Here is a 72,089-nt window from a genome sequence, read left to right on the forward strand (position 1 = left end):
AACTAGGTATAAGTTAACCTATTCTTCCTTGAGCTTTCCTTTTCTAATACACTCATTTACACTTACTGCCTTCATTTTTTTATCTTGAAAAATGAAAAACCATAAAATTACAGAGAAAAACAGAATACCTGTTTATTTTTAGCACCAAGAATTAACAAGTATTCATGTTCTTTATGTTAAAGACTTTTTAATATAAAAAATTCCTACTGGAATTGACAGTTTGTTGTCTTAAAGAAACTAACAGTTACTCTGGTTAAAAGTCAACATGTGATATAAAAGCAACCAAATTCTTTTCCATAAATTCTGTTATGCTCTGATCTCCAAGTCACAACTGCTGTCTGAAGTTCTGTTGTTCTGACTTTTGTTATTCTCCTTCTTTCCAAGACCAGTTCATTAAGTCCTGATGAATTTTTCCTTCTCACAAACTTTCACAGCAGTGCTGTCCTTTCTCTACCATTTTCAGCATCAAAGCTCAAACCTTATTTCAGGCAGAAGCTGTTTCAATATACTTTTTAAAGATTTTACTTAATTATTTGAGTGAGAGCACACATGGGCAGTGTAAAGGGTAGAGGGAGAGAGAATCCCTGCTAAGGACAGAGCCCGACACAGGGCTCCATCCCAGGACCTGAGATCATGACCTGAAACAAAATCAAGTGTCGGATGCTTAATTGACTGAGCCACCCAGGTGCCCGATTCAGTTATTTTTTTTAATACTTCCAGATTTATCTTTCTCAAATACGTGTCTATTACTTTTTTTTTTAAAAAAGAAGTCAAATACACATAAAATGTACTCATATTCTTTCACCTGACCACTAAAGTTCTCTAGAAGAGAATTTCTTCCTGCTACTCTGGTGCAGGAGCTCTTTGATCCACCTAGACTCAAATATTCACCATTCTCTCATGACACATTGTTTTCCTACATTTACTTCTGTTTCCATGTTGTCTACCTTGTATAGAATTAAATCTTCATCATTCTTCTATTACTATCTACCCATCCTTAAGGCTAGTTGGCTTCTTCCACCTTGTTGACTCTGCTGATGACTATAGATCTTGTATGTATGACTGAATTTGTATAAATGTACAGTCCCATCCTATACTGTCACATAGTAACAATTGTCTGATCTATATGTTGGAGGAGGCTGATTTTCTTGGTAAAAAATGACCATAAGGTCTCCATTCTTTCAGGTTTCGCAGTTAACACTTAAAACAATTCCTTGACTCAAACGTAGGTGTTATATATTCCCATCAAAACTTGCCAGTGCTATCACACTTCCTCAAATGACTCAATATTTTGGAGATTTGATTCTATAATTGGGTAAAAACTGATGTATACATTATTTCCTCTTTATTAAGACTAAAAGAAACCATCTTTTCAACCATTTATAATGTCTAAAAATATTGGTGTTGGGAGATAATACAAGAGATTCAACGAATCTTCAATTGTAGGGTGGATCGCAGCTCATTGGGTGGTGTGCTGAGATGCAAGAAATTCAAAATGTCTTCTTGATGGTCAGTCATCATAAACCTTAGAAATTCAGGAAAAAAACTGTCTTGCTGGCATAGCCTAGAGCTTATGTAGCTGTAGAAAAATGACAGAAGTACATTTAAATAAGTTATATATTCATCAATCAAGATTAGTAAGTTACTTCTAAGAAAGGTGCGCTTAAGCACAAATCCTTGCTAAGTGGTTACTTTCTTTATGTTTGGAATTTTATTCTCTGTTTCACATCACAGTCCCAGGAATATGAGTTTCCAAGCAGCACTGGATCCTCATCACAAAGAATTACTGCTATTTCTGCTGGCCATATCCCAGCTCGTTTAGTAATTTTTCTCCACTGAACCATAATGAATAATAAAGTGTGTTCTCTGTGCTCCTACATGTCTCCACCCACCTATCTTCTGGTCCAAAACCAAAAATATAAACCTACATACACTTCTAAATATCTTATGGTGGATTTTATTTAGAATTCTATACCAGGATTATATGCTCCAATGCCAAAATCAGCCTTTCTCTTAAAACTAGTCAGAAAATCACTTTCTCTTTGTAAAATAATTTAGTATCATTATAACTATTGTTTATCACTTGAGATAAAATTATTCAAACATTGTAGGGTTTTATTGTTGAGATTATTCTATTTTGAATACCTCAGTATTCAAAGAGAAAACAGTATATTCTCTCCAACAAGTCAGGATATAAAATGGGAAACAATTTACCATGAGTCAGGGAGTATGAGTCACCTGTGTATGCGGAAAAAAATGATAAGTCTCAGTAGTTCAAAGATTTGAGCCACCTGTCAAGAATAGCATTAAGGAAGAAGCCTTAGAAACCCTTGGTCTTTACAGAATAGAGTGAAGTGTTAGGGAAGAAATTAACACTATTTCTCTAAATAGCATTTAGGAATAGTAGAGAATTTACACATCCAGAAACTATTAAAAACATCCTGGAAGAGATTATGCTGAGTGAAATAAGTCAAACAGAGAAAGTCAAGTATCATATGGTTTCACTTATTGGTGGAGCATAACAAATAATATAGAGGACAAGGGTAGATGGAGAGGAGAAGGGAGTTGAGGGAAATTGGAAGGGGAGGTGAACCATGAGAGACTATGGACTCTGAAAAACAACCTGAGGGTTTTGAAGGGGCGGGGTGGGAGGGTGGGGGAACCAGGTGGTGGGTATTAGGGAGGGCACAGATTGCATGGAGCACTGGGTGTGGTGAAAAAACAATGAATACTGTTACGCTGAAAATAAATAAAAAATTGGAAAAAAAAAAAAAACATCCTGAGGTAACCCCTGAAGGGACAGAAGGCTTCCAGCTCACAGGAGAACAACATTAGGACAAATTTCAAAAGAAATATAGATTCCTAAATCAGCATTGATCATTTGTCATCTAAGATATACTGTCCTGCCCAATTATATACCTTTTGTTGCCTTACCAACAATAATTTTAACTCTGTTGTATTGAGTGATGAGAGGGTAAAACTGATGACAAACATTTATCACACATTGTCCTGCTAAAGTTAAGCAAATATGTGACTTCCAGGGAAAACTTAGGATCAAAGCAAGCCCAGCAAGTCAAACTTTCCTTTTTACTCTTAGCTCTTTGGCAGGGAATAGATTGAAATGTATGTGTTTATGGGAATGAATTCATTTTCACATTATAGGTGGTGTAGGCCTTGTCTCCCTGCACTCTCACGCTCCTGAATTCGTGGGCCTAGGGGTGACACACACCAGGGTAAGCATGGTTTCTTGTGGCTGCCTTTATGTCAAATATCATGCCAATTCAGTTCGATTACTAGCCCTGAAGAGTGGCAAGAAACCACCTTCCATTGCATAGGTTCATTTATAATTTCTCCCTAACTGTCTAAGTATGCACAGGCAGTGTTACTCAAATATGTATTTGTAAACCCAAGATTCTATTGGTGATTTTCCAATTTAACTTTATAGATGGTCTCAGCCCTTAATCTAGATCCATAATATTAACAAAGTAGAACCAAAATTCAATTTTTGAAGGCAATTTCATTATCTCTGCCCAGAGACATTCAATAATTAAAACCTCCATGGGAGCTAGAGATCTCACACTCTGTCCTTCGAAATTACTAATAGCCTAAGGTTTATATGCCCTGGGTGAAAAAATATCTGATTGAAACCTCACTAAACAGCCAACGTTACTTTGTCATCGTGTGGCCATAGTTTGGGAACATGTTTATTGTTTTGGTTTCAATGACTTACCATACACATCTGTCTCAGAAGGGTCCCTTCCAGGATCATCCTCAAATCAACATAATTGAAATTCCTGAAAACACACACAAAAAATACCAAATCTGTAGTCATGGATTTGATTAATCAGTTAAAGTGGGAATTTTGTGTTAAGAATGGGTCATCAGGGAAAGTATGGATAGGTAAAGGAAGAAAAAAGCTTATAATAAGCAAATGAAAAAATCAAAGTTCAGGGTTTTAGCTGTTTCAGTGGGTATGGTCATAATTTATTTTCTCCCTTCAAACACCATATGTTCCATTGTGTAAAAGAAAGTTAAAACCATCACATAAGAGAATGCCAACCCTATCATTCCCGCCTAGGGTCAGAGACACAGGTTCTCAGTCCCTTAGATGGAAACATTCTGAAGGTTTTTTCAGGTTTAAAAAACCCAGAAACTGGCAGAGAAACTGAAAAGTATTTAGACTAAATGATTTTTTTTATTGCCTCTGTGGGAGGGAGACACAAATGACTCAACTATTTTAATAAGATTTAAGATTCATTTAGAGAATCATGATTCATCTGCATTTATTTTTTTCTATCACAAAACCACTTATGATACTGTGCCCAAAGAGGAGACAGAAATGATAATAAGGATACCAGCTTATAAATATAATGACTGGGAAAATTATTTTTAAAAGTTTACCATGGCATAGATTTCAGACAGTATATATTAGTCTTGGGTTGTTTTATACATACACATATATGTATATGTATATATGTATCTAAATTTTTTGTAAAGGTTTTCATTTTATGGCAATCACATATGTTGCTTAGCTGGAATCAAATTCATTTCTCAGCTTTCAAGATGGTAGGTTACCTCTGAAGTAAACCACAGCCTCTTATGAATAGAACCATTGTAAAATATTTTTAAAGTTGAGAAGTGAAAGTATCTTTTTCCCTAATTCAGTGAGTAGACTAAAAATATACTGGGTTTAAAATTTTACTTTTTCTTTTCTTGGTTATGTCATTGGACCAAAAACACTGATTCATTAGCTGCTGACAACTGTGGTGCCTGCAAAGTGCCTCACTTAAACAGTCTGTCTCAATGTATTTATTTACAAGTGGGGACCTTGTTATGTAGATGAGATGTTCTGACAGTCCCTGATGCTTGGTGAGAGATCTTGACAGAACATAGTTCCTTCTGGATGTGGTCATGGATACTTCTTATTTACTCAGTATCATCAAAAGGAATCTTCTTGATTCTTTCAAAAGATGGCTGAAAATGAAGGACCCCCATCCCTCCTCAAAATTTCCGTATCCTCAAAATTTCTGTGTCAGATGCATACATAGAAAACATTGTCATATTGACATAGAAAACATTGCAGATTATTCTAGCTCCAACAAACTTACAAGATAATGAAATATATATGTATATATATTAAAGATTTTATTTATTTGACAGACAGAGGTCACAAGTAGGCAGAGAGGCAGGCAGAAAGAGAGGAAGGGAAGCAGGTTCCCTGCTGAGCAGAGAGCCCGATGCGGGGCTCCATCCCAGGACCCTGGGATCATGACCTGAGCCGAAGGCAGAGGCTTTAAGCCACTGAGCCACCCAGGCGCCCCTAATGAAATATATATTTTATAGGCTGAGCTTTTTTAAAAGATTTTATTTTTATTTATTTGAGATAGAGAGTGCACAAGCAGGGGGAGCAGCAGGACACTGAAGGAGGAGCAGGCTTTCCACTAAGCAGGGAGCCTGATGCGGGGCTCGATCCCAGGACCCTGGGGTCATGACCTGAGCAGAAGGCTGACGCTTAACCGACTGAGCCACCCAGGTACCCTGAGACTACGTTTTATATGTCTGTATTTCCAGCTTCTGTAATGCTTTTATCAGTTTGGACACTCCTCAAAAGATAACTTACCAAATGTGTCATAACAGTAGTGGGTGTGTAAGTAAGCAGATGGTATGTTGTGCCCAGGTTGGACCTGTGTCTTTCCAATTATCAGACCATCTCCCACCTCCTCGTGTTCTTTTAATATCCATCAAAACAGATTGCTAAGGAGCATAGCAAATCTGGTATCTGGCAGTGAGTTCACCGAATAAAACGTGGACTGGAACAGAAATGCTAAATTACATTTCCCTTATCTTTGTTCTTCCTTCCATTGTTCCCTCTTGCTCTGCTGACCCATTCTCATCTCCTGCCTCCTGTCTCTCACATCTGCACCTCAGGCTCCTTTTGAATTCCTCCAGTCCCCTCACCACGATTTCTCAGTTTTAATTTCTCATATTCTGCCCAATTCTTAGCACACATTCTTGCTCCTTTTTTTTTTAATATTTTATTTATTTGACAGAAATCACAACTAGGCAGAGAGGCAGGCAGAGAGAGAGGAGGAAGCAGGCTCCCTGTAGAGCAGAGAGCCCGATGCGGGGCTCGATCCCAGGTCACTGGGATCATGACCTGAGCCGAAGGCAGAGGCTTTAACCCACTGAGCCACCCAGGTGCCCCTCTTGCTCCTTTTTGACCCTGCCTGGACAACACGGGTGCGTGCACGCTGGTTGTTCTGTTTTCTGTTTTCCAGCTCAGAGACTTCTCAGTTCTGATACTCCCTCTGAAACAGGGAGGCTGCCTTGAGTCTTGTTACACCAAGTGTAGTCTGAGGACCAACAGCACTGGCATCTCCTGGGAGCATGTGAGGCATGCAGGATCTCAGTCCTCACCCCGGAACTCTAGAATCAGAATCAGCTTTTATATGTTTTAATAAGATTCCCAAGGTGGCTCTGTGTGTGTGTTAAAGTGGGAGAAGCATTGGGCTAATTCACTGATCCCAAAATGTATTTATTTTTAGTTTCAATTTTAATTCCAGTCAGTTAACATACAGTGTTGTATCAGTTTCAGGTGTACAATATAGTCATTCAACACTTCATACAACACCTGGTGCTCATCACAAGTGCCCTCCTTAATCCCCATCACCTGTTTCATCCACCCCCCCCCCACCCCATCCCACCTCCCCTCTGGTAACCATCAGTTCTCTAAAATTAAGAGTCTGGTTATTTATTTGTCTCTCTTGCTCTTTTTTCCCTTTACCCATTTGTTTCTTATATTCCATATATGAGTAAAATCATATGGCATTAGTTTTTTTTTTTTTCTGACTGAATTATTTTGCTTAGCATTGTACTCTCTAGCTCCATCCATGTCGTTACAAATGGTAAGAGTTTATTCTTTTTATGGCTGAGTAGTATTCCATTGTGTGTATGTATATACCTCTTCTTTATCCATTCATAAATTGTTAGACACTTGAATTGTTTTAATAATTTGGCTATTGCAGATAATGCGGTTATAAACATTGGTGGGGGGGGTCCCTTTGAATTAGTGTTTTTGTATTCTTTGGGTGAATACCCAGTAGTACAATTGCTGGGTCATAGGGTAGCTCTATTTTTAACTTTTTGAGGGACCTCCATACTGTTTTCCAGAGTGGCTGCACCAGTTTGCATCCCCACCAACAGTGTAAGAGGGTTTCCCTTTCTCCCCACCCTCACCACCACCTGTCGTTTCTTCTGTTGCTGATTTTAGCCATTTTGACAAGGGTGAGCTGGTACGGCATTGTGGTTTTGATTTTCATTGCCCTGATGATCAGTGGCATTGAGCATCTTTTCATGTTGGCTGTTGACCATCTGTCTTCTTTGGGAAAATGTCTATTTAAAAGAATGTCTTCTGCCCATTTTTTAATTGGATTATTTGTTTTTTGGGTGTTGAGTTTTATAAGTTCTTTATCACATATGTCATTTGCCAATAGCTTCTCCCATTCTGTTGGTTGCCTTTTAGTTTTGTTGTTACCTTTGCCAGGAAGAAGGTTTTATTTTGATGTAGTCTTGATAGTTTACTTTAGTTTTTGTTTCCCTTGACTCAGGAGACCTATCTAGAAAGAAATTGCTATGGTGGATGTCAGAGAAGTTACTGCCTGTGTTCTCTTCTAGGATTTTTATGGGTTCAGGCCTCCATTTAGGTCTTTAATCCATTTTGAGTTTACTGTGTGTATGATGTAAGAAAGTGGTCCAGTTTCCTTCTTTTGCATGTAGCTTTCCAAACACCATTTGTTTAAGAAGTGGTCTTTTTTTCTCATTAGATATTCTTTCATGCTTTGTCAGAGATTAATTGACCATGTAATTATGAGTTCATTTTTTGGGTTTTCTATTCTGTTGAACAGATCTATGTGTCTATTTTTGTTCTGGTATCATATTGTTTTGATTACTACAGCTTTGTAATATAACTTGAAGTCCAGAACTGTGATGCCCCTTGCTCTGGGTATTTGGGGTCTTCTGGGGTTCCATACACATTTTAGGATTGTTTATTTTAGCTCTGTGAACAGTGGTGTTGGTATTTTGATAGGGGTCACATTAAATTAGATTGCTTTGGGTAGTATTGACATTCAGCAATATTTATTCTCCCAATCCACGAGCACAGAATATCTTTCCCTCTGTTTGCATCATCTTCAATTTCTTTCATCAGTGTTTTATAGTGTTCAGAGTAAAAGTCTTTTACCTCTTTGGTTAGATACATTCCTAGGTATCTTATCGTTTTTATTGCATTTGTAAATGGGATTGTTTTCTTAATTTCTCTTTCTACTGCTTCATTATTGGTGTATAGAAAGGCAACAGATTTCTGTATATTAATTTTGCATCCTGTGATGTTACTGAGTTCATTTATCTGTTCTAGTAGTTTTTGGTGGAGTCTTTATGGATTTCTGTGTATTATATCATGTATCTGCAAATAGTGAAAGTTAGACTTCCTTTTTGACAATTTGGATGCCTTTTATTTCTTTTTCTTGTCTGATTTCTTGTAGCTAGAATTTGCACTACCATGTTGAGTAAAAGTGGTGAGAGTGGACATCCTGACCTTAGAGGAAAAGCTCTCAGTTGTTCCTCATTGAGGATGATTTGACCTGTGGGTTTTTCATAGATGGCCTTTATTATGTTGAGGTGCATTCCCTGTAAACCTACTTTGTTGAGGGTTTTTATCATAAATGAATGTTGTACTTTGTCAAATGCTTTTTCTGCATCTATTGAAATGATCATATGGTTCTGGTCCTTTCTTTTGTTAATGAGAATCTCTGCAGAGCTTTAAAACAAACAGATATGTGAGTCCCACCCCTGAGATTCTGATTTAATTGGTCTGGACAGTAGGAATTTCAGAAGACCCAGATGATTCTAATGTGCATCCAAGAGTAGGAATTAATGTCTCTTTCATCCCTTTCTGTACCAGTGCATTTTTTTCAATGGGTAGAATGGAACCAAGTTAGGAATTGTTCTTTAAAAGCAGCAGAGGAAATTGCTTTCATGGGAGGCAGGAGCAATAGCTGATTCTATCCATGCCCAATTCTACTGCTAGTATCCTAGCACTCTGCAAAGGTCAGGGTGCTCCCAGGACCATCACTTGGAAGTTGTTATAAATGAAGAATCTTGAATCTCACCCCACACTGAGAATCAGAACAGGACGTTTACCAAGGTTTCCAGGTGATGTTCACGTACATTAAAGTCCGAGGCTCACTATTCTAGGAGGCTCTGTTCCTTTGGTAATTTCTCTGTGCCAAATAAAGGGTACAACAAATCAGCCCCATTATAAGGACTTTAGAATTGAAGAGGTGAAAGAGAGAAGAAGCTGATCCAAGGTGAATCATTGGAAAAAAAATGCTTAATATAGCCTTGAAAATAAATTTCAGAATATACCCACAAGCAAGGTTAATTTCACATCTGTCAAGGAAGTATTTATGTAGCAAAAATAAGTAAAAAATGATAATTACTATTTTATGCAGCATTTATTTTTCCTTTCTTTTGGTGGTGGCTTATGTATTCATGATCCAGAGCTGTACAGCTCTGCATCAGTGGTTCTCAAATGGCAGTAATTTGCTCCCCCCGAGACATTTGGCATTTTGGTTGTCACACCTGTGGAGGGTGTGTGCAGGTGGCAGCAAAAGGGTAGAGGACAGTTATACATACTGCTACCAGGGATACATTCTACAATATTCGGGAAAGAACCTCAAAACAGTATCTGGCTCTAGACGTCAGTAATATCACTGAGGCTGAGAAACCACACTCTGCCGCATATCAGTTGAGGGTGATACACGCACACACACGTGTGCATATATATGTGTGTATATATATAATCTCTTGAAGAGGCAGAATCTCACTTGTAAAAGTGGAATAAAGCAGCTAAAAATTTCCTCTGGAAAAATCACTCCATTATGAGAAACTCAATGATCAGGATAACAAAATAGCAGAGTGATCTCAAGATGTGCAAGTTGGTATGAATGCATATGTAGCCCTGGGGTGTAAAGTTCATTTTCTTAGTGCATACATTAAACACTGCTGATTGCCATAGTAAAAGTAGTCCAGGAACAGCTCACTGTCTGCCTTTTCATTCTCATTAGTGTTAAGAGTGTCAAAACACAGTAACCACTAAGAAAGCACCCTTGTGCTGGGTGGCTTTGAATGGGGAGCTCCACAGAAGTCAGTTCCCCCACTTTAATCACTTGTGGGATTAATGCACAGTTTGTAAAATACATAATTGTGAAACCTTCAGAGATGTCCTGGTTGTGCCCTTTGTTGTCATTTCATATGATCTTGTTTAGTCTGTTAAGAGTTGCTGCCTTTCTGCTGAGGAGAACCAGTGTTGCAGTGTGGACACATCAGCCAGCCTTGGACATTGATAGGATTCCTTATATAGAAGTGGGGTCTCTTCATTGTCAGCACCAGGACTCTGTAGTGAGATGCATAATAGACAGTGGCAGAGGTAGTTCTTGAGAATATGAACACTGGGGAAAGGAAGAGGTCTGGCACCAGAGATCTGGCAGGCTGATGGTGTTGACCTCCTTAGTTTCTCTGCTTTATACCAAGGCTTGCTCTAGGTCCATTGTCTCCAAAGTTCAGAACATGCATTTTAGGGGTGTTCAAGGTGACCCTGTGGTGTGCTGAAGGAAAATATTAGACCTTCCAGTAACAGTCTTGTATCCAAAAATGGAAACAATGATTGAGGTTTGCTAACAGTTGAGATATAACGTACACACTTGGTTTGACTACCAGATGTTCTAGTGTTACATGGCATCTTGAGGAAAACCCGCACTGGTTCCTTTGCCCTCAACCTACTACAACATAGTATGGTTTAAATGTGCTCAGATATGTGACTTGACCATCTCAAATGGAAGACACTTCACAACATGGTTGATTGGAATGGGGTATGAGCATTATATCCCCCCCCCCCCACTAAGACTTACTGGTAAACTCTTGATAAAGCACAAAAAGTAGTTGAAATTAGATACTAACTTTTTCTTTTACAAAGTGGCCTAAGTTAATTTGCTCACCTTTTCAGGGACAACCGTTGACTGTTAATAATTGGTACCTTGCAGACATTTAAAGACACACAGAGTCACATGTAATCTGTCACTTAAGTGTTTTTTTTTTTTAAGAGTGAGGCAGTAGTGTTGAAAATAATTCATGCTATGTAGAGAATATTATATAAAAATTTGAGGGGGCTTCCCCCCCATTTCTGTGTAGAATTTTTGCTGAAAAAAGTGTGTCACATACGGAAACTCTGATATATGGTTACTACAAAAACTAGACTTTTATTTTCTAAATTAGTTTAAAAATCTCCCATAGGAAGAGTTTTAGTAGAATCTGAATGCCTTCCACAAAAATCTTTTGTTCTCCCATAGAGGTTTGCTGGTTAACTCCTGACAAAGCACAAAAAAGTATAGTTGAAATTAGACCTGTGCTTTAAAAAAAAAAAAAAAAGGCATCATGCTGGTATTTTCAGAAATGACCAGTGACTATCCTCACAAATATTTAAAGACACAAACACATTCATATTTGATCTGTCACTTATCATAAAGTTCACCTGTTAGTGTTATTCCTATGACTTTTTACCTTATTCATACAGTTGTCCAAATGTCACCACAATCTAATTTCAGAACATTTATGTCACCCCAAAAGGAAACCCATACACACCTATTATCAGTGACTTCCTATTCCCACCTACCCCTAGACAACATGGCTATAAAGGGCCACATACTGAAAATAAGAAAAAAATTACCTATTTCACATAGGGAATGGTTTCTCCTGAAATATAAAACTGTGACTCAACTAAGATAATCCAGAGCTTTCACATTATAAACTATGCCCAGTCTTAAAGTTCCCCACTTCACAAGGACAACCTTAAAGTCACCAAACCCAAACTCTAAACTCCTATAAATATTCTCTTCTAACTTCTCTTCTGAGATAATACTAAGACTTTCTTGAATTTTATGATTAGTCTAATAAACTTAGCCTTGCTTGATCCACAGGTGTTCTCCATTACTGCAATGGGTCTAATAGATTTAGCTCTGAGTAGTCAACAGATGTTTCTCTTGGACTCTTGGAATCCACATTTGTCAGTCCTCTTAGTCTCCCAGTTGGGATTCTTGAACAAAAATCAAGATAGCTCCAGTTCTCTCTTGCTTATGGATCATGGAAAATATTCACACCTTCTTTCCCTTGTCAAACTCTTAGAGTACAGGCTGATTCCAGGATAGTCACTTTTCCCTAGCTTTACCACCAGAACCTAAAATTTATATGGAACCAGAAAATTTATATGGAACCAGAAAAGACCCCGAATAGCTAGAGGAATGTTGAAAAAGAAATCCTAACGTGTGTTCCTGTCTTTTCTTCATGGTTTCCTACTCAATGGTGTTACTGTAGTCCACTATCACTTGACAACCTCAAGGAACATATATGAGGATCTTGACTCCCTTAAAACCCTCTCTTTAAGCTTGAGGTAGGATCCAGCCATCCACACTTTGAATTAGTAGAGAGGCAGTGGGTAAGACTACAGCATGACAACGGCTTACTCCAAAGAAATTTCCTCACAAATCTACTTTTTAAAATGTGCTCAGCTTTCTTATACTTTTAGTGCATTTTAAGGTTTGAAAAATTAGCGACTGGACAGCTATATGCAAAAGAATGAAACTAGAACACTTTCTTACAACATACACAAAAATAAACTCAGAGTGCATTAAAGACCTGAAACCATAAAATTCCTAGAAGAAATCATAGACCATAATCTCTTTGACACAGTCATCAAAATATTTTTCTAGAAGTGTCTACTTTGGGAAGGGAAACAAAAGCAAAAATAAACTATTGGGACCATACCACAATAGAAAGCTTTTGCATAGCAAAGGAAGCCATCAACAACAACAACAACAAAAAAAGCCCACTGAATAGGAGATCATATTTGCAAATATATAAAAAATTCATAAGAAACTTCAACTGAGTACTAAAAAACTAAATAATCTGATTAAAAGTGAGCAAAAAGGAGAGGAGGAGCAAGATGGCAGAGGATAGGAGACCTAAATTTCGTCAGGTCCCAGGAATTCAGCTAGATAGTAATCAAACCATTCTGAACACCTACAAAGTCAACAGGAGATTGAGGAGAAGAATAGCAGCAATTCTATGAACAGAAAAGTGACCACTTTCTGGAAGGTAGGATGTGCAGAGAAGTGAATCTGAGGCAAAAAGAAAGACCACAGAGAGAGGGAGCCTCTGTCAGCTGGCTACCAGCAAGTGAGAGAATAGTGGAGCACAGTATCAGAACTTTTAGAAGTCCACTTCGTGGAGTGCTCCAGTGGCTAAGTGAGGGGTGGAATCCTTGCTGGGTCAGTATGGTCTCAGGACTCTCAGGGTCATGGAAAGACTTGGGGTGGGGGGTACCTGAGTGTGGCAGAGCTCCCAGGTATCAAAGCATGGAAGCCAGCTGCAAAGATGGAGCTCACGAGTGGGCTCTCAGCTCAGGGTGGCCATAAACCATGATTTGAAGAAAAGTTGGGCCACTACTCTTTGAGTAGGGACCCCACAAGTGGCAGATCTGGGGAGACCTCCCCTTCCGCCGGGAGGATCAGCATGGGAGAGCACTGTAAGAATCTGCTGGGTTTGGAGACTCCAAATGGGGCCATGTGCGAGACAGAGAAATGCTCAGTTACAGGCCAGTGAGCATAGCTGGAGAGTGGCTGGAGACCGGGGAGAGAGGCATGATAGATTGCTTTTCTCTGAGGGATCACTGAAGAACGGGCTCCTGAGCTCTCCATTCCTCTGGTCTAGAGCTTGGGAGGCCACCATCTTCATTCTCATCCTCCCGAGCTGTACGGGAAGCGTTCAGGGAACAAAAGCTACCAAGAGCCAAACCAAATAGATAGCATAGCCTGGCCCCTGGCAAGGGTGGTGCAGTTCTGCCTCTGGCAAAGACAGTTGAGAATCAGTGCAACAGGCCCCTCCCCCAGAAGATCAGCAAGAACATCCAGCTAAGACCAAGTGTACAGATCAATGAGAAATGCAAAACTCCAGAGCTAGGGGAATTCAGCATATAGAATTCATGGCTATTTTCCCATGACTCTTCAGTCTTTCAAAGATAAATTTTTTAAATTTTTGTTTTTTCTCTTTCTATTTTTTTCAAATTTTTCCTCTTTCCTATTTTAACCTATTTCATCTTATCAATACCTTTTAAAAATCTTTTTAAAAATTTTATTGTTATAGTCAAAGGAAAGGGAAAGTATATAGCAATATTATATAAGAAAGGTCTCAAATACACAACCTAACCCTACACCTAAGGGAGCTGGAGAAAGAACCACAAAGAAAGCCTAAACCCAGCAGGAGAAGAGAAATAAAAAAGACCAGAGGAGAAATCAATGAAATAGAAACCAAAAGAACAGTAGAACAGATCAACGAAACTAGGAGCTGGTTCTTTGAAAGAATAAGATCAATAAACCCCTGGCCAGACTTATCAAAAAGAAAAGAGAAAGGACCCAAATAAACAAAATCATGAATGAAAGAAGAAGATCACAACCAACACCAAAGAAATACAATGAGCAACTATATGCCAGCAAATTAGACAATCTGAAAGAAATGGATGCATTCCTAGAGATGTATAAACTACCAAAACTGAACCAGGAAGAAACAGAAAACCTGAACAGACCTATAGCCAGTAAGGAGATCGAAGCAGTCAACAAAAATCTCCCAACAAACAAGAGCCCAGGGCCCGACGACTTCCCAGGGGAATTCTACCAAACATTTAAGACAAATTAATACCTATTCTCCTGAAACTGTTCCAAAAAATAGAAATGGAAGGAAAACTTCCAAACTCATTTAATGAAGCCAGCATTACCTTGATCCCAAAACCAGACAAAGACCCCATCAGAAAAAGGATTACAGACCAATATCCCTGATAAACATGGATGCAAAAATTCTCACCAAAGTACTAACCAATAGGATCCAACAGTACCTTAAAAGGATTATTCACCAAGACCAAATAGGATTTATTCCTGGGCCGCAAAGCTGGTTCAACATCCACAAATCAATCAGTGTGATATAATACATTAATAAAAGAAAGAACAAGAACCATATGATACTCTTGATAGATGCTGAAAAAGCATTTGACACAGAACAGCACCCTTTCTTGACCAAAACTTTTCAACGTGTAGGGATAGAGGGTACATACCTCAATATCATAAAATCCATCTATGAAAAACCCACATCAAATATCATTCCCAATGGGGAAAAACAGAGCTTTCCCCCTAACGTCAGGAACATGGCAGGGCTGTCCACTATCACCACTGATATTCAACATAGTACTAGAAGTCCTACCCTCAACAATCAGACAACAAAAAGAAATAAAAGGCATCCAAATTGGCAAAGAAAAAGTCAAACTCTCACTCTTTGGAGATAATCCGATACTTTATGTGGAAAACCTAAAAAACTGCACTCCAAAACTGCTAGAACTCATACAGGAATTCAGTAAAGTATCAGGATATAAAATCAATGCACAGAAATCAGTTGCATTTGTATTCACCAACAACAAAGCAGAAGAAAGAGAAATTCAGGAGTTGATTGCATTTACAATTGTACCCCAAACCATAAGAAACCATAAGATGTGGGGTCCTTGCTCAAAGATACCATAAGATACCAAAGAGGCACAGAATCTGTACTCAGAAAACTATAGAGTACTCATGAAAGAAATTGAAGAAGACACAAAGAAATGTAAAAACATTCTATGCTCATGGATTGGAAGAACAAATATTGTGAAAATGTCTCTGCTACCTAGAGCAATCCACACATGTAATGCAATCCCTATCAAAATACCATCAACTTTTTTCAAAGAAGTGGAATAAATAATCCTAAAATTTATATGGAACCAGAAAAGACCCCGAATAGCTAGAGGAATGTTGAAAAAGAAATCCTAAGTTGTTGGCATCACAATTCCAGACTTCAAGCTCTATTACAAACCTGTAATCACCAACACAGTATGGTATTGGCACAAAAACAGACACATAGATCCATGGAACAGAATAGATATCCCAGAAATGGACCCTCACCTCTATAGTCAACTAATCTTTGACAAAGTAGGAAAGAATGTCCAATGGAAAAGACAGTCTCTCTTCAACAAATGGTGTTGGGAAAATTGGACAGCCACATGCAGAAGAATGAAACTGGATGATTTCCTTACAGCACACACAAATATAGACTCAAAATGGATGAAAGACCTCAATGTGAGACAGGAATCCATACACATCCTTGAGGAGAACACAGGCAGCAACTCCTTTGACCTTAACTGCAGCAACTTCTTCCTAGAAACATTGCCAAAGTCAAGGGAAGCAAGGGCAAAAATGAACTATTGGGACTTCATCAAGATCAAAAGCTTTTGCACAGCAAAGGAAACAGTGAACAAAACCAAAAGACAACTGACAGAATGGGAGCAGGTATTTGCAAATGACATATCAGATAAAGGGCTAGGATCCAAAACCTATAAAGAACTTATCAAACTCAACACACAAAGAACAAACAGTCCAGTAAAGAAATGGGCAGAGGACATGAACAGACATTTCTGCAAAGAAGACAGCCAGATGGCCAACAGACACATGAAAAAGTGCTCCACAATACTCAGCATCAGGGAAATACAAATCAAAACCACGGTGAGATACCACCTAACACTAGTTAGAATGGCTAAAATAAACCAGTCAGGAAATGACAGGAATTGGCGAGGATGTGGAGAAAGCGGAACCCTCCTACACTGTTGTTGGGAATGTGAACTGGCATAGCTACTCTGGAAAACAGTACAGAGGTTCCTCAAAAAGTTGAAAATAGGTCTCCGTATGACCCAACCATTGCCCTACTGGGTATTTACCCTAAAGATACAAATGTAGTGATCCAAAGGGGCATGTGCACCCGAATGTTTATAGCAGCAATGTCCACAATAGCTGAACTATGGAAAGAGCCTAGATGTCCATCCACAGATGAATGGATAAAGAAGTGGTATGTGTATGTATGTATGTATATACGTATATACGTATGTAAATACATATGTATATACATGTGTGTATGTGTATATATACATATATATACATATATATACATATATATACATATATATGTGTATATATGTATATATATGTATATATACACATACACACACACACATACACACAGTGGAATAGTATCCAGCCATCAGAAAAAAACCCCAAATCTTGCCGTTTGCAGCAACGTGGATGGAACTAGAGGGTATTAAGATAAGTGAAATAAGTCAGAGAAAGACAATTATCATTGATAAGAGGAATTTGAGAAACAAGACAGAGGATCATAGGGGAAGGGAGGGAAAAATGAAACAAGACAAAACCAGAGAGGGAGACAAACCATAAGAGACTCTTAATCTTAGGAAACAAACTAAGGGTTGCTGGAAGGGAAGGGGGTGGGTGGGATGGGGTGGCTGGGTAATGGACACTGGGGAGGGTATGTATTATGGTGAGTGCTGTGAATTGTCTAAGACTGATGAATCAGAGATCTGTACCCCTGAAACAAATAATGCATTATATGTTAATTAAAAATTTAAAAATTTAAAGAATGAGCAAAAGATATGATAAAGATATCTTCTTTCTCCAAAGAAGACATACACATGGCCAACAGACATATGAAAAGATGCTCAACATCACTAATTATCAGGGAAATGCAAATCAAAAGCACAATGAGATATCACATCTGTCAGAATGGCTAAAATCAACAACAGAAGAAACAACAGGTATTGGCAAGGATGTGGAGAGAGGGGAACTCCTGTGCACTGGTGGTGGGAATGCAAGCTGGTTGCAGCCACTCTGGATAAGAGTATGGAGGTTCCTCAAAAAATTAAAAATAGAATACCATAGGATCCAGTAACTCCCAATACTGGGTATTTACCCAAAGAATATTGCAGAATGATTTACAAGCGCCAGAATATGCAAGCAACCCAACTGTCCAGTGATAGATGAATGGATAAAGATGTGGTGTATATATAGTATACAGTATTGCTCAGACATAAAAAAGAATGAAATCTTGCCACTTGAAATATGGATGGAGCTTAAGTATATTATGCTAAAGGAACTAAGTCAGTCATAGTAAGTAACATATTATTTCATTTATATGTGGAATTTAAGAAACAAAAAAGGAGACAAGAAAACAGATTCTTAACCATAGAGGACAAACTGGTGGTTACTAGAGAAGAGGTTGGCTGGGTGGGGAGTGTTGGGATGGGTAAAACAGGTGCAGGGATTTAAGAGTATACTTATGGTGATGAGCATTGAGTAATGTATAGAATATTTGAATGCCTATGTTATATACCTGAAACTAATATAACACTGTATGTTAATTATACTGGAAATAGAAGAAAAGAACAGAACCAAAAGAAGAAAGTAAAAAAAGGATAAATCCCTCGGAAGGTTGTTGTGAGTTGTTAATTCGGTTTTGGAAGTAAAGGTCTTAGTGTATTAAGAAAAAAAATAGAAAACATAGAAAATGTAGCATGGAGAAAAATAAATTTTTGTTGAATATTTCCAATGAGTGCTAACAGGCAAATAGGCAACCACTGTGTGTGGAGGGAGTGTATGTCTGTGTTTGGTGCATGAGCGTGCATGAATTTCTTATACACAGATTACTAGAGCTTAGGGTGTAACTAATAGTTTGGATGATAAAATTTAGCAATCATGTTCAAAGGATCTATTGTACAATAAGGAAGAGTTACCTTAAAATGGAAGTGCAAAAACCCAACCCAAACAACCAGCAAAACAAACAAACCCCCCTTAGTTTCAGTTGCCTAAGAGCTCAATATAAATCAAGTATAATTTGGCAACTGAGAAACTCTTAGGCTGCTATCATAGTAATATATAATATAAATTAGATAAGCTTTTTTGAATCTATCCTGGCATTAGGATTAGGATAGTGATTCACTAGGAAAATGTTGAATAGAGTTTTACTTATACTACCAAGAGTCTTTCATGTTATCACTGTACAGGAGTACATAGTTAATGTGTTTGTGCCATTATTGAGTCAAGAAAACCATCTTTATATATAATTTGACTTGTCCAAAAATATTAAAATATTATGTAGACATTTTTCAGAAAACGCACAACACAGATCCTAAGTTGTGACCCAAAGTGTGTATTTTCTTACCCATCTTGAACTCAATACCTTATTCATGCTTAGAAGTATATTTTTAAATATTAATATTCCTATTTTCTGATGATTCAAAGACAACTGTTATCTCTCATTAGTAAAAACAAAAAATGTGCTAGTCCATTTTACAGAAGAAAATAACCATTAAGCCAAGAAAGGGATTATCTTTCATTTTGTTTTATTGTATTTTAGAAGCAGTATGAAATTGGAGGACATGGTTTGGTAGGTGCTAACACCGTGCAAGCCTGAACATCCTATTATGGGAACTAGCAAGCAGCTGTAGTTGCCACTCTTAACTATATAAACTTATGAGGGGTTGTTTTCATCTATTTTTCATGGTAGTTAAATGTGCTATCATTATTTTGTTGAGCTGGTTTCCTTATTTCATAGGCACAGGGTGATGGTCACCAATGACTATTGGATGATATATTAAAAAATGGAAATAATAGAAACAAGATAGGAAAAGTATGAAGAATAGGAAAATGGAGGATGAGAAGCCTAAACTCATGATAATAGTATCAAAAATAATAACTGTATTAGTTTTGAGCAACTGTTACTTCCAGACACAAAGCCCAACCTTGGCCTTCCTTTCATATTTTGGTAAGCATAATCTCATTAAATGTTGCCTATACTGTCGCCCCAACACAAGGATCCTGTGTTTATAGGAGTATAAATTATCCTGGATGCTTTTTCAGACAAAAGGAAGTAATAGGCCATTTTTTAAAAAAAACTCTGTGTTATAGACAGATCTAATATTGATAAAAATGAAAGAATAACTAGTCACCACTGAAATGTCTAAAAGTTAAATTTACCAATAAATAAATGATTATAAAAGCTGATTATAAAATCGACAAGTGATTAAAAATCAACTGTCTGTTAGAAGTAGCTTCCTAAATCACAGGGCTTAAGAGAAATTACCTGCGTGTACCCAGTGAATGGCAGAAAAACATTTCCCATCCTTGCTGCTTTGGTGCGTTCACTGCTGTGTAACATGAGGTTGGAAATGGGTAAGTGACCCAATAGCATGTAAGGCAGCCCCATGATGTACAAGGATCACTGAACGAAAAGTCGAGAGTCCTTGATCCTTACTGGATATTTGAGGAAGTCATTTCCCCAGTTTGAGCCTTAGTCTTCTTATTCATAAAGGAGTTTGAATAAATGATGTTGGAGGTCTCTTTTAGTTCCAAAATACTACCCTGACGAGATAACTAATTTTTCTTTTACACTTTGCATTCTGATGCTACACAATTTGAAATCTTAATTTCTCTATTACAGAATTTTGGCCTATTCAAAGATGAGAGCGATTAATACGTGGAATGGATTAAATGGTTCTAGACTTGCTTTTCATGCAATCTTGAAACTGGAAGCAGTATGTGCTCCTGAAACATAGGTGAGAAGGGATCCTCCCGACACACACACATACCTCTCTGTACCTTCATTCTCCATCTCGTCCATGATTATTTCCAGCAACCAGAAGCCAGTCTCAGCATATATACCAGTCATGACCTCATATGCTTTCTGTTTGTATACCATTACACTGCCCAAGAGTCCAAACAATGAAACAAGTCAGCAAGAATGTCCTAAATGCCTTCTGTAAGCTCTGTCTGTGTCAGAAGATAGGAAAGACAAATATGTCAACAGTACTTCCTCTTCAGAGCTTAAATATAACCTAAGAGTCATGTAAATCTGATTCCAAGGTTGTTCTTTATCTGGGACCCCACCCCAACTCTGCTAGCCTCTGACGAACACAAACTGGCAAAGTCTCTGAAGACTACAGTAGACCCTGTGTACAGGAGAAACAATGTTCTTATCTCATCAAGGCACTGTGGGCACTTTGCAGCCACACTGTGTTGGATTGTTGGCTTGAGATAGAGGCATAGATTGATAGCTTATCCCCTGGAGCTGAAAGCTATGCAGCCGGAAGAAGCAGGAGCCCACAACTCAGAGTTCTAAATCAAAGGTCTGTCACTGGTTGGAGCACGTTCACACATAATAAAATCACCATTTAATGCTGTGCCATCACTGATAAACAGAATACTGTTTCTGCCTGACCGGGCAAGACTGTGGGTAGAAACTGCTATCATTCACGGACTAGCTTATTGGAGGTAGACAATAACACAATGATGCTGTGTATGGGGACAAACTGAGAGGCAGTTTTTCCAGTTTCCCTGGTAGATCCTTTTTAACATAAGCCCTTGAAAAAAAATGAGTGGAACCCTTGCATAACATTGTATGTTCATCTCATCTTAAATCAAATAGATTTCTTCATCAGCACAATAGAAAATGACAGCTGATGAACTGCGGGTCCAGTTTGGAAATACTAATTTCACTCACCTTCCACCCACTAATTTAAGTGTTTCTCTGTTAGTTATTATATGCCTTCAATTTTAGTGAAATTTACTCCACAGACTCAAATTCAGAAGCCCCAATAAAGAATTATTTGAGAATTACTTTATAACATTTTAGGAAATGGTTATTTGAGGCATGATACATGGTTTATAATTGGGGGTTTTCAGTTTATAATTGCATCTGGACAGGCACATAAAATATCTGACAGTAAAAATAAAACTTGTTCATGCAAGTGTCACCTGAAAATTTTGTGAAAATAGCATTAGAGAACAGCAAACTAGACAGAGATGGAAGGTATTTTGTACTGTCAACTAATATAGAAATGGCCACCTGGCTTTTGTTTCACTAGTCTTAAAGAAATCTAAAACCTTCAGCATTCATCAAATGATACCTTCACTGTGGCTTCATTAAGGTCTTGGGTATCAAAATGTATGATAGTCAAAATTGTGAGCACCATTTTGTGGGGGTCATATTTTCAGAATCTTCTTAATTGTACTTACTACCTGAAAACATTTATATACCATTAGAAAAATCCACTATTCGGCATGCTTCTATGAGACATTCTGTGCCATAATGTGATCATTTTAAAAGATATTATTCAATCTCAAATATTTTACAAATGTGTAACTAGCTCTTTGTTTCCTAATAAGTTCCTTTTTCAAAAGAACTTTCTTTTATGTCCTTTAAATTACAAGCCGCAGAGCTAGCAAATAGTCCAAACCTCACGGAACAATGATGTGGAAAAATGAATTTATAGCAAATCACCCAAAACCTGCAGAATTGGATCAATGTACAGGCGGATGATAACACTTGACCTCCTTCCAGTTTCCTTTTCATCATGACAAGGGCTTGGTAATTCTCTGCTAAAGTGTGCTGAGCCATGTTGGCAAATATTATCATTGATGTTTCCATCTGGTTTATTGTGTAACATAAAGTTTCTTTCAAATTAAAAGCAAGACCTTCTTGGCTATAGCTCTGGAATTCATATTTCTCATTAGGGAAGTGTGAGGTCAGGCTGACACTTCATGCATTTGCTGAAGTGCTGCTCCTCCTCAGGTGTGTGTAGGGCAAGGGTCCTAATTTGGTTCATAGAATCTAAGAGTTGGAAAGACCAAGAAATCATTTGGCTCAATGTTTCATCTTAAGCAGATATCCATTATGTAATAAAAGCAGGAGGAGGATCTATGGAGTAGATAGATATTATTGTTGTTGCTGTTGCTGTGTCAATCTGGTACCTGTAAGGGGTACTGGGTGTTAGGTCCATGAAACATACCCAAGTTCAAATCCTGTTTCTACAATTTACTGTCTCTGTGATTTTTGTTCATCTCTTAGCTTTTCTAAATTTTAGTTTGCTCACAGTCTAAAGGTAGTAATTCCTGCCTTTCAAGATTGTTAAGGATTAGCTGAGATCATGAACATACAGCCCTTAGTACGGTTATTGACCATGATTATTGTCCAAAAGATATTATTTGTGATGATGAATGGGGTGATGGTGGTGATGAAGACTGATATTGATTGAGGAGCTCTGGAAACTCTTCATTTCTGATATACCATGGCAGCTTACTATTAGCAGGTCAGAAAAGGGTGATGCCAGGTAAAAGTACAAGCAGCCTCTATCCAGTACAAATTATTGGGGCTCAGATAGTTTTTGCTATAGTTACTAGAGAAGTTTCTGCGGGAAAAGCCACTATATTCTAGTTCAAACTGAAACCCAGTGACAATATTTGCAAATTAATCAACATGACAAATCACATCAATAAGAGAAGGGATAAAGACCATATGGTTATCTCAACAGATGCAGAGAAAGCATTTGACAAAATAAAATACCTATTCATGATTAAAAAAAAAAAACCAACAAAGTACATTTAGAGGGAACACACCTCAACATAATAAAGGCCACATATGAATAATCCACAGCTAACCTCATAATCAATGGTGAAAACCTGAGAACTTTCTCCCTAAGATCAGGAACAAGACAAGGATGTCCCCTCTCACCACTTTTATTCAACATAGTCCTGGAAGGCCTAACCACAGCAGTCAGATGAGAGGAAGAAATAAAAGGCATCTAACCTGAAAAGGAGGAAGTAAAACTGTCACTTTTTGCAGATGACGCAAATACTATATAGAGAAAACCCTAAAGACTGCACCAAAAAAGTGCTAGAACTGATAAATTCAGTGAAGTCTCAGCATACAAAATCAATATACAGAAATCTGTTGCATTTCTATACACTAATAATGAAGTAGCAGAAAGAGAACTTAAGAAAACAATTCCATTTATAAACTGCACCAAAAAGAATAAAATACCTAAAAATAAACTTAACCAAGGAGGTGAAAGACCTATACTCTGAAAACTATAAAACACTGTTGAAACAAATTAAAGATGACAAAAACAAATGGAAAGATAGTCCATGCTCACGGATTGGGAAACCCAGTGAGCCTGTGGTCTGAGGAATTTGTCCTGATGACCCATGGGCCATTGGGGCATGTTTGTCTCCATGTTTAGGGTGATAAAAATTGATATGTTGGAATCCAGGCTCAGGAAGGTAAAAGCACTCAAGAAACTCCCTGCCATTTGATTCCTGAGGACAGTAGTTTTCTGCTCAGCAGTGTGATGAAGGAGAGAGGGACCTAGAAGATTCTTCAAAAGACCACGCTGGAATCAAATCATCACAGGGTACACTTAAACTATAATTTCATTTGTCAGTTATACCTCAGTAAAGCTGAAAGAATGTATATTATTAGAAATGTTACCAAAAAGATTAATAAGTAAAAGACTGGGCTGGAGCTCAGGCTTCATGATACACCAGCTGTGACAGTTTGATCAGTATTCTTATCATCCCTGAGCCTCTGTGTCTTCATCTGCCAGGAGATATTCCCAACCTCCCTATCTATCTATCTATCTATTTATTAAGATTTTATTTATTTATTTGACAGAGATCACAAGCAGGCAGGCAGAGAGAGGGGGAAAGCAGGCTCCCCGCTGAGCAAAGACCCTGATGTGGGGCTCCATCCCAGGACCCTGAAGTCCTGACCTGAGTGGAAGCAGAGGCTTAACCTACTGAGCCACCCAGGTGCCCCCCAACCTCCCTGTTTAAATAAAATGACAAAGATGTGCTTCTAATCCACCAAACTCCTAACAAACACAAAGTAGGGCTAACATTTGTGTTCATGTTACCATGTAATGAGAGAGGTAAACCAGGAAACAAGAAGAGGGTGTGAGGATACCTGGGGAATCACAATAAATGGGTGATGCACAAAAGGCAATGGCTCAGAGAAAAACAAAAAAAATTACATGTATAGAATTTATAACTATATTTATATATAATTTTATATATATGTATGTTATATGTGTATATACACACATATATCTATATATAACATTTACATAAATTTACATAAATATATAAATATATATAATTATATATAAATAATATATAAATATATAACATATATTATTTAATATTATTTAATATTTACATATAAATATATAAATATATGAAGTTTATATAAATATATAAATGTTATATCTTTTTTTTTAAGACTTTATTTATTTGACAGAGAGAAAGGGATCACAAGTAGGCAGAGGCAGGCAGAGAGAGCGGGGGAAGCAGGCTCCCTGCTGAGCAGAGAGCCCGATGTGGGGCTCTATCCCAGGACCCTGAGATCATGACCTGAGCTGAAGGCAGAGGCTTAACCCACTGAGCCACCCAGGCGCCCCTAAATGTTACATTTATATATAGATATAGATATATATATAATTTCATGGGAGTTGCATGGTACTTAACGTAGAATGATTCCCTACTCTGATTCTTCTAAATGGACTCATTTAGCTTATACCGAGATACTTGGAGCACAGCCCAGGTCCTGAAGATAGACTTGTTCTAATCACTGCACTGTAAGATGCACCAGGAAGTGGCTTAGCAACCCCACATGAAGTTATATAATCACAGCTGTTATATAACTGATGTTCACAATGTAAACACAAAGCAAGATGAATGCCATGACAACCCATTAGCGCATAATCAGCCACTAGATGGAACCAGAGGGGAAGTTAGGAGCAACAACACTCCCCCTAAAAGCTGCCTAGTCCATAGGATCAATGTCTACTTGCCAGGATATCTGACCCAGGTTAACTAAATACTCGGGATATGGAGGTTCAGCCAGCTGTACATCTACCTAATATGTTTTTAGCGCATGTTTCTCTATTTACTCCATAATGATTCTAAAAGTTAGATTTCGTGAGACTCATGGAAATCAAGAAATACTACCAAAAACATTCACTTAGAATACTAACATACTAATACTCTCTAAGAAGGCCATGAAATTGTTTTAGTCTTGCTTGTTTTCAGTGAACCCATATTGTCTCCTTGTGGTCACTGTATTCATTCCATACATGATTTGGCCAATTTCACAATCTTTTATTTTAAGCTGTTGCCGGGGACTTTCCGATTTCAAGAAAGATCATAACAACTGATTTTTTCATTAAAATTACAGAGATTATGATTTTTATTATGACGCTAGTTGAAGCTTCTGTTGACTTCTTTTTCTGAGATATGAATTATGTGGTGCAGGAAACATACAGGGAATTACCATAATAAATATTTTAAATCATTTCCTATCTCCTGCTTTCATACAGTACAATTAATCTAATAAGACATTATTGTATTTAGGCTTAGAATATAGAAGTGTTTTGCTGGGCTCCAGAAATTATGAATGAATGTGGCATTGTGAACAATTTCGTAATGAGCTTTGTGAATGATCATTACACTTGTACCTAATGTAGACTCAGCCGCAGGTCCCTTTGCAGGTCCCTTTGGGTCTGTAATGGTAGGAAGGTACTCTGGGACTGTAATAGTAGGTAGAGATGAATGAGCAGGAAATGTTTAGTGTGTTTGCTGAAAATAATGTACAAAGGATCATGGTCTGCCCCAGCTGTGTTGAGCCATGGATATAACAGGAATCTGTTGAAAGAGACCACATTTGTGGTCAGATAGGTATGTGTTGTCTAAGGAAGTGTTTTTGTTTGAATTAGGAACAAGAGCTGAGAAGACAAAGATGGAAGTCCAGATTTTGGGGGTAAAAAGAGTTTGGGAGTTTTGCTGAAGTCAAGGCCCAAGTAAGCACTTCTTACACTGCATATACTGGAGTGTTCTCTGTATACTAAGGCAGAACACCTTTTAGGAGAATGGGCATAAACATAAAGGATTAGGTGACTGGTCACAATGTGTTAGGCATAAAAGTGGCAAAGTATACTGATACTCAGTATTTAGACTATGAAGTGAACTCCTCTCCTCCTCCCATATCTGCATCCAGGCCCATCTCCTCTGCAGATCCCTGAACCTATGCCCCTGGACATAGCAGCCTACAGATACATGTTAAGGCCATGTATACACATGGGTGCTCACAGACCTAGCCCCCACCACAACTATCCACAAGTACACATAGCTCTCCTCAGATGCCTACAGAAGAACTAGCCATATTTAAGCTTATTACATAAACTGTATGCACGTAACTATGTAGATCTATAGTCATGTGACACAGCTAAGTCCATGCAAACATGTATATATTGACAATTACCACACGCATCTACAACATGCATTAATCATTTTGGCTTATGGAAGAAAAATGAATAGTACTGGTGTGCATGGGGTTCCTATGTACTCACAGCCTTATTTAGCTTTGGCTTAGCCATAAAAAACATATTTCCTCAAGAAAAACAAATTTGCTCTGCCTATAGTTGGGTGAGCCCTTGTGAAACATGATGATTTGACATAAACACTGCCAATCCCTACATGTGAATAATCCCTAACCCTTGAAAAAGTTTTGATTTACATTCTCTTATCCATTCTGTTTTCTAGAAACACACTAGTTAAATAATTGCATAACAAATTCAAGCAACATGAAAAAAAATTTGTCAGCTTGGAAATAGATTTATTTTGTGATATTTTTAGGAAGATAGCTCATTCAGCTGAGAATAGTAATGTCATCAGTGAAAATATGGTGTTTGGGGAGTTCCATTTTCAGTTTTGGCAGAGTAACTTACATCAGAACAGCCCTTCCACTGAGAGAAGCTATAAAAGCTGGATAAAATACAAAGAACTGCTGTTTAAAGACATCAGAAGGCAATAAAAGAAGTCAGGACTTCTGAGGCCAAGGTCCTGAGATTAATAAAATACATTGAGATGCATCTGACCTCTACTGTTTTCCCCACTTAGAACCAGATTTTTTTTTTAGATTTTTTTTTTTAATTTATTTATTTGACAGACAGAGATCACAAGTAGGCAGAGAGGCGGGCAGAGAGTGGGGAGGAGGAAGCAGGCTCCCTGCTGAGCAGAGAGCCCGATGCGGGGCTCGATCCCAGGACCCTGGGATCATGACCTGAGCCGAAGGCAGAGGCTTTAACCCACTGAGCCACCCAGGCGCCCCTAGAACCAGATTTTTATGAATAAATAAACCTTGCTGGGATTCTGATTAAAACTGAATGACACCACTAATGAACTTGACCAAATAGAATACTGGACCCTAAAACTACAAGATAAACTCCTTTTAAGTATGCTTGGAAAGTTACCAGTAGTAACTATATTATGGACAATGAAATAAGATTCAGTAAATTTCAAAGGAGATTGTATTCTTCGCATAAAGTAGAATTAAACCAGAAATCTGTAACAAAAAGATAAGTTAAAAAAACCTTTGATATGTATTATTAATCTATATAGTAATTAATAAATAAACCAATGATCAAACAAGTACTTACAACAAAAATCAGAAAATGCTTGGAAATTAACAATAACATATTTGGCACATCAAAATATGCAGGATACAATGCAGCCACATGCTGATAAAAACTTAAAGACGCATGTGCATGTATTTAAAAAATAAGACTGGGGGCCTCCAGTGGCTTAGTCGGTTAAGTGTCCAACTCTTGATTTCAGCTCAGGTCATGATCTCAGGGTCATGAGATAAAGCCCTGTGTCAGACTCTGTGCAGAAAGTGGAGCCTGTTTAGATTCTCCCTCTGCCCCTTTCCTGCTCCACCTGCCCCCAGCCCCCGCTTGTGTACATGCTCTCTCAAAAAAAAAAAAAAAAAGGCTGAAAATCAACACTGTATATACCTATCTCAAGCAGCTAAAAGAACAAATTAAATCCAAAGAAAGGAGAAAAAAGTAATAATAATGCATGCAAACGTCCAACAAATAGGAAAAGTGCGTCAACAAAATCAAAGTTACATTTTTAAAAATACAATGAAATCGATGAACCTCTGGATCAAGGAAAAAAAGGCAAAAATAATAATAAAACAATAAAACAACTAAAGATTTTATGCTTGTTGAAAAAGGAAGATATTATAAATAATGTTATGCCACTAATTTCAAAATTTACATGAAATAGATACCTTGAAAACATCATTTAACAAAACTGAGTAGGAGTAATTGGAAAATCAGAATTGTTCTATATCAAATAATGAATGAGTTTGCAGTTCAGAACCTCTCACAGCAAAGCCCATGTCCCAAATACTTAAGGAACAAATAAAATGACACTAGTATTACATAAACTCTTCCATAAAATAAGGAAGATTGCCAAAGTTCTATAGTACTCACATAACCTAAGGTCAAAATCTAACAAGGGCACTACAAAATAATTACTGCCCAAACTTATTCATGAATATAGATGCCAAAGAAATAAACAATATTATCAGCAGATCAAATATACAAAGTTAAGAACCAATTGTATCAGGAATGCAAGTGTGGATTAACATTGAAAATTCAGTTAATGTAATTCACCAAGTTTGGAGATTAGAGAAGCATGATCAAACCAAGAGATGAAGAAGTATAATTCGATATATTTAAACACACTTAAATGTGGTTTTAAAAAAGGAAACAACCTCTCAGAAAATGAAATATAGGAAGAGATAGATGGGAATACTCTTAAAGTAAAACTATAAATACCAAAACATGGAAACATCATATTTAGTGATGATATTTTTAAACTTATATCATTTTTTAAAAAGGCTACTTGGGGGGAGGAGTCAAGATGATGGAGTAGCAGCATGCTGAGATGACATCAGGTAGCAGGAGTTCAGCTAGATAGTTTATCAAACCATTCCGAACACCTACAAATCCAACAGGAGATCAAAGAAAAGAAGAACAGCTATTCTAGAAACAGAAAATTGACCACTTTTTGAAAGGGTTTTTTCTTTTAAAAAATTTTGGGATACAACTTCTTCTAATACATTCTAATACATCAAAATATACCCTAAATCTAGCACAGGACTTTGTTCTAGTCTCCAGCCTGAGCAAGTTCTCTGCATTTTCTTTTTCTTTCTGTTCCCAATTTATCTTATCAACTCCTTTTTTAGAATTTTAAAAAATTTTCATCTTTACAGTAATATTCCATCCCTTCATCATATTTACCCTTATTTGTGTGTGTGTGTGTGTGTGTGTGTGTGTGTGTGTGTATGTGTAAGTTTTTCTTTCTTTAAAATTTTGGGACGTAGTTTCTTCTAAGAGACCAAAATACTCCCCAAATTAAGTAGGTGTCTCTGTTCTTTTCACCAGTCTAATATATATATTTTTTTTCTTTTTTCTTTTTTTTTAATTTTTTTAAAAATTTTTTAAACTTCTTTTTACCTCCTATCTTCCCCCCACGATTTGGTTCTCTTCTGATTTGGTTAATGCCCATTTTCTGGGGTCCTTGCCACCTTTTAGTATTTTATTCTCTCCTTCATATATTCTTATCTGGACAAAATGACAAGGCAGAAAAACTCACCACAAAAAGAAGAACAAGGGGTGCCTGGGTGGCTCAGTCGTTAAGCGTCTGCCTTCAGCTCAGGTCATGATCCCAGGGTCCTGGGATCGAGCCCCACATCCGGCTCCCTGCTCCGCAGGGAGCCAGCTTCTCCATCTCCCACTCCCTCTGCTGTGTTCCCTCTCTCGCTGTGTCTCTCTCTGTCAAATAAATAAAATCTTTAAAAAAAAAAAAAAAAGAAGAACAAGAGGCAGTACCAAAGGCTAGGGACCTAATAAATATGGACATTGGTAGTATGTCAGATCTACAGTTCAGAGTTCAGAATGACAATTCTCAAGGTGCTGGGTGGGCTCGAAAAAGGCATGGAAGATATTAGAGAAACCCTGTCTGGAGAAATAAAAGCCCATTCTGGAGATATAAAAGAACTACAATCTAACCAAGCTGAAATCAAAAAAGCTATTAATGAGGTGCAATAAAAAATGGAGGCTCTTACTGCTAGGATAAATGAGGCAGAAGAGAGAATTAGTGATATAGAAGACCAACTGATGGAGAATAAAGAAGCTGAGTAAAAGAGAGACAAACAACAACTGGACTACGAGAGGAGAATTCGAGAGATAAAGAGATAAAAAACACCGTAAGATGAAACATTAGAATAATTGGGATTCCAGAAGAAGAAGAGAGAGGGGAGCAGCAGGTATATTGGAGCAAATTATTGTAGAGAATTTCCCTAATATGGCAAAGGGAACAAGCATCAAAATCCAGGAGGCACAGAGACACCACCCCCCCCCAAATCAATAAGAATAGGTCCACACCCCATCATCTCATAGTAAAACTTACTAGTCTTAGTGACAAAGAGAAAATCCTGAAAGCAGCCCGGGACAAGAAGTCTGTAACATACAATGGTAAAAATATTAGACTGGCAGCAGACTTATCCACAGAGACCTGGCAGGCCAGAAAGAACTGGCACGATATATTTAGAGCACTAAATGAGAAAAACACGCAGCCAATACTATATCCAGCAAGGCTATCATTGAAAATAGAAGGAGAGATAAAAAGCTTCCAGGACAAACAAAAACTAAAAGAATTTGTAAACACCAAACCAGCACTACAGGAAGTATTGAAAAGTGTCCTCTAAGCAAAGAGAGAGCCTAAATGTAGTAGACCAGAAAGGAACAAAGACAATATACAGTAACAGTCACCTCACAGGCAATACAGTGGCATTAAATTCATCTCTCTCAATAGTTACCCTGAATGTAAATGGGCTAAATGCCCCAATCAAAAGACACAGGGTATCAGAATGGATAAAAAAAACAAAACCCATCAATATGTGGCCTACAAGAAATTCATTTTAGACCCAAACACCTCCAGATTTAAAGTGAGGGGGTGGGAAACAATTTACCATGCTAATGGACATCAGAAGAAAGCTGGGGTGGCAGTCCTTAGATCAATTAGATTTTAAGCCAAAGACTATAATAAGAGATGAGGAAGGACACTATATCATACTCAAAGGGTCTGTCCAACAAGAAGATCTAACAATTTTAAATATCTATGCCCCAACACGGAAGCAGCCAACTCTATAAACCAATTAATATCAAAACCAAACAAATGCATCAACAATATTACAACAATAGTAGGGGACTTTAACACCCCCCTCACTGAAATGGACAGATCATCCAAGCAAAAGATCAGCAAGGAAAGAAAGGCCTTAAATGACACACTGGACCAGATGGACATCACAGATAACATTCCATCCCAAAGCAACAGAAAACACATTCTTCTCTAGTGCGCATGGAACATTCTCCAGAACAAATCACATCCTTGGTCACAAATCAGGTCTTAACTGGTACCAAAAGACTGGGATCATTTCTTGCATATTTTCAGACCACAATGCTTTGAAGCTAGAACTTAATCACTAGATGAAATTTGGAAAGAACCCCAATACATGGAGACTAAAGAGCATCGTTCTAAAGGATGAATGGGTCAACCAGGAAATTAAAGAAGAATTGAAAAAAATCATGGAAACAAATGATAAAACACAATGGTTCAGGGGCGCCTCGGTGGCTCAGTGGGTTAAAGCCTCTGCCTTCAGCTCAGGTCATGATCCCAGGGTCCTGGGATCGAGCCCCGCATTGGGCTCTCTGCTCCATGGAGAGCCTGCTTTCTCCTCTCTCTCTGCCTGCCTCTCTGCCTACTTGTGATCTCTGTCTGTCAAATAAATAAATAAAATCTTAAAAGAAAAACACACAATGGTTCAAAATCTGTGGGACACAGCAAAGGCAGTCCTGAGAGGAAAATATATAGTGATACAAGCCTTTCTCAAGAAACAAGAAAGGTCTCAAATACAGGACCTAACTCTACACCTAAAGGAGATGGAGAAGGAACAGCAAAGAAAGCCTAAACCCAGCAGGAGAAGAGAAATAATAAATATCAGAACAGAAATCAATGAAATAGAAGCCAAAAAAACAATAGAGCAAATCAATGAAACCAGGAGCTGGTTCTTTGAAAGAATTAATAAGATTGATAAACCCCTGGCCAGACTTAACAAAAAGAAAAGAGAAAGGACCCAAATAAATAAAATCATGAATGAAAGAGGAGAGATCACAACCAACACCAAAGAAATACAAACAATCATAAGAACATATTATGAGCAACTATATGCCAGCAAACCGGACAATCTGGAAGAAATGGATGCATTCCTAGAGACATATAAACTACCACAACTGAACCAGGGTAAAATAGAAAACCTGAACACACACATAAACAGTAAGGAAATTGAAGCAGTCATCAAAAACCTCCGAACAAACAAGAGCCCAGGGCCAGACAGCTTCCCAGGAGAGTTGTACCAAACATTTAAAGAAGAACTAATTCCTATTCTCCTGAAACTGTTCCAAAAAATAAAAATGGAAGGGAAACTTCCAAACTCATTTTATGAGGCCAGCATTACCTTGATCCCAAAACCAGACAAAGACCCGATTAAAAAAGAGAATTACAGACAAATATCCTTGATGAACACAGATGTGAAAATTCTCACCAAAATCCCAGCCAATAGGATCCAACAGTACATTAAAAGGATTATTCATCAAGACCAAGAGGGATTTATTCCAGGGCTGCAAGGTTGGTTCAACATCCACAAATCAATCAATGTGATACAACACATTAATAAAAGAACAAGAACCATATGATACTCTCAATAGATGCTGAAAAAGCATTTGACAAAGTACAGCATCCTTTCTTGATCAAAACTCTTCAAAGTGTAGCAATAGAGGGTACATACCTCAATATCATCAAAGCCATCTACGAAAAACCCACCATGAATATCATTCTCAATGGGAAAAACAGAGCTTTTCCGCTAAGGTCAGGAACATGGCAGGGATGTCCATTATCACCATGGCTATTCAACATAATACTAGAAGTCCTAGCCTCAGCAATCAGACAACAAAAAGAAATTAAAGGCATCCAAATTGGCAAAGAAGAAGTCAAACTATCACTCTTTGCAGATGATATACTTTATGTGGAAAACCCAAAAGACTACACTCCATATCTGCTAGAACTTGTCCAGGAATTTAGTAAAGTGTCAGGATATAAAATCAATGCACAGAAATCAGTTGTATATCTATACACCAACAACAAGACAGAAGAAAGAGAAATTAAGGACTCAATCCCATTTACAATTGTACCCCAAACCATAAGATACCTAGGAATAAACCTAACCAAAGAGACAAAGAATCTATACTCAGAAAACTATAAAGTACTCATGAAAGAAATTGAGGAAGACACAAAGAAATGGAAAAATGTTCCATGCTCCTGGATTGGAAGAATAAATATTGTGAAAATGTCTATGCTACCTAAAGCAATCTACACATTTAATGCAATCCCTATCAAAATCCCATCCATTTTTTGTCAAGGAAATGGAACAAATAATCCTAAAATTTATATGGAACCAGAAAAGACCTCAAATAGCCAGAGGAATGTTGAAAAAGAAAGCCAAAGTTGGTGGCATCACAATTCCAGACTTCAAACTCTATTACAAAGCTGTCCTCATCAAGACAGTATGGTACTGGAACAAAAACAGACACATAGATAGATGGAACAGAATAGAAAGCCCAGAAATAGACCCTCATCTCTATGGTCAACTAATCTTCAACAAAGCAGGAAAGACTATCCAATGGAAAAAGATAGCCTCTTCAACAAATGGTGTTGGGAAAATTGGACAGCCACATGTAGAAACTGGACCATTTCCTTACATCACACATGAAAATAGACTCAAAATGGATGAAGGACCTCAATGTGAGAAAGAAATCCATCAACGTCCTTGAGGAGAACACAGGCAGCAACCTGTTTGACCTCAGCTGTAGCAACTTCTTCCTAGAAACATCACCAAAGGCAGGACGCAAGGGCAAAAATAAACTACTGGGACTTCATCAAGATCAAAAGCTTTTGCACAGCAAAGGAAACCGTCAACAAAACCAAAAGACAACTTACAGAATGGGAGAAGATATTTGCAAATGACATATCAGATAAAAGGTTAGTATCCAAAATCTATAAAGAACTCACCCATTCAACACCCAAAGAACAAATAATCCAATCAAGAAATGGGCAGAGGACATGAACAGACATTTCTGCAAAGAAGACATCCAGATGGCCAACAGACACATGAAAAAGAGTTCCACATCACTCGGCACCAGGGAAATACAAATCAAAACCACAATGAGATACCACCTCACACCAGTCAGGATGGCTAAAATTAACAAGTCAGGAAAGGACAGATGCTGGCGAGGATGCAGAGAAAGGGGAACCCTCCTACACTGTTGGTGGGAATGCAAGCTGGTGCAACCACTCTGGAAAACAGCATGGAGGTTCCTCAAAAAGTTGAAAATAGAGCTACCCTATGACCCAGCAATCGCACTACTGGGTATTTACCCTAAAGATACAAATGTAGTGGTCCAGAGGGGCATGTGCACCTGAATGTTTATAGCAACAATGTCCACAATAGTCAAACTATGGAAAGAGACTAGATGTCCACGAACAGATGAACAGATAAAGAAGATGTGGTGTATATATATACAATGGAATATTATGCAGCCATTAAAAGAAATGAAATCTTGCCATTCATGACAACATGGATGGAACTGGAGGGTATCATGCTGAGTGAAATAAGTCAATCAGAGAAAGACAATTATCATATATTCTCCCTGATATGAGGAAGCTGAGAGGCAACATGGGGAGTATGGCGGGTAGGAAAGGAATAAAGGAAATAAGATGAGATTGGGAGCGAGACAAACCATAAGAGACTCTTAATCTCACAAAACAAAGTGAGGGTTGCTGGGGGGACAGAGGTAGGGAGAGGGTGGTTGGGTTATGGACATTGGGAAGGTATATGCTATGGTGTGTGCTGTGAAGTGTATAAACCTGGCGATTCACAGACCTGTACCCCTAGGGCTAATAATACATTATATGTCAATTAAAAAAATACAAACTAATTATAAAAAAAAGAATAGGTCAGACAGTCTTGAAAAATAATAACAAAGTTGGGAAATTTAAACTGCTTTTTATAAAATGAGAGTAATTAGCACAGTGGGATAGACATGTATACACCAATGGGACAAAAGAGAGTTAAGAAATAGCCACATACATATACAATCTACCTGATTTAGGACAGTGCTGACACTGCATTGGATCATCTTATTAATTAATTATACTGGGATAGGTGGATATTGACATGAATATAATTAAAAAAGAGTAGAAATCTTGGCTTCTACCACGCACCATATAAACGGTCTATCATAGATAGATTGTATGTAGCCCCAAATGTGAAAGATACAATAATAAAACTTCCTGATGGTGACATCATATAACTTAGTAAATTTGGGGGTAGGCAAGATATTTCTTCACCAGTATACAAAGAGCACTAATCACAAAGAAAAGAGTGATAAAATAGACTTAAAACTTCTGTCCATCAAAACATATGTTTAAGAGAGTGAAAAGTCAAGTAAAAATGAGAGAAAATAGTTGCCATGCTGGTGGAAATGTAAACTGGTACCAGAACCACTCTGGAAATTATTTTGGATTATCTATAAAATTCGGACTACTGCAACACTATGTTACAGCAGTTTTACCTCTAAATACATACCCAGAAGACATATATGTCTTTCACAGTGCATCTAAAACAACACATTCATAACTGTGTTATTAATAGTAGCATCAGATGAAAGAACCCAGATGCTCATAAGCAGAAGATAAATGCCCTGGGAATACTCACAGAAACGGAATACTACACAACTATGAAGATGGATGAATCAGTGCTTCTTGCAACAACATGAATGAGTGAATGAAGCCAGACTCAAAAGAGTGCATGCCATATGATTCAATTTACATAAATTTCAGAAACATGCAAGGATAACTCATGATGAGAGAGGTCCAGACAGTGTCCGCCTATGGATGATTAAGAAGAGGTTTGGGGAGGCTTCTCAAGCGCAGGTAAGGTTCTAGATCTCTGTCTGGGCACTTGTTCTGCCAGTGTGTGCCCTTGAAAAAAACCTTTGAGTTATAAACTTTTATTTATATTTTCATAATTCAACATAAAGTTGACTTAACCAAAAACAACACAAAAACAAAACAATTCCCAAAGATCACGGCTACTGGTACATATTAGAAAAATGACTTCCCTGGTAACATTGCTCTCATATTAATCTTGAAAATTATATGTTTCTCATATTAATCCTGAAAGTTAAGTGTTTCTCATCAGTTAAAACAGGAAGGAACTTCCACCTCTATGAAATACCATAATGGAATGATTATTTAGGTCTAGGGCCCCAAGACTATTACAGCTACTTGCCCAAGCCCCCACCCTGCCCCATCAAAATCTTGCCATGAAAGTCAGTGAACTCTGAGAAAGATGTACACCTGATTGTGCCTTGGACCCAATCTGATATAGGTCTTGCCCAGGGTACTATCCAACTTCACCACTAACTTATTGCATATGCAAATGTGAATGTCAAATGTGATGGCTTTTTATTTTTCATCTTTTTTTCCTAAATACAACAAAATACCAATTTGTATAAAACCTAAACACTATTAAAATCTGTGATGTAGTTAAAATTCCCTGATTTATGTAGATAAAAATTCCCTGGGGTCCTCACTTCACAGATCATTATAAATGGTTAGATGAAAAAGCCCGCAAACCTTTTCTATACATATATTGATATATGAAGGTTGCATTGTAATGTTCTGTGATTTTTTTCATACAACGTATCTGTCATTTTTTTATCAGCACATATAGGTCAGCCTTATTAATGTCTTGGTGTTATCCCAGTACATAAATTTGAAAATTATTCATCTCTTTTACTAATGGATATTTTTGTTGTCTCAAATTTTCCACTATTAAACACAATGGTATAATGAACATACTTGGCTTTGTCTTTTTTTTAAGCATCAGAGAACATAACCTCAGATTTACTTGAGGTAGAAATGCTCAGTAAATTAGAATTTTTTTTTTAATTATTATTTTAGTACTTCTTCCTTAGGTTTTATAACTTCCACTTCTGATCTTTAATGTACTTTCTGACCGTGGCTTTGTCAAACTGTCTAGAAGACATTTTAACATCTTGCTAACACTTCCCAATTATATCCTTAATTGTAACCTTCACAGGAGTCAATATGCCAGATCTCAAGCTGTGTCTTCAGAGTTGCTGATAAAAATATTATTTTTGAAGTTAGGAAAACTTGTTTCTTTCAATGCTTATTATATACATGCTGAATATGGACATCCATTTTCCTGGGCATGGCTTGAAATATGAATTTTTTCTGTTCCAGATTGTGGATTATGATATTGAATGTTAAGCCATTAGCCCCTAATCCATTTATTAAAGAATTCTCTTAGTGCACTTTGTTTTTTGTTTGTTTGTTTTTGTTTTTTTTTTAATAGATTTTATTTATTTATTTGACAGACAGAGATCACAGGTAGGCAGAGAGGCAGGCAGAGAGAGGGGGGAAGCAGGCTCCCCGCTGAGCAGAGAGCCCAATGCGGGGCTCGATTCCAGGACCCTGGGATCATGACCTGAGCCGAAGGCAGAGGCTTTAACCCACTGAGCCACCCAGGCGCCCCAGTGCGCTTTGTTTTTTGAGAACACTATTTCTAGTAATGTTGGAAGCTACAGTTCCAGGATTATCAGTCAGAAGGAGACAATAAAATTTAAAAGAAATAAATAATACGGGAATTTTATGTTCAGTGGGAATTATAGTCACCTTATTTAAATATTAGATTTAATTAATTAAAAAATTTTATTATAGTACCAAAACTTTGTGACATTTTTTTTTCTCACTTCTTACCCTCAACTTAATGGGAGAGTCTTGATAATCTCCATTGGTTTGCTGGGGATAAGATTCTGCCGTCATTTAACAGATAATGTATAATATTGACCTTATATTTGATATATGGTTTCCAATCTACCTCACAGTGACATTCTACTGTAAAAATATATTGTCATTTGAACATAGACCCTCACTGATGTTTGTGTCCATGCCTGGCTCTTTTATATTTCTTTTTTTTTTTTAAAGATTTTATTTATTTGACAGAGAGAAATCAGAGCTAGGCAGAGAGGCAGACAGAGAGAGGGGGAAGCAGGCTCCCGCCGAGCAGAGAGCCCAATGCGGGGCTCGATCCCAGGACCCTGAGATCATGACCTGAGCCGAAGGCAGAGGCCTAAACCACTGAGCCACCCAGGCGCCCCTCTTTTATATTTCTTATTCATAATGTTTAGCCTCCCACCTAGAGGTACCCTTCCTTCCCTAGCTCTATCCCGAAAATACTTCTATCCTTTCTCCTCAGAGCTGCCTTTCAATTCTGATCTCTCCTCCTCTTCATACAATAGTGCTGTTTGGGGGAGGGGTCTTTGTTGGCTGGACCAAAGAAAACAAGGGTGATAAGGTGGGGGAAAATAAGAGTGGTCCTGTAGAGAAGGTCTGTCCTCTGAACTCCATGACTTACCTTTTAAATTTAACTTGGTTTTATTTTTTTGTTCTAACTGAAATATATTTGAAAATAACCCTGTATAAGTTTAAGATGTACAACATGTGAAATTGACACACATATATTGTAATAGGATTGCCACTGTAGCAGTAATTAGCACTTCTATGATATTATATCTATTTCTTTTTAGTGGTTGGAACAACAAATCCTAGTCTCTTAGCAAGTTTGATGATTATAATACAATATTATTCTCTGTATTCACTATACAGGGCTTACAATATTATTCTCTGTATTAACTATACAGGGCTTACTGTTAGTTAGGGCTTACTTAGATCTCCAGGGCTTACAATTTGTTGCAAATTTGTACACTTAAACATCAATCCTATTCCCTTACTTCCATACCCTGGTAACAACCACTCTACTCTCTATTTTTGCAAGTTTGGCTTTTTTAGATTCTACATGTAAGTGATCTCATACAGTACTTGTCTTTCTCTATTTGACTTATCTCACTTGGCGTAATGTGTTCAGGGTCCATCCATGTTGTTATAAATGGCAAAATATCCTTCTTTCTTATGGCTGATAATATTCTATTGTCTTTGTGTGTGTGTGGCGCGGCAGGGTGAGGGGGTAATACCACATCCTTTTTTACCCACCCCATCACTTTCATTTGGCTAAGCTGCATTTTCCATATGCCAAGCACAGCCTTTTTGCCCAGCCCATTCCTGGATGTTGTGGAAAAATCTCAGTTCACTGTTTTCTACACCCAAGTATGTATTTAGTTCACATGTATTTCTTACTTGGATAGTCTCTTTAAAAAAAAAAAAAAGTTAGGGGGAAATATAGAAGAATGTACCTTCTTTATCAAGATAAGAGGACACTGACTAGATTTTCTGCACATTTAACTCTGCTTCATTTTTTATGATGCTAATAGTGGGAAAACCTCAAAACTCTCGTGTGCTGGTTCCAACTTTGGCAAAAAGTTCACTTGTAGCTCTAAGGGAAACAGAAATCCAAATAAAAAAGAACAAGTCTTTATCTTGATGATTACACTAATGAACAGGCTGTATCTTGATTTATCAGCTCTTTGCCCATCACGCGTGGGAAATATTTTTTCACTTTGTTATTTATCCTTTACCTTTGTCTTTTTGCTTACTTTTTAATCTTCAGACATTTTAAATTTGTATTTGTCAAAATTAACCTTTTTTTAAAAGATTTTATTTATTTATGTGTGAAAGAGAGAGAGACGAGTGAGAGTGCATGAGAGGGGAGGTCAGAGGGAGAAGCAGACTTCCCATGGAGCTGGAAGCCTGATGTGGGACTTGATGCCAGGACTCCGGGATCATGACCTGAGCTGAAGGCAGTCGCTTAACCAATTGAGCCACCTAGGGACCCCCAAATTAACCTTTTTTTCATGAAATGCATCACATATGTACAGAAAGGTGCAGGGAATACAAGTGAACAATTTAGTAACTTAGCACAAACTGAACACCAGTGTATACCAACAGCATCAAGAAGTTCTCTCATGACCCACCTAAACACTACTCTGTCACTCCTCCCCTGCAAAGGAAACCCCATTCTAATTTGGTAGTACTAGTTCCTTATTTTTATTTATGATTTTTTTTCTGCTTAAACATGCATTGCCAACATTAATTATGCCTCTTTTGAAAGCATTTGTATTTGATTGACTCAGACAGTATTGTGTGTCTAATGCATTTGCTTAAGTATGAGTCATCCATGTTGATTAATGAAGTTCATTCATATTCATTGTTACATACTGTTAAACTGTATGATGGTATCACATTTGATTTATCCATTGAGCTGTTTCTGTTGATTTGCTATTAAACTGTTAGTGCCATGAACGTTAATATATGTGTCCACTGTACATGTGCAATATCTTGACTTTTTGCCTCATTGCCTTTCCATTTAAATTGCAGAAACTTTTCATGTTCCATTAAAAAATGTATACACTTTGATGGGGATCACATTATATCAGATCAATTTGGGGAGAATTAACATCTTTAGAATATTGAGGCTTCCAGTCGATGAATAGGGTTTACCCCTCCACTTTTTTAAATCTCAAATTATCTCTACAGTATTTTATAGTTTCTTCCATAGAGCACCTGAAAATCTTTTACATTTATTCCTGAGTATTTTATATTTGTGATTCTATAACAAGTGCTATTTTTAGTTCTATTTCCTAGTTGTATTGCTTATTTATAGTCTTTAGTTTTTACATAGCATTAATACTGATGTATATAAATATTCTGTAAGCCATTTGATTAATTCACTTCATAATTCTAATAATTTATCTCTAGGTTATTTTGGACTTCCTATATAAACAATAATATTGTTGACAAATAGTGATTTTATTTCTTTCTTTGAAATCCTTATATTTTATTTATTTACTTAATTATTTTCAAGTTTTTATTTAAATTCCAGTTAAGACAGTATAATATTAATTTCAGGCATAGAATTTAGTGACTCAACACTTATGTACAATACTCAGTGCTTATCACACAAGTGCCCTCCTTAATCCCCATCACCCATTTATCCTATCCTCCACCAACCTCCCTCCATCAACCCTCAGTTTGTTCTCTGTAGGTAAGAGTCTTTTTTATGGTTTGCCTGTCTCTCTTCTTTATCTCCCATGTTCATTTGTTTCACTTCTTAAATTTCACATATGAGTGAAATCATATGTTATTTATCTTTCTCTGACTATTTCACTGAGGATAATACTCTCTAGCTCTGTCCACATAATTGCAAATGGCAAGATTTCATTCTTTTTGATGGCTAATATTCCATCACACACACACACACACACACACAAACACACACCCCACATCTGCATTTTTCTTATTAAAGATTTATTTGAGAGAGAGACAGAAAGAGAGCAGGAGGAGGGGTAAAGGGAGAACCGCGTTCCCCTGCCACGAGCCCAGTGTGGGGCTCAATCCCAGAACTTTGGGATCACGACCTGAGCCAAAGGCAGATGCTTAACCGACTGAGACACCCAGGCACCCCCTATACCACATCTACTTTATCCATTCATCAGTGGACATTTGGGCTCTTTCCATAATGGAATTCCTAAAACATTTACTTTTCTTGTCTTACTGTCAAGACCTCATGTACAATGTTGAATGAAAGTGGTGAGACTGAATATCCTTGTTTTTTCCTAATCTCAAAGGGAAACCTTTCTCACTATTATGATATTTGTATAGATTTTTAATAGTTACTATTTTTCTGATAAAATTTCCTTCCTATTTGTAGCTGATAAAGCTTTTTAAAAATCATGATTAGATACTGAAGCTTATCATAAGTTTTTTTCTGTATTTATTGAGTTGACATATACTTCTTTTTTTTCTGTTAACATGGACATTTTATTGATGGGTTATCTATTAAACCAATATTGCATTTTCTTTAATGGTGCTCAGAATGTATTTGGTGTAGGAGAAAGGAAGGAATCTGGCTCATTTTCCTAACCTACTGATTTAGTAATGAGTCTCTTTTTGAGACAGATTAGAAATTTCTCAAATTCTTATGCATATATTCTTCATGTCTCATTGGCCATAATTGTATCACATTGCTGGAGAATTACCAAGCAAAAGAAAACTGTCCTAATAGACTTAGAGACCAACAGAAAACACCCCTTGGGTCTGGGTTGGGATACAGTTTTCTCCAGATATCATGGACATTTAAAATTAGGCAAAGAAAATTAAGGAGCTCTCACAGAGAAAATGGGGAAATACCAAATAAATGGGCAGACTCTACATATGCATGCTCATTTTAGAGAAACTTAGAGAATTGGACTGAAATCTCTTCCTTCAATGCTATCAAAGATCATCAGTATTCATAAAGAAGTACTTAATGAAGTGCTCCCTGTGGTTACTAGTCAATTAATTTACTTATATTCAGGAAGTCCTAAATTCCTGAATTTATTTTATTGATTATAATATTCCGCATTTTGTGTTGGTCACAACAAAACAAAGTATGAATTACCATTCAATACCACTATAATGGAGAGTGGAGCTAAGATGGTGGCATACTAGGAGAACCCTAGGCTCGTCTTGTCCCACCAACATGACTAGGTAACTATCGAATCATTCTGAATACCCAAGAAATTGACCTGAGGACTGAAAAAACAAACTCTCAACTAGAGGGAGAGAAGAGGCCACAATGACAAAGGTAGGATGTGTGGAGACATGGTTTGGGGAGAAACAGACTGTGAGTGCTGCAGAGGCGAGGGAGCCCTGGTTGCTGAGAAAGGTGAGACTGGGGTGGGGGGGTGGACAGAGAGAGAGAGACAGGAACACATGGGAACGCAAAAGGAGAACACTTCCCAAAGCCATTGACTGGGAAAATGAAGGGGGCTGATTTTTGTGAGGTTTTCTAACTAGTGATGCTTGAAGACCAGAGTTTTAAAGGTTGGTGGGCTTGGCTTGGGATAGAGCCCTGAGGGCAGTGTCCTGCTCCTGGAGAGAAAGCAGGCAAAATCCCCAGGGACAGATGGTATGGAGGCAGAGATCTGAAGCTGAGAGCACACAACAGGAAGATTGTATGCTCTTCTTGGAGTGCATCACTGAAAGGTGGCTTTCATGGAGATGGCTTGCAGGGACAAAGGAGATGGCAGGCACCATTTCCTTCCCCTGACCCTCAATGTAAGTGCAGAGCTGCCTGTGAAGGGCAGCCCAGCCCAGACACTGGCTGCCTAGCCTGCCTGCACCAAATACCACACCCTTGCATGACTGCCCATCCTGGTCAAACCTCCCTCAGTCCCAGAGTGGTGAGACCCTCCCCCAGAGCACCAGGGCAGGTCCCTGCCCATACCATGTCCCTAAAGCCTGTAACTTTAAAATCAGTAGCCTTGGCTGGGGTAGAGCCTAGAGGGCATTGTGCTACTCCTGGGGAGAAGGGAGGCCAACAACATGGAGGCAGACAGTGTGGAAACAGCCATCAGAAAAATGCCTGTGTCACACAGTGAGGAGATTATTTATCTCTTGGAGTGCTTTCTGGGGAGGAGCAAGCATGGATACCCCTCTGTAAGGACAAAGGAGCTGGCTGGTGCCATTTCCCTCCCTCAGGATATAAACAGAACCACCCGTGTGCCATAAACAATACAGTGCCAACACTAGCTGCTTAAGCTGCTTATACTGGGTCCAACTCCCATGCACTGGGCTGCTGCTGTTCTCCTCAGTCAAGTCTGCCTCAGTCACAGCATGGCAGTTCTCTTCCCACAGGACCAAAGGAAACAAGCCCCTGCCTACACCATGTCTCCTGACCAGAGTCCTGCCAGGTTTCAATTCTAGTGCAAGTAGTATCAGGTCTCACTTCACAAGCAGATCAGAGCATGCCAAGTTAAAACTTACCACATTCTGTCCAGGGACCAAACCCTGCCCACTGCAGGCAAGGAGACCCTCTGCAGTCAAACTGGTCCAAGGGATAGAGCAGCCAGAACACAACAGCAGAATGCACAGAGCACATGGGAGTCACTCCCTAAAGCACCAGGCCCTGGACACTATATGATCTCTTCTTCAGAAAGCCATTACTCTCAGGAGCAGGAAACATAATGGGCTTTTCTTTTTCTTTTTTTTTTTTAATTAATTTCTTTTCAGCATAACAGAATTCATTGTTTATGCACCACACCCAGTGCTCCATGCCATATGTGCCCTCCATAATACCCACCACCTGGTTCCCCCAACCTCCCACCCCCCACCCCTTCAAAACCCTCAGGTTGTTTTTCAGAGTCCATAGTCTCTCATGGTTCATCTCCCCTTCCAATTTCCCTCAACTCCCTTCTCCTCTCCATCTCCCCATGTCCTCCATGTTATTTGTTATGCCCCACAAATAAGTGAAACCATATGATAATTGGCTCTCTCTGCTTGACTTATTTCACTCAGCATAATCTCTTCCAGTCCCGTCCATGTTGCTACAAAAGTTGGGTATTCATCCTTTCTGATGGAGACATAATACTCCATAGTGTATATGGACCACATCTTCCTTATCCATTTGTCCATTGAAGGTCATCTTGGTTCTTTCCACAGTTTGGCGACCATGGCCGTAGCTGCTATAAACATTGGGGTACAGATGGCCCTTCTTTTCACTACATCTGTATCTTTGGGGTAAATGCCTAGTAGTGCAATTGCAGGGTCATAGGGTAGCTCTATTTTTAATTTCTTAAGGAATCTCCACACTGTTCTCCAAAGTGGCTGCACCAACTTGCATTCCCACCAACAGTGTAAGAGGGTTCCGCGTTATCCACATCCTCTCCAACACATGTTGTTTCCTGTCTTGCTAATTTGGGCCATTCTAACTGGTGTAAGGTGGTATCTCAATGCGGTTTTAATTTGAATCTCCCTGATGGCTAGTGATGATGAACATTTTTTCATGTATCTGGTAGCCATTTGTATGTCTTCATTGGAGAAGTGTCCATGTCTTCTGCCCATTTTTTGACATGATTATCTGTTTTGTGTCTGTTGAGTTTGAGAAGTTCTTTATAGATCCTAGATATCAGCATAATGGGCTTTTCTAACACAGAGAAGGCAGGGACTTCCACAAAATGCCACGATGGAAGAATTCATTCCCCATGAAAGAACAAGATGAGGTCACAGCCAGAGAGCTAAGTGAAACAGATACAAGCAACATGCCTGATGGAGAATTTAAAGTAACAATCCTCTCAAGCTGGGCTTCAGAAGAAGATAGAAGATTTTAGGGAGACCCTTACTGCAGAGATAAAAGAGTTAAAAAAGAATCAGGAATGAAAAATGCAATAACTGAGATTGGAAACAGGCTTGATGCAATGAACACAAGGCTGGAATAAGCAGAGAAATGAGTAAGTGATACAGAAGACAAAATAATGGAAAATAATGAAGCTGAAGAAAAGAGAACAAGAATTAGGGAAAAAGAATAGACAAGGAATTCAGTGACTCCTTGAAATGTAATAACATTTATATTACAGAAGTCCCAGAAGTAGAGAGAGAAAAGGGGGCAGAAAATTTATTTGAGGAAATAACTGAAAAGTTCCCTAATCTGGGGAAGGAAACAGACATCCAAATCCAGGAAGCACAGAGAACTCCCATCAAAATCAACAAAAGCATGCTAAACTAATATATTGTGATTACATTTGTAAAATATAGTGATAAAGAAAAAAATCCTAAAAGCAGCAAGACAAAAGAAGTCCCTAACATACAAGGGAAGACCCATAAGGCTAGCCACAGAAGTTGGCAAGCCAGAAAGGAGTGTCCTGATATATTCAGTGTGCTTAATGGGAGCAATTTGCAGCCACGAATTCTCTATCTAGCAAGGTTATCATTCAGAATAGGAGAGAGAGAATTTCCCAGACACACAAAAACTAAAGGAGTTCTTGACCACTAAACCAGCCCTGCAAAAAATATTAAAGGGGATCTTTGAGTGGAAAGGAAGGAACAACAGTGACAAAGAGAAGAAAGAAACAGAGAAAATCTCCAGAAACAATAACAAAACAAGTAGTAAAATGGCACTAAATACCTATCTACCAATAATTACACCTGAATTTAAATGGACTAAATGCTCCAATCAAAAGACATAGGGTGTCAGAATGGATTTTAAAAAAAAAGATCCATTGATATGTTGTCTACAAGAGACTCATTTTAGACCTAAAGACATCTGCAGATTGAAAGTGAGGTGATGGAGAAATATTTACCATGCTAATGGACATCAAAAGAAAGCTGGGGTGGCAATCCTTATATCAGACAAACTAGATTATAAACCAAAGACTATAACAACAGATGAAGAAGGGCACTATATCATAATAAAGGGGACTATCCAACAAGAAGATCTAACAATTACAAATATTTATGCCCCCAACATTGAAGCACCCAAATATATAAAACCTTTAATAACAAACAAAAAGGAACTAATTGATAATAATACAATAATAGTAGGAGACTTTAACATCCCACTAACATCAGTGGGCAAATCATCTAAGGAGAAAATCAACAAGGAAACAATGGCTTTGAATGATGCACTGGACTAGATGGACTTAAAACATACATTCAGAACATTTCATCCTAAAGCAGCAGAAAACGCATTCTTTTCAAGTGTACATGGAACATTTTTCCAGAAAAGATCACATACTAGGTCACAAATCAGGCTTCATCAAATACAAAGATTGAAATCTTGCCATGCATATTTTCTGACCACAATACTATGAAACTAGAAGTCAACCATAGGAAAAAATTTGGAAAGACCACAAATACATAGAGGTTAAACAACATGCTACTAAAGAATAAATAGCTCAATCAGGAAATCAAAGAAGAAATTAAAAAATACAGGCAAACAAAAGAAAATTAAAACACAATGGTCCAAAACCTTTGCAATGCAGCAAAAGTGGTCCTAAGAAGGAAGTATATAGCAATACACACCTATCTCAAGAAGCAAAGAAAAACTTAAACAACCTAACCTTACACCTAAGGGGGCTAGAAAAAGAACAACAAACGAAGCCTAAAGCCAGCAGAAGGGAAATATTAAAGATTAGAGCAGAAGTAAATGATATAGAAACTGAAAAAAAAAAAAAACCCAATAGACCACATCAATGAAACCAGGAGCTGGTTCTTTGACAAAATGAATAAAACTGATAAACCTCTCACCAGACTTATCCAAAAGAAAAGAGAAAGGACCCAAATAAATAAAATCACAAATGAGAGGGAAATAACAGCCAACATCACAGATAATACAAACAATTATAAAAGATTATGAAAAATGACATGCTGGCAATTTGGACAACCTGGAAGAAATGGATAAATTCCTGAAACATATAAACACCAAAACTGAAATAGGAAGAAGTAGAAAACCTGAATAGACCAATAACCAGCATAAAAGGTTGAATCTGTAATCAAAAATCTCCTGACAAAGTCCAGGGCCAGATGGCTTCCCAGGGGAAGTCTACCAAACATTTAAAGAAGAATTAATACCTATTCTTCTCAAACTATTCCAAAAAAAGAAATGGAAGGAAAACTTCCAAATTCATTCAATGAGGCCAGGATAACCCTGATTCCAAAACAAGATAAAGACCTTACTGAGAAAGAGAACTACCCACCAGTATCTTTGATGAACATGGATGCAAAAATTCTCAACAAAATACTAGCAAATCAAATCCAACGGTACTTTAAAAGAATCATTCACCATCATCAAGTAGGATCTATTCCTGGGCTGCAAGGGTGGTTCCATATTCACATATCAATCAGTATGATACAACACATTAATAAAAGAAAGGATAAGAACCAATGATCCTTGGTGCAAAAAAGCATTTGACTAAGTACAACATCCGTTCATAGTAAAAACCTTCAACAAAGTAGGTATAGAGGGAATATACCTCAACATCATAAAGGTCATATACAAAAGACCCACAGCTAATATCCTAAATGAGGAAAAACTGGGAGCTTTTCCTCTAAGGTCAGGAACAAGACTGGGATGTCTATTCTCACCATTACTATTTATCATACTACTGGAAGTCCTAGCCTTAGCAAACAGACAACAAAAAGAAATAAAAAGCATTCAAACGGAAAAAGGAAGAAGTCAAACTTTCACTATTTGCAGATGACATGATACTATATATAGAAAACCCAAAGACTCCACCAAAAAAATTGCTAGAAGTGTTATACAAATTCAGTAAAGTTATAGGGTACAAAATCAATGTACAGAAAACGTGCATTTCTATATACCAATAATGAAGCCTTGGAAAGAAAAGTCCAGGAATCAATCCCATTTACAACTGTATTAAAACCCATAAGATACCTAGTAATAAACCTAAGCAAAAAGGTGAAAGATATGTACTCTAAAAACTATAAGACACTGATGAAACAAATTGATGATGACACAAAGAAGTAGAAAAACATTCCATGTTCGAGGATTGGGATAACAAATATTGTTAAAATGTCAATACCATCCAAAGCAATTTACACATTTAATGTAATCCTTATCAAAATACCAACATCATTTTTCACAAACTTAGAACAAGAATCCTAAAATGTGTGTGGAACCACAAAAGACCCCCAGTAGCCAAAGCAATCGTGAAAAGAAAAAGCAAAGCTGGAGACATCACAATTCAAGATTTCAAGTTATATTACAAAGGTGTAGTGATCAAAGCTGCAGTGACAGTATGGACTGGCACAAAAACAGACACATGGATCAGTGGAACAGAACAGAAAATGTAGAAATGAACCTACAGCTATATGGTCAATTAATCTTTGACAAAGCTGGATAGAATATCCAGTAGGAATACAAATGATGTTGGGAAAACCAGATAGCAACATGCAAAAGAATGAAACTGTACCACTTTCTTAAAACAAAACTAATGAACATAAGGTGGGGGGTGGGGGAAAACAGGGAAACCAAGAAACAGACTCTTAACTCTAAAGAATAAACTGATGGTTTCCAGAGGGGAGATAGGCAGGGGGATGGATAAATAGGTGATGGGGATTAAGGAGGGCACTCCTTGTGGTGAGTACTGGGGGTTGTATGTTAGTGTTGAGTGACTAAAATTCTATACCTGAAACTAATATTACACTGTATATTAACTAACTGGAATTTAAATAAAACTTGGAGAAAAAAACACTCACAGAGCAGGACTATCTTCAACACACCAAACCACTATTACTATAACATTTTAAAGTCCACTGCATTTTTTTATCCACATTTTTACCTACAGGAAGACTTTTTATTTAATATACCATCTTCTCCTCCAATAGGAAATAAAAATGTTTAGTCCTACTGTTTTCAAAATTTTCAAAATCAAGGTAATCAAAGTAATCATGTTTCTGCATGAAATCTTCTACCACCATGATATATAAAACATATGGAGCTATCCTGGTCTTCAAAAAGGTAGTGGGCATTACAGCTTGCTTTTTTTTTTTTTTCCTCCCCTCATCCTCCTCTTTCCTCTTCCATCTCTCACAACACTTCATTTCATTCCTCTGTGGTGGATCCTAAAACACCTTTACAGAACTTGCAGAAATCTTTGATCTTGGCCATAGAATAAAGGAAGTACTGCGAGTTAATAAAGTTTGGCAGGTAGCCTACCATTTCCCTTCTATCTTTTAAAGTAAGATAAATCATACCCTATAAGTAATAAGGAAATAGAAATCTAAACTCATCACCTGGATGTGACTCTCTTTCATGGTTTAATACATGAATTTAATTTCTTTACTGTATTTCTGGTCTATTTCCAATTTTCATGCATTGAGGAAAGGGGGAAAAATCCCTTAAATGTTTTAGTTATCTTACTGAGCTTATGAGATTTCACTCAGAAAGTGAGTTTTTCATCAGAGTGGTGATATCATAGGGAATCTTCCCTCTTTTGGGTTATTTTAATGCAACTCAATGTGTTTATTGATTGAACACTGTTATTACTAGAATGTTGCTTAAGAATCCGTGTAACATTAATTGACAGTGTTGATCTAGCTGTTAACATAGAAAGCCCATGTCATCAAAGCTAGCATTATTAGAACTAGTTCCCTATATCTTTTTTTACAGAGTGCAGAGATTAACTGGCTTGTTAACAGATGGTCCTCTGGCAGATAGTGGTGGATAAATCATTTCACGAGGCCAAGGTTGATTGTTAACCAAGAAAACTGAATGAAGGAAAAATAATAATAAAGGTCTTTGCGGATCTTTATATAAATTTAGTTTGAAATTATACTGTGCAATTTCAACTGACATACTTTCTTTTCTTTTCTTTTAAAAAGAGAGAGAGGGACAGAAGGAGAGGGAGAGAAGCAAACACCCTGCTAAGCATGGAGCCCAACATGGAGCTTGATCCCACCACCCTGAGATCATGACCTGAGCTGAAATCAAGAGTTAGATGCTCAACCAAATGAGCCACCGAGGTGCCCCAACTAACATATTTTCTAAAATTAAATCAAATTAAGTTCCTTAGTATTATGAGTCCTAATTTATGGACAAAGACAAAAGCCCTAAAAATAGTATTAGCATCTATCCTAGTAGTTGTAACATATGACTTCTTTTTTCCAACAAAACAATCTAATCCCATATGGATAATTCTTTGAGCAGCAGAAGCAATGTTTAAGAAATAGTGTAATAATAAAAACACCAATAGCGATAATAGTAATGCATCTGTATTTCTTCCATAGAGATAACTGTTTTGTAAATTATGTCCAGTTGTTCATCTTAACTCAAAGAGTGTCAGCAGTAAATGCTTTTGTATAAGCAGCTGAAGGGAATAACCATTCCCTGGGTACCTCCAACATTTACAGCTGCTCATTAAAAGATTTCTATTATATTGCCACTTTAAAACCAGCAATATCTTCCCACTTATGTTTAGGAATTGAATTGTGTTCACTGAGGTACCAGAATTTACTCTTTTGCAGTCAGTACTTCTGCCTCTGGTATGCCCTTCTTTAAAAACTTTAACAATTTTATGTATTTATATATGTATGTATGTATGTATGTGTGTGAGAGGGGAGACAGAGAGAGAGAATGAGAGAGCATGAGTTGGGGGGAGGAATAGAGGGAGAGGGAAAGAGAGAATCTCAAGCAGACTCTGCACTGAGCATAGAGCCCAATGTGGGGCTCAATCTCATGACCCTTGAGATCAAGACCTGAGCCAAAGTCAAGAGTTAGATGTTTAAACGACTGAACCACTCAGGCTCCCCCTCCTTTAAAAAGTTTAATTTGAACATATAAATATGTGGGATTAGAAAGGAAGAAGTAAAACTGTCATTATTTTCAGCTGACATGATACTATGTATAAAAAATCCTAAATAATCTACCAAAAACTCTTAGACTCGAAAATGAATTCAGTGGAGTTGCAGCATACTAAATTAACACGCAGAGATCTGTTGTGTTTCTATACACTAATAACAAGCAATCAGAGAAATTAAGAAAGCAATCCCACTTACAATTGTATCAAAAAGAAATAACTATAAATAAATTTAACCAAGGAAGAAAAAGACATATATTCTGAAAACCCTGAGACACTGATGAAAGAAACTGAAGATGACATCAATAGGAAGATACTCTATTTTCAGAGACTGGAAGAATTAATACTGTTAAAATGTCCATTGTACCAAAAACAATATACAGATTCAGTACCATCCCCATCAAGACACCAATGGCATGTTTCAAAGAACTAGAACAAAAAAAACCCTAAAATTTGGGTGGAACCACAAAAGATCCTGAATAGCCAAAGCAGTTCAGAGAAAGAATAAAGCTGGGGTTTTCACACTGTCTGATTTCAAACTACATTACAAAGTTACAGTAATCGAAATAGGATGGTGGTGGCACAAAAACACATAGAGATCACTGGATTAGAAGAGGGAGCCCAGAAATAAACCCATGCACATGTGGTCAATTAATCTGTCACAAAGGAGGCAAGAATATATAATGGAGAAAAGATAGTCTCTTTAATATAAACAGTGTTAGGAAATCTTCACAGCTACATGCAAAAGAATGAAAAACTGGACCACTATCTTATATCACATACAAAAATAAATTTAAAATGTAAGAGGGTTCCCCTTTTCTCCACATCCTCTCCAACACACGTTGCTTCCTGTCTTGCTAATTTTGGCCATTCTAACTGGTGTAAGGTGATATCTCAATGTGGTTTTAATTTGAATCTCCCTGATGGCTAGTGATAATAAACATTTTTTCATGTGTCTGATAGCCATTTGTATGTCTTCATTGGAGAAGTGTCTGGTCATATCTTCTGCCCATTTTTTGATATGATTATCTGTTTTGTGTGTGTTGAGTTTGAGAAGTTCTTTATAGATCCTGGATATGGATTAAAGACCTGGAGGTACGACCTGAAACCATAAAAATCCTAGAGGAAAACATAGGCTGTAAGCTCTTGGGCTTTGGTCTGAGCAGTATTTGGGGGTGGGGGGGTGGTCAGTCATCTCAGGGAAGGGCAACAAAAACTAAAACAGATGAGGTTACATCAAACTGAAAAGCTTTTACACGGCAAAGGAAACCATCAAGGGAAAAACGCAACCTACTGAATGGGAGCAGGCATTTGCAAATCATACATCTGATAAGGGGTTAACATCCAAAATATATAAAGAATTTACACAACTTAATATAAAAAATTTCAACAACCTTGTTCAAAAATGGGCAGAGGACTTAAACAGACATTTTCCCAAAGACATCCAGACGGCCTACTGGCATATGAAAAGATGCTCAACATCACTAATCATCAGGGAAATGCAAATCTCAAAAGCATAATGTCTGCAGTCAAATGCTTTATCCCTGAGCTATATACCCCTTTAACTATGGGTGAGATAGGTGATGGGGAGAAAGGAGGCCACTTGGTGTGATGAGCACTGGGTGATATATGGATTATTGAATTGGTATAGTGTACACCTGAAACTAATATGACATTGTATGTTAACTAACTGGAATTAAAATAAAAACCTTGAAAAAAAAAACCACAGTGAGCTATCACCTCACATCTGTGAGACTGGCTATACTCAGAAAGACAAAAAATAGCAAGTGGTGAGGATATGGAGAAAAGAGAATCCTCTTACACTGTTGGTGAGAATGCAAACTGGTGCAGCCACTGTGGAAAACAGTAGGGAGGTTCTCCCAAAAATAAAAATAGAATTACCATATGATCCGGTAATTACACTTCAAGGTACTTATCCAAAGAAAATGAAAATACCAATTCCAAGAGATATATGCACCTCTATGTTTATTGCAGCATCACTTATAATAGCCAAGATATATAGACAACCGAAGTGTCCACTGATTGATAAGTGGATAAAGAAAATGTGACATATATATACAACAGAATATTATTCAGCCCTAGAAAATGAAATATTACCATTTGAGACCACATGGATGGACCTTGGGGGCACTGTGCTAAGAGAAAAAAGTCAGAGAAAGACAAATGCCATATGATCTCACTTTTCCATGGAATCTAAAAAACAAATGAACAAATAAAACAGAAACAGACTCATATAGGAAACAAACTATTGGTCGCTAGACAGGGGAGGAGTGGGGGTGGGTAGAAACTTGTTAAGGGAATTAAAAGGTACAAGCTTCCACTTATAAAATAAATAAGTCATGGGATATATGATGTGTACCATAGGGAATATAGTCAAAAACATTATAATAACTTTGTATGGTGACAGATGGTGACTACATTTATTATGGGGATCATTTTATAATGTATAAAAATGTCAAATTGCTATTTGTATACCTGAAATAATAAAATATTGTATGTCAATTGTACTTGAATTTCAAAAATGTGGAAAAAATTAAAAGTATAAACTATTCTTACAATTAAAGGTAAAGTCTTACAATGTAAGTATCCATTTATAGATGACTAGACAAAGAAAATATGGTCTGTGTATACAGTGGAATATTATTTGACCATAAGCAAAGAAGGGAATTCTGCCATTTGCAACAACTTGGATGGCAACATGCTAAGTGAAAAGTCGGGCAAAGACAGACAAATGCTATGTGATCTCACTTATGGATGGAATCTAAAAACAGCCAAACCCTAGAAATAGAGAATAAAATGGTGGTTGTCAGGAGGCGGGGAAATGGGGAGTCCAGCTCTCATAATGTAAACAAGTGCCCTTTTTGCAGTCTATTTAATGCCACATTTTTCACATTTTTGTGCTTATCAATGGTTTTAACACTAAAGTGTTGTCTAACATTCTAAGTTCAAGAAGGGAATGGTATGTTTTATGGAGAAAATACATGTGTTAGATAAGCTCTGTTCTGGAATGAGTTATATAGGGTCCTTGGCTATGAATTTAATGTTAATGAACCAACAATATGTAATAAATAAGCTTTCTTTTCTAGATTTCTAATTCCTGAAATATACTGTTTCTTCAACAGAGTAAGGGGTCCCACAAGTACAGTGTTTATGTATACTACAAGTCTGTGCAAGACTAAATTTAGTTATGTCACTTAATTCCACCACTGGGTAAAATTTTTTATTCTATATCACTAAATGTTTATTACCTAGTATTAATTTTTTTCAAAACTACTTAAATTAAAAAACCCAATGGTTTATGTTTATTCTTATATATTGACATTTCTTTTCTGTAAGGACTTTCATAGTTCATTTGGGGAGTCTGAGAACCTCACTGATTTGTGGTAAATAGCTATCTTCGTATCTCTAACCATTTATGTATCTGTCTCTCTATTCATATATGTATCAGTGAATGTCTGTATATTCATATTTATATTTATATCTTATATATTTATATCATATTCATATTTATATCTATTTTTCTATCTCTAAATTACTTGAGTGAGAATAATTTCATTCTGTGGAACCATATCAATAATAGATTACTTAGTACAAATCGATATAATGTATTAATATACAATAAAATTAAGCATACATATTAACACAATATATGTCTACACTGTGTTTTTTTTTTAAGATTTTATTTATCTGAGAGAACGAGCATGCACAGGCAGGGGGAGCAGGCAGAGGGAGAGGGAGAAGCACACTCCTCACTGAGCAGGGAGCCCTACGCCGGGCTCCATCACAGACCCGAGGCAGAAGGCAGATGCTTAACCAACTGAGCCACCCACATGCCCCTACACTGTGTTTCTGATCATGATCTATATTCCATCTAAACAGGTAACTAATAAAATAACTAGTCAGGACTGTCTCATTTCTAGCCTAGCCTGTATCATCTACCATCATTGCCCTGGTATTTTCATCTTCTGTGGTCCTTTTCTGGGTCCCTACTTAAAAAGCAAAAAACACAAAACACTTAGTCATGTTATTCAAATTGATTAACTCCTTATATCAGGAAAAAATAGGCAAAAATTCAAAATCTCTTGCATAGGCTTACAGTTAGAATTTTAATATGCCCAATATTAAAAACTGGACTCATGCAGGTCTTTCTGTTATATCCCCATTTGTTACCACATGGAGCCTTAAAACATAGAGCCCAAGAAAGCTGTTTCCCTGATATGTTAGCACTTTGAAAATTGCCTACTGCAGTTGCCTGTTAATAGATTTTTTTTCCTTTTCTCTGCTTTGACTTAAAATTACAAAACCTTCCAGGCTGACACGTACCTCAAAAACTTGTCCTCAGCTTTACCACTTCAGTATTGTAATGTTAATTTCTCTGTCATAATGTTTTATGTCCCATTAAGTATGCACCAATGGGGGGGCTGTGAGGTTTACTTGTGGTGAGTCATTCTCTATGCTTTATTCAAATGTTTAAATATCTGTCAATCCCATCAGACTATGAGTTTCTCAAGAGTAAGGGTCATATCCTGTTTGCTTCTGGGTCCTTCAGACTTAACATGATGATACAGAACAGATGCGAAGTTGGTTGGGAGAATTAATTAAAGGAAAAGGCCAATAACCAGGAAGAAAGAACCTGAGTTCCCCAGGCCACTATAAAATTCTGTTAACTTAAAGTCACTTGTAGGCTCTGTGCTCCACTCCCTCAACTACAGAAAGGAGGCTGACCTACTAGACAGTACCAATATCCTTTTCTTTTAATAATCTCTTACAATATTGGGATCTGCAGGTGTTCAGTGAATACTTGGTGATGGATACATATTACTCTGGCCTTTAAATTTCTTCTGGTTAGGTAGAAACATTGCGTAAACATTATCCTTGATTGATGCCATATTTAGAGTCATCCATGAGCAGAACAAGAAACTATATTGACTTCTTTTTGTGTGTATTTGTGGGAAAGAATATGTATTGTTAGAATTCATCTTTTTTAAAACTGTGCTCATGTACTTTAAGCATTCTGCTTTGAGAAATGTCCCAGAAGTACTTTCTTTCAGAAAAAATTAATTTTCCCAAGATCTTAGCCTTTAATTCACAAGATACCTGAAGAGCAAAAAGACTATATTTAGCTTTTGTGCGGTACGGGGCAATGAGTGAGCTATGTGAAAGGAACTCATTTTACACATGCAAGAGATTAGGGTTGTAGCTGCTACAAATCAAGATGTGCATTATATGTGGATTGTTCAATGTTATAGAAAACACAAAGGAGATTTCACCTATAACTAGGAGGATGAAGCACAAGCTAGCTGCCAAAGGTTTTTTTTTTTTTAAAGCAGTTTTTATTCAATTTATTTGAACAAAAACAAAAACAAAACAGTTCACCCATTTCTCCCACCAACCAGCACTAGCCTCTTGCAACTATCATTCTGTTCCATCAGTGAGCATGGTTTTGTTTGTTTGTCTTAGATTCCACACAGAAGATAGATCATCGGATATTTGCATTACTCCGTTTGACTTATTTCACTTAGCATAATACCCTGGAGGTCCATCAATGTTCTCCCAAATGGCAAGATTTCATTCTTTATAATGGCTGAGTTATATTCCATTGTGCAATATATACAGGTATACATATAGGTATAGATACTACAATTTCTTTATCCATTCATCCATCAATGGACACCAATTGTTTTATTTTCTGACTTCTTGAAATGACAACTTCTGATTACATTCTTTAGTTGGTAGAGATAAGTAAATTAAGCCAGTCCTGCTCTCATAATGTGTATATGTAGCCATGGCAGATATGAAATCAAGTTCAGAAATCCTAAGAGAAAAAGGCTTACACAGAATTGCATACGATGCACTAGTGTTAAAAGGAAGCATCACATAAAAGATCTAGTTAAGAAGAAGAATTGCTCCCATTTCTTATTCTGCCTGGATGATATTCACATAGCATTCTTATCATCAATTGACAAACTCACTGGAGGTAACAAAATTGCCCAATTAGCCAAAAGTATTTGCACCAAACAATAGCTATTCCAAATAAGCAACCCTGAGTAGGTCATTTTCCCTGTCTAATTCCTTGAACATTATGCTTGAAATATTTAAATGTAACATGTTTCTGTCTCACGATTATGGGTCTCACTTTAGTAAAAAGGGGCCAACAACTCTTTTCAATGGTACCCATGCCTATTTTGACAAAATATCACAGAGAAAACATCTTGCTTGATGAAGTGGGCGCTCTTCTCTAGAGACCTTCCTACATCATTTGTAGTTTTATACATTTTAATTACACTTTCCTTCCAAGCCTTCCTTTATTAAACTTAGTGTCAGATATTTTTCCATAATTAACTCCTTATTTTATGATTTATAGCTTTGGCTTGAGAAATAGATTGAGAATTCTCAACTTGGTATATCTCAGTATGTTTATCTCAACTGAGGATGCAGATGCTTTTATTACCTGTTAAAAATAAATAATGCAAAAAAATAATTTCTAAATCCTTGTGAACAAGCAAGTGAGCAGAATTTGTTTTTGTGGGCAGTAGGCAAATGATATAAAATCTTGGAATTCTTTTAATATCCATGGTGTTTTTCAGAGTATACAATTCCATGTTAGGTATTCGTGGAATTTTCTCCTGTTACTACACCCTATCCTTAATCTTAATGTAGCACATAGCATGGCATATTCATATCATGCAGCTCATGCCACAGTTATTCTGCATAACAGATCACTCCAAACTCAGGGGCTTAAAATGTTAAGTATATCAACCCCACTGACTTGTTTTTACATCAACTGTGGTTTGAATGACGTCAGCCAGACTTGTTAGACTCTGCTTCAGGCTGCATGTGGGCTGAGCTTAACTGCAAGGAATGGGTTAGACGGAGGTCTGCTTCACTTGACTTGTAACTTCTGTTGATAACTAGGAAGGGTCTGAGATTGTATTCTACTTAATAAGCTAACAAGTTACTTGTCACAGTTCCATAGGTGCTGTCAGAAGACTTGAGACTCTGGTCAGTGATGGGACTTTATTACTTATTATTAATGGCCTTATTATTCTGTTGTCTTTTATTGTTCATACCACAGCAGACAGCATGAGATTCATGTTTTTCTCCATTTCCCTTGTCCCCCAAATTCCACAGGGGTGATGTGGTGGCAGGTCCAGCTGGATGCTCTGCACCTATTGGATCTGTGTCGCTGTTGAGGAACTCTGAATTTAGGAAACCCAGTATTATATTTTATTTTTATTTAAATTTAATTAGACAAGTTATAGTACATCATTAGTTTCAGATGTAGTGTTCAGTAATTTATCAGTTTCGTATAACACCCCGTGCTCATCAATCACATCACATACCCTCTTTAATGCCCATCACCTATTCACCCCATCTCCCCAACCCACCTCCTTCCAGCAACCCTCCACTTGTTTCCTATAGTTAGGAGTCTGTCATGGTTTTTCTCCCTCTCTGATGACTTCCCACTCTGTTTTCCCTCCCTTCCCCTATGGTCCTCTGCTCTGTTTCTTATATTCCACATATGAGTGAAACCATACAATTATCTTTCTCTGATTGACTTATTTTGCTCAGCATAGTTTCCTCCAGTTCCATCCACATCGATGTAAAGGGTTTTTATCTTTTCTTATGACTGAGTGATATTCCACTGAATATACACCCTGTCTTCTTTATCCATTTATCTGTTGACGGATATCTCGGCTCTTTCCACAGTTTGGCTATTGTGGACACTGACGCTATGAACATTGGGGTGCAGGTGCACCTTCGGATCACTACATATCTACCTTTGGGGTAAGTACCAAGTAGTTGAATCGCTGGGTTATTGGGTAGCTCTATTCTAAACTTCTTGAGGAAGCTTCATATCATTTTCCAGAGTGGCTGCACCAGCTTGCATTTCCAACAACAGTGTAAGAGGGTTCCCCTTTTTCCGCATCCTCGCCAACATTTGTTGTTTCCTGTCTTGTTAATTTTGGAAACCCAGTATTTTAAAAGGAGGCTTCCAGCAAACCTGTCCAACCATCACTCCAGGAGGAGACATTACTGTTTTGGTCAGGAATCTTCCCTCTGCCTCAGAGGGAGCTACAGTCTCTTAACTTCTAGAGCTGTTTGCTCTACAAAGTCCAGGCAAAGACATTCCAGAACAAAGCTGTTAATGCTTTCTGCTCAGAAGATAAGCAAAAATGCAGGTGATTTATTAAAACTTGTTTCCAAACATCTTCCTTGGATCAGTGGCTACCCAGGCTACATTCTTCTCATGATGAATGACGAGGGCACATCTGCTAACATTATAATGGGTAAAAGAAGTCACACCACTAGACCCAAAGTCCATGTGGCTAGGAAGTATATACCATCACAAGTGAAAGAGAAAAAATGAGTATTTGTTGAAGAACAATCCAAGGTATCACTCAGAGACTACTGAAATTATTTAACTTCTCCTTCAAACTAATGCTAATTGTGTAAAGACTATGTTTCAACTCACCACTGTGTTTTCTGTGCACTGCCAAATTACTTCAGTATGGGATCAGTTGGTTTTGTGTTTAGTTGTAGTAAGTGCATGTCCATTTCAGAGTGTTTGATATAATTAATGTAGTTAAGATATTATCTTTCATCTACCTTACAAATAATAAAACATGAATTATATATCAGTACTCTAATAGCTATATGGTACCAAAAAGACATTACAAGAACACAGTCTCTAGGAATCACATTGTCCTAGTCCCAAGGGTACCACTTATGTGCTTTTATGTCCCTCAATTCCTTTATCAGCAAAAGAAGGCAAAATGTAGTACGTATCTCATAGAGTGGTTATGAGCATTGGTTAACACATGAAAAGGTCTGACACATATCATATGAATGTTGGGTATCATGTGATTACAGGCAAATAGTCAGGAAATATACATGTATTAATTCTAATCCTAATAACCCTGAGTTTGGTATTATCCCTATTTTACATATAAAGTCATCAACTATTAAATATTTAGTCATTAGTTAAAATTTATGTCTTCTTCCACTACTAAGAAACTACTATTTCACCTAGCTAGAACTATCATATCTGAACTGGACCGATGTTCAAGGGAGAATTTTGGATATTTAGAAATGGAAGCTAAATAGGCTTTCAGCATTTGTACTTTTACCTCAACATTTTAAAATATTCTTAGAAAATTATAACCTCTAACAAGAGAAGATGCCAGTGATAATAAAGATAGTAAGGATTGTAACAATGATACTGTCATGTTTCAAGTAACCAAAAATAACCTCAAAGCTTTTGCAATTTTAATGTGAATCTTCTTTAGTGAATATGTACATATATATTCACCATATATACTATATTGAGTATATACATATACACAGAGATTTTTTTTCTCTATAATTTAAGCTACCTTTCAAAGTACCTTAAAGTGGATTCTAATTTTGACAGTAAGGTAATCACCAAGAACAGTTCCCCCCCCCCCCCCATGCATTGGACTCATAGCGGTACTGGTTTTCAAAAGGGATGTGCAGGCATGTTCCTTGTTAGTGCAAATGCCTGTCAAAATGCCAAAATAAAGGTTTCTGAGTATGGGCTACTACTGAATGACTCTTAGTTTTAAAATTTGTCATGTTATTTTTTTCCTCTCACTGTGTGAATAGATCATAACTCTCCTGAGATCTCTGTGTTCTTTTGACCATAATAAATCCTGACTTCCTACTACACCTGTTTTGTGCATCTTTTTTATTTTATTTAAGTTTTTATTTATTTATTTGAGAGAAAGCAAAAGCGAGAGTGATCACAGAGGGAGAAGGAGAAGCGGACATACCTCTGAGAGGAGAGCCCAATGTGGGACTCTATCCCAGGACCCTGAGGTCCTGACCTGAGCCAAAGGCAGATGCTTAACCCACAGAGCCACCTGGGTGCCACTTTTGTGCATCTTTCTAAATGTTAATCTGCATTTTATTAGTGCCATTTATGTATGTATCTCTTACCCAGTTAATTAGCTGCTAAGATGGTGAACTTCTGTTCTATCAAGTAAGAAGTTCACGGTCTTTCCTCTCCCCAACCCCCCACCCCGCCATTTACTTCCTGAGTCAGATCATGGAGGTGAGTGTTTAGGAGTCCATGCATGCTTGACTGGACCAGAGCATGTGCTTTGGTCGAGCCTGGGGGATAAGGAAAGGGCTTCAGTAATGTGCTGCCATCTGGCACATAATACCATCAGTGCTGGAACGAAGTCAGATTTCCTATGTCATCTCCTCAGAAGATGCCCATGTATATGCATATCCCCATGTGCTTTTTTGGTTGGCTAAACTGAGGCTGCCATCTGGGCAGATGTGCAGGAAAAGTGGCAAAGCTATAGAAGTTATTTTAAAATAACTTCACTTCTTATTTTTAAAGTTATTCACACATATATGGTGAGATCACTCATGATGTTACCATCTAGAAATAACCACAGTTAACACTTTAGGGTTTATTCTTCTCTATATTTTTGTCTATGTATTTATATACAAAGTGTTAGGCATGTATATAGGAATTTAAATATATATATGTACACATACATAGATGTGGAAGTAGACTGATATAGATTGTTTAAAAATGACATATCAGGCAACGTCTCTTGAATAAATGGTGCTGGGAAAACTGGACAGCTATGTATAGAAGAATGAAACTTGACCATTCTCTTACACCATACACAAAGATAAACTCGAAATGGATGAAAGACCTCAACGTGAGACAGGAAACTATCAAAATTCTAGAGGAGAACATAGGCGGTGACCTCTTCGACATCGGCCACAGCAACTTCTTTCAAGACACGTCTCCAAAGGCAAAGGAAACAAAAGCAAAAATGAACTTTTGGGACTTCAAGATAAAAATCTTCTGCACAATAATGGAAACAGTCAACATAACAAAGAGGCAACCCATGGAATGGGAGAAGATATTTGCAAATGACACTATAGACAAAGGGCTGATATCCAAGATCTATAAAGAACTCCTCAAACTCAACACCCAGAAAACAGATAATCACATCAAAAAAACGGGCAGAATACATGAACAGACACTTCTCCAAAGAAGACATGAAAATGGCTAACAGACACATGAAAAAAATGTTCATCATCATTAGCCATCAGGGAAATTCAAATCAAAACCACACTGAGATACCACCTTACACCAGTTAGAATGGCAAAAATTAACAGGACAGGAAATAACAAGTGTTGGAGAGGATGTGGAGAAAGGGGAACCCTCTTACACTGTTGGTGGGAATGCAAGTTGGTGCAGCCACTTTGGAAAACAGTGTGGAGATTCCTCAAAAAATTAAAAATAGAGTTACCCTATGACCCTGCAATTGCACTACTGGGTATTTACCCCAAAGATACAGATATAGTGAATAGAAAGGCCATATGTACCCCAATGTTCATAGCAGCAATGTCCACAATACCCAAACTGTGGAAAGAGCCAAGATGCCTTTCAACAGACAAGTGGATAAAGAAGATGTGGTCCATATACACTACGGAGTATTATGCCTCCATCAGAAAGGATGAATACCCAACTTTTGTATCAACACGGACAGGACTGGAGGAGATTATGCTGAGTGAAATAAGTCAGGCAGAGAAAATCAATTATCATATGGTTTCACTTACTTGTGGAGCATAAGGATAACATGGAGGACCTTAAGAGAAGGAAGGGAAAGTGAATTGGGGGAAATCGGAGGGGGAAATGAACCACGAGAGACTATGGACTCTGAGAAACAAACTAAGGGTTTTGAAGGGGAGATGGGTAGGGGGATGGGTGAGCCTGGTGGTGGGTATTAAGAAGGGCATGTATTGCATGGAGCACTGGGTGTGGTGCATAAACAATGAATCTTGGAACACTGAAAAAATAAAACTTTTTTAAAAAATGACATTTAAAATACCAATTTTCATATATAAAAATGGCATAATATATATGCATTCTATTTAATGCCCACATTTTATATGTGTATCAATGGATTCTTTAATATTTTTTAAAGATTGTATTTATTTGTTTGTTTGAGTGAGAGACAGAAAGTGGAGGAAGGGGCAAAAGGAGAGAGGCAGATAATCCCAAGCAGACTCTGTGTCAAGCATGGAGCCTGACATGGCCTCCATCTCATGACCCATGAGATCATGACCTGAGCCAAAATCATGAGTTGTGCATTCAACCGACTGAGCTACCCAGGCACCCGCACAGGATTCTTTCTGTGTCATCATCTTTTGAAATGGCTGTTTAGTGTTCTTGTATGAATATTGCATAATCTATTGATCCAAGTAGCTTATGAATTGGTTATGAAAATTTGAAAATATGAAATATGAAAATATGAAAATATGAAAATTTCAATGACTTAACTCAATAAAATTTTCCTGTTCATGTTTTTGGTTAATGGAAACCTTTTTACTTGGTGACTGAGGCCCCTACTCTCTTGCGTCTCTGCCCCCTTTCATGGTCTTTTAGTTTGCTGCATTCAGCTAGAGGTTGGGAAAAGAACAGGAGAGATATCCTTTGGGAGGTTTCTATGAATCAGGCCTAGAAACAGCATTCATCACTTCTTATAAGTGAAAACCCTTTCACAATGGAAGACAGAAATCAAATGTGAAACATGCAGCTAACCATCTCTACCACAAAACTATGTGTTTTTTTTTTTTTATTAAAATAAATACCACCTTGGCAAAAGGTGGTATTTAGTATACTGTGTTATTTTAAATTGTCCTTTTATTTATAACATACTTTGCTTAATATATTACTATTCTGTAAATTATGACTATTATATCTCCTTTGTATTATACTTTTTATCAATAAAAGCAATCCTATTTGATTTTTTACTTGAATATATCTTTTTTCTGAAACTAATTTTAGCGTATTTCCTTTGTATATTTTTGCCATCCAATTTACTTTTTAAATTTTTGATTATAGCAAATGTGTTTATGATAATTCAAACAATAAACCTGTATATATTACAAATTGTCTCTCCTAACTCTTTGTCACTTATGTACCAAAGAGTCAATATTCATAATTTACTCTACTTCCTAGTGTGATTGCTCTATTATGCGAAGCATATATAAACATATAAAAATTTTTCTTTATTAAAATTATGATGTTATACCCTACTTGGTAGCCTACAAATTCTTTCCTTTGCTTAACCGTAAAACTAATAACATCTCTACCCAACATCTGTAGGTCTCATTCATTCTTTTAAACAATGATCACCAAGAGTTTAGGATTTTTTTCCTTCTCAAATCATCAAAAACATTTTAAAGAAGGACCCTTTAATTAGTGTGAAATATTATCTTTTCATTTTTGTTTCCTTGCTTATTTGGGAGATTAAGTCATTTGAGGTGGAGGGTGGGATATGATTTACTTTCCTTCTCCTGTTCATGTCCTTTGACCACATTTCTTTTTTGTTGCTGATTTATAGGTACTATTGATATAATATGGATTTTGTTTTATGCTTTATGTTTTACATATCTCTCTTCCCATCTGTCACATGTCTTTAATGTTGCAGGGTTTTGGTCATACAGATATTGTACATTTTAATGCAGCTGAATTGACAAAAGTTGCCTTTTATGGCCTTTGCTTTTCCATGCTTCTGAAGGGTTGTGATGTTAATATAGTTACATTTATCAATCTTCACAAGTTGTGATTATTTTATGTTTAATAATCAAATCCTTTACCAATCCTAAAGTCATCAAGTTATTTCATATTTTTATACTAGTTTTGATTTTTTCACATTTAGTTCATTGATCTGACATTTATGGAAAGTCATTTGCCCTCGTGTGATGGATTGACTAGTCTATTCTTCTCCCTTGTATTTTCCAGTACAAATTCCCAGACATGCTTGGGACTCTTTCTGAATATCTCAGTTTGTTTCATGGATTTATGTGTTTCTCTTTGCCAATAACCCTGTTTTCATTAATATTAGATATGAAGTAAGGTAATACCTGTCTCCTTGCCCTCCTTCTTTAGAGTTATCTTATGTCTTTTGGAGTCTTCTACTTGCCATATTAATTTTTGAATCAGTTTTGTTCTACAAAAATAACCTATTGGGATTTTAACTGGAATAGTACTGGATTTATACATTAATTATTCAGAAGAATTAATACTTGAAATTATTCTGTCATTTGTTTTCTAATCCTGCTGAATACCTTTATTTAGTGTAGCTGTTTTTCCTCTGGAATTTAGGGCAAGATGGAGTGGAGAAACAAATTCTTGTCTTGAAACTAGACTTCTAAAAATATAGAACCCACTCTCCTTCAATCACAGTTTTGTCACAGGACAAAATATTCTATTAAAAAAATTCTGCTATTGTTTGTGGGTGTAAGTATGAATCATAAACAACTATGTTCCAACTAAGTCCCATACTGTCCACTACAAATACAGTTGGCCTCAGTGAAGTCTGATGTCACAAAGGCAGTTTGAAAGTTCTAAACATGTACCTACAACTCATGTCTTTCCAGACCATGTCCTACAATCCTGATATTTAAATACAAAGCTCTAGTACCTGGGATTTCACAAGTCCTCATTTGCAGCAAATCACTGTAGCTGTAGAACCTCCTTTTTACATGACAAATATACCTCCTGGGTGACTAATCATTGATGTTTTTTCAAAACACTGTATATAACAATCCTATGACATCAGGAAAATGAAGAAAAGAGACAGAATGGGAGAGGTCATATTAGAGGAAGAGGAAGAGAGATAATTTTGTTTCTACTTAGAAAAGACTGCCTTCGATGGGGGTAAATGTGGGATGGGAGGGATGCAGAATGGGGAGGAACAGCACAACACAGGGTTCACTGTCCTGGTGAGGGGTGAGTGCACAACAAATGTGCAAAGAGCGACTCAGAAAGGAAATAATGAATAACAGCAAAGCAAGCTTAGCCCCTTTTAATATTTGGTATCAACTGTGTCCTGGTCTGCTACGGTAGATCAAGCTCTGGGCAGCTGGGGGAAGTTCATGTCTCTGTGGCTTTGGCAAGCACAGTGAGGTGAGGGATTTGGGACAAGTGAGTTGCAAACTTGGGAGAAAAGAAGGTGGAAGACATGTTTCCAGCACATTATTTCACCCAGAATTGTAGAAACATACCTTTCTGCATCTATCATTAAAACCTTACATACCATTACTTAGTATGGAAATTGAGGGAGTTTTAAAAAATTATACACGGGACATTAAAGTAGGTGAAACAGCAACTCCACAACGTGAATTGGAATGTGACATTGGCCTTAACGCTTCCATTTGTAAAAATATGTGCTGGGAATTTGAATCTCCACATACCATCAGAATTGATTTCTAATGTTGGCACAAGATCTATTTCTGACGTAGGTGAGCTTGAAGAAGACAGAGGAGTTATTTTGTCCTTTCAGTAAGTGTCTGACCTTGATCCCCCTAATGTTGGGCTCCCAGTGAAGCTCGCTGGATTTCCCCTAAGCAGAATCAATGACTTGGAGGAGGAGGAACTTCAAGTCCTGGCAGCAGCTCCTCAGTTGTCCTAAGGGCAGCATTTCGTGAGCAGGTGGTGTGTCCTGTCTCCTGAAAGTGCCCCTGTAATGTGGCAGCATGTGACATTCTGATATTTCTATCCTTTCATTCCGTTGTGGGTTTGCCTTTCAGAAGCACTTTGTGATATTGCAAAAATGTGTTCTTATAAACTCTAATAAAGTTATTGTATAATATACATCAATTTTAAAACTTATTTAGAAATTAGTATTTCCTAAAGAGACAAGTTGAGGATTCAGCCCCACTAGAAAGATTTAGTCTCTTCTTAGGGGCAGCCATAAAGAAACTGTCTTTTCCTGGTTCACAGGTACATGTTCTCCTCTCGATTTTCATGGACAGCTTAGGTCTGGGGGAGATGAAGTTTCCCCAGGAATGGTGAAAAAGTGAAAACATCTGTGGGGTTCCTTGCAGAGCTCGCTTGTTTTTTCTTACTCTCTAGTCAGGGGCCCCTGAATACCTTTATCAGCATTCTTTCAACCCCTCATAGATTCCAGGACCTTTGTTTTCATCCATGTTTCCTAGGGAAGGGGAACAACTTGCTGCTGCCTCTCTGATTGCCAAGATATGTGCCAGGAGCAGAAACTGCTGTGGGGCTACAATGCTGGAAAGCAAATCTCCCGAGGTTCTTGTTGCTACAGTGAATTAGGTTGTAATTTCCTATGCCTTAGGCACTGTGCTCTGTCCCAGGTATCACATCATCTGAAATTTCCATCTTCCAGGGTAACTTCACATGGTTTTAGAGACGTGAATGGATTCAGATGAGTTGAGTGTTATTAAATGATGGGAAAAGTGTCACAACCAAGGACAGTTGTTTCACAGCCAAGGACAGTTGTTTGTCACAGCCAGGCATCATGCTAAGGACTGAACATACCTTAGATCATTTCACCTGCACACAGTTCTGTGAGGAGATTTATGGCTACCACTCAAAAATGACAAATGCAAAACCTGAAGGTCAGAGATGTTATGAAACTTCCCCCAAGGTCACACAGCTGGAGGACTGGGGGCTAGAATTTGAAACCAAGATAGGACTCTAGAGGCTGTGCTCTCAACCTCATGCCTATGATGTCCATCTTACAAACGGTCCTAGAACCTGCACAGGCTTCTAATACTGGATGAAGGGAATTATTCAGGAAGAGAATTCATTCGTTTCCCTAGACATTTACTATGTTTATTTCTTGCCAGGTGCTGCTCTGGGCAAAGGAGATACAGCCACAAACAAGACAGAGAGACTCTGCAGCCTTTCAGATTATATTCTTGTGGGTGGATGAAAACATAATGATAAGTGCCCCAGGTCACCTGGTATAGTTGCTGGCACACCCTTGAATTGTTTTCGTGCCTCAAGGAGTAATCTGGATACTGCAAATTTAGGCTACAAGAATTAGTGCTTTAATTATTAATTTTCATCTTCACTGTGACAAGAACTGTGTCTTTCTCATGTGGGCATCTCCCTAACTGAGCGCCAAGCCTTGTTATCGAGCCTCTGGTGGCTCCTCAAAAGTTGTTTGTTGAATGACAGATTTTTATGGATTTAAAGAATTGAATGTTACTTTTTCTTTTTAAAGAGAAAAGGGAGGGGTGCCTGGGTGGCTCAGTCAGTGAAGCGTCAGACTCTTGGTTTTGGCTCAGATCATGATCCCGTGGGTTGTGAGATGGAGCCCCGCGTCAGGCTCCACGCTCAGTGGGGAGTCTGCTGGAGATTCTCTCTCTCTCTGCCCTTCCCCCAACTCATTCGATACATGCTTCCTCTCTAATAAATAAATCCTTAAAAGAAAGAAGAGGGAAATTTGTTCTTGTGAGTAATACAAACTGAATCTGGTTCTTAATAACTGGCCATTTGTTTTTTGAATCATGTTATAGGCAGTCTTGATTGGGAATGTGGAATGTCAAAGCAATGCAATGTTTAAACAGATTCTGGAGTAATGGAGGTATCCAAATACTTTTTATTAACTAAAAGTACACTAGTTTTTGTTTGTTTGTTTGTTTGTTTGTTTATTTGTTTTGGTGAAAAAAGTAACAGCAAGCCTTCATGTCCTGCTTTGATTTTTTTTTTCTCTTTTGGTTTTACCATTTATAAGTGGAGGCTTTATTATCTAGAATCTCTTTCTTCATTTCTCTGAAACATTTATTGACAGTTATTACTCTTTTCTTCATTGAACCTGAAACACTCCCACAGGGAGGGAAATGACTTTTCCATGGTTTCATTCCATTTTATATTTCAGAGGTTTAGAAAAGTAATATTGAACTATTACCTGTTGTCATCAAATAACAAATGACTGTAGTCAAGCACTAGACACATTGCATGCCAGCCAACGTCAGAGGGGGACACCATGTCAGAAGTGAGTTGTCAGGGAAGGCTTGTGGAAGACACAGGCCCAGAGAAAGGCAGGCTGGCTCCACCTTCTTCTCTTCAGAGCAGGTCTCAGCAGGGAGTCAGTCACATGGACAGGGGAACAGTCTCAGTTTTTAAGGATGTAGACTTTTAGAGCTGGAAGAAATCTCACTAGGGAAATAGAACACTTTGCCTTGTCTTCTTATAAATGTGGAAATTGGAGTGAAGATAGAACTAGAAGCCAGACAGCCTGAAGCCAGTCAGTTGTTCTTCCAGCTCATTCATTCATTCATCTCTTCATGCGATGAGCTGACCAGGGAGCAGATGAGCTGTCGTAGTCTTTGTATCAAAGGAGCCTCTTATCTTTGTAAGATGGCCAGTGTACTCTGGGGTGAGGAAGTCTGAGACTAAATGCTGCAGAGTGCCAGGAGGTGATGAGGAGGGAGCGACTAATTACCAACGATGTGGGTGGCCCAGAAAGTAGACTGTACTAGAGCACAACAGAAAGGATCCTAACAACTGGACCCAACCAGCCCTGTATTATACAATACAAAATATTATATTTTGTATTGGTTTGTCACACACACACACACACACACACACACACAGAGTAATTTTAGTCGTAACTAAATGGACATTACAGTTTTAATAATAAGAAATCAATGTGATTGGGAATATACAGAAGAAAAATAAAACAAGCATGCCCTCACAGAATCATGGCTGCAGAGATTCTCAGGTCCCTTGGAACATAAGCCTTCGAAAGATAAAGTATCTTTTATTAATAAAATTGAGGGAAATTAACCAAAAACATTTCTTACTTTCAGAAAACCTTGAATTCCTATCAAAGCACTGAACCTAAAATGGTAATGCTATGGGGCTCAGGTAAAAGGGTTTTAATCCCATAACAGGAAATCCTGCCTTCTCCTGGGATATTCTATAATCTCTGAGGTTGTATATACGTTCAGTTTATCCCTCCAATGTGTGATACAATTCCAACAGAAGTCATCAGAAGGGATTGGGTCATATTAGGCCATTAGAGTTGTCAAAAACATTGTGTTCACTATTAATAAACTTCTAGATTAAATATATTCACCCTCCTCCCTGTTAACTTCTATTAGAAGTGCTTTCAAGTGCCACTGATTTACTATTTAAAAGCATATAATGTTTCCTGGACAGTCTTTTTTTTTTTTTCTTTTTTGACAGGTAGAGAGAGGGGGTCGGCAGGGGCAGAGGGTGAGGGAGAATCTTAAGCAGGGTCCATGCCCTGTATGGAGCCCAATGTGGGGCTCGATTTCACAACCCTGAGATCATGACCTGAGCTGAAATCAAGAGTTGGATGCTTAACTAAGCCACCCAGGTACCACTTCCTGGACAATCTTATGGGCAAAAGAATATGTAAGTCTTTTCTAAAATTTAATATAGTTAGACAATTCATAAAGCTGGCCCAAAGTCCCTAAATAAATACATATTTAAATGATATATGCCTGGCCTCTTAGCACACCCCTATAATTTTAAATGCTTTTTAATGAATATAAATATATAGTCATTTAATAATAATAGGCCCTGATGTAATTTAAATTGGAAACCTTTCTTTCCTTATGCTGAAACCCTTAGCAGAAAAAGAAAAGCTAATAGAAAAATAAACCAGAGCCAGGTGGTAGGTATTATGCAGGGCACGTATTGCATGGAGCACTGGGTGTGGTGCATAAACAATGAATTCTGTTACGCTGAAAAGAAATTTAAAAAAAATAAAATAAAAAGAAACCAGAGTGCAGTGATGTCAGGTATCACTTGGGCCGTAACCTTCAGATCTTTTGGAATGTTGAACACAAGCACTGATGAAGGGGGAAAGGCATGGGAGAGGCTCTGGGGGTGACTGTGGCGGAAATGCCCCTCTCTTCCAAGCCCATGTTCTTATGTCCTTCCCCATGGGAATCTCCTTTACACCCAATCCCTGCTAAAATTCAATGTTTCTTTTTATTTGATTCTAGATTGGAGCATCTGTTACTCCTCAGCATAACCCATGGTATAAATGAAGTATTCCTATTTTTAGCCATTGAGGTTTCAGGGATTGTTTCTTTCTGGAGGTCAACAGTAGCTTATCCCAGTGAATTTAGTCAACTTCCATGTGCAAAAGATGTATTAATAAAGCTAGCATTTAAGATAGGGGAAGTTATATTGGACATCTAGTTGAAGCTACTGATTTCTTCTACTATTACTGCTTATTCCTTTCCCTGTCTTAAAGTATAGCAGGTTTAATAATCACACACATTAATTTGGCCAATATGTAATAGGATATGGAAAGATTCTGACCCTCCCTCT

This window comes from Martes martes (genome assembly GCF_963455335.1).
Source record: "Martes martes genome assembly, chromosome: X".
NCBI lineage: Eukaryota > Metazoa > Chordata > Mammalia > Carnivora > Mustelidae > Martes > Martes martes.